Source organism: Mus musculus, chromosome 18 (genome assembly GCF_000001635.26).
Source record: "Mus musculus strain C57BL/6J chromosome 18, GRCm38.p6 C57BL/6J".
NCBI lineage: Eukaryota > Metazoa > Chordata > Mammalia > Rodentia > Muridae > Mus > Mus musculus.
In genome coordinates this window covers 4,320,831-4,392,919 of record NC_000084.6, presented here as the reverse complement: position 1 = coordinate 4,392,919, position 72,089 = coordinate 4,320,831, and the positions used below count along the sequence as shown (strand labels likewise).

The window sequence follows — 72,089 nt, the reverse complement described above, 5'->3', positions numbered from 1 at the left end:
CTGTGCCCCCACCCCCAGGAATATGTCTCTGACTTATAACATTACTAACAAAGGGCCCCATGGAAACCCCTAAACAACCCAGGTTACTGCCAAGGCTATTGGTTGCTCTCTACAAACTGATAATAAGGCCTATTCCTGAAGACATCATCTACATAGCTTCATCAAATTCCTCCCCTCAGGGCTCAGGGAACTCCTCCAAAGAGGAGGCAGAAACATCTTGAGAGACAGAGAGAATAAAGACAGCAAGGAGACAAAGCCTTATAGGCACAACAGGACTGAATCACATAAGGACTCACAGAGACCATAGCAGCATGCACAGGGCCTGCACAGGTCTAACTAAGCGAGATGGGGACCTAGGGCTGAGGGAAATGAGACACAAGTTCCCACTCCTAGTCTACCAGAAGCTATCTCCAATTGATGACCAATCAGTCTCACTGAGTACACAAGCCTAGTAGCCTAGTAGTAGATGGTTAACATAAAACAAACTCAGTGTTATCTATGGAGGTTTTTTGTCTCACAATGTCGGGACATATTTTCTTCTTACAGATCTTTTGCTTATATATTATGCTTTCCAATTTTGTTTTTATGTGTTTTCTGCATGTGCAAATGTGTGTCTCGGCATTTGTGTGTGTTACTTGTGCTTTTTCTTCAGCTGCTTTTTCTATTTGTATGTATGTTTTTACTTTATCTTATTTTTTAAGCTGCCTGTTTGTATTCTGAGACAAAAAAAAAGCTGTGGACAAGGGCTAGTGTGGAATCGAAGAGCATCTGGGAGGAGTTGGGGAGGGAAAACCATAATCAAAATATATAGTATGAAAAAAATCTGTTTCTAATTTAAAAAATTACTAGCAAAGAAAAATAAGAGTCACATTAAAAATATTTCTATAAACACATTCAATTAAAAACCCAGAGACTTTCTCTACTGACGTATTTATCTTAGAGTTTCTATTGCTGAGATGAAACACCATGACCAAAACCCAGCTTATACTTCCATACTGCTGTTTATTACCAAAGGAAGTCAGGACAGAAGATATTGGAGACAAGAACTGATGCAGAAGTCATGAAGGGGTGCTGCTTACTGGCTTGTTCAGTCTGCTTTTATGTATAGAACACAGGACCACCAGCCCAGAAATAGAACTACCAACAATGAGCTGGGCTCTCCCTCATTAATCACTAATTAAGAAAATGCCTTACATATAGATCTTATGGAGGTATTTTCTCAATTAAGGCCCCCCTTCTTTCTGATAACTCATTTGTGTGTTAAGTTGACACAAAACTAGCCAGCACAGTGTTCCTTTTCACTAAAAAGATTTCATAGAAAATACTGAAACTCAAAGGTAAGACCATCTTTGCTTTTTCCACATCTTAGCATTCAAGCCTGATAAACTGGTTTTCTACTCTTTTCCTCTCTTCTCTTCCTGTTCTTTTCCTTCTTTAAGTATCACCCAAACATGGACACTGTCTGATAGGTTAGGCACAGTCACCTTTGACTACTAAAATGAAAGTAGGGTGAAGATCTGGTGGGAAAAAGGGAGAGTAGTAGTGGAGGAGTAGGGAAGAAGACATGTGAGCAGAATATATTACATATGCATGAAACTGTCAACTACATTAATTAGAGGCACACATAACTGGACTAGACCTAGTAAGTCATCAAATCTTCTGAGTGCCTGGCATAACTTTGTAGACAGGCATAGGCAGGCTTGAGCAGAATGAACCCGTAGCAGCCATATTATGCCACAGTAAGCATTACAGTGCTACTGCAATCCAAGTACTGCAATACTGCTCAAAGGGGAGACAGACATCGTCTAAAGACATATGTCAGTACAGAAATAGGTACACACAAATATGGGCAATTTATTGTCATTGATTTTTGGTGAGGGTACAAAAATAACTCGATGGAGAAAGTGTACCTTGTTTTAAAAGCAAACAGTGCAAAGAATAATTGGACATTCACATGCCAAAAAGAACTAACTTGAAATGGATAACAGGACAAAGTGTAAAACATAAAAGTTACCAAAGAAACTTTAAGAACACCTTAATCACCTAGGGTTAGGCAAAGTTTACAGAATTTCAAAAGTACAATCTAGAAAAGAAAAAACTGATTTATTCAGACTCATTGAAATTAAAGGGCAAACCCCAGAAGAATCAAATGCTATGGATCAGTGGGATTTTCAGAAAGTGGAGTCAGCAGGTCCAATGTTTGTAGAGATGGGCCTGAGTCCCTGATGCAGACAATACTCTGGGAGGCATTCAGAATGTGGCTTTTAGGCAGTTCTACATTTTGGTACACAGCTGATTCATGACTATGCTATGGAACAACTGTTGTCACGAATAAGACAGGAACATGGAATAGCCCCAAAATACCAGAGAGCGCATTTCGTCTGAGACTGAAGGGAAGGCATCAATATGAGAACTAGAGATGGCACATTTACTTTCTCTATTAAAGAAGACGAGACTGTACGTTTTTCCTTTGGAGAAATAAAGGTAGCAGGGGTCAGTGGAATGCATCATGAGTTTGCTAGAGGAATGGAGGTGAATATCCCCTTCCCACAGAAAACCCCACAGATCTACAGAAGGTATCTTAACATGTTCTAAGGTGATCTGGACAGAGTGAAGGCTTGCAACTTTATATAATAAAGTAAGAGAATGATGAATAACTCTTATTATTGTCTCTATTTTCCCACTTTTAGTTCACTCAAACTAATATGTAACAGCCTCAAATGAGAAAAGGTGAAAATACTATTCTAACTGGCTATATGTACAAACACATACCTCTCATATTGCTTACTCCCCAATATCTTTCACATTTATCCTTTCGCTAATGATGTCCTTCAACTACCACCTCATTTCTCCAAATTACCCACACAACAGAACCCCTAGGGTTGTGTTTGTATTTTCTCAACTTCCTGACTACATATTTCTCTTCATCTTACCTATGCTGCTCTCCTCAATGGAATGAGCAACTCACAAACATACTATTACTAATGTGGCTGCTCCCAAAGAACGCTGAAAATGTCAGATCTGTAATGATGTCTTTTACATAAGAAATAAACAGGTAAAAATCAAGCTATGCCATTAAGAGCTGGCAGGGTAGTACCCCCAGATAACACAGCTGCGATTCCTGCAGTACATTACACACTTACGACATTGTACTCCTGAAGTAGACATGCATCCAGCCCATGGAGGCACACACAGTACCACTTCCTGCAGGGCAGGAAGCAAGGCCAGGCAAGCCTGGCAAATGAGAGCCACTCAGTACAGTCTGTCTTTTTGCTGTCCTGACTCATCTTGTGGCAGTTCTCCATAGACAGTGGCATGACAGAGAGCACAGCAGGCACGGGTGGGGAGAGGTGAATGAGCAGGTACAGAGAGGGCACGACCACCCGAGACGAGCAAGAGAAGAGGCCCCAGGAGAAAGAGAATAGGCAATGCTGAGAATGTAGGCTTTCACCTTATCCTAGGCACTGAACAGTGGTTTGCAAAGTTCTAGAGGTTCTGAAGGGTACTGCAGGAATTAAACAAACAAGCAAGAAAACAAAATTATTTTAAAGAGAACATACTGGTAAGACTATCCAGTGTTCTAAATAAGAGGCCCAGAAGAAATCAAATATGAAAGACATTCAGCTAGTTAATGACAGTTTCCAAAATGTCTTACGTTCTGTGAGTTTAACATTGTTTTTTTTCTCTTAGCCACAGACTTTTTAATCAACATTAACACTAGCCTTATGTAAATCAGCATGTACTAATGCCATAACTTTAAATACATGAACAGGAAAAAGACATTTTGATAAGTTCACCTCAAAGTGATTTCTACCTCATACTTAAAAGACATCCATTTAAGAAATGTTCTTTCATGGCAATTTTAAACCGGAAAATTAAAAAGTAACCAAAAAGTAAATTCTACTTTGAATTGACTGACAACCATACCTACAATGTGTTATAGAGAACTACTAATCAGTTTGAAAATCAATGGTTGGATATCTTTAAGTGGAAAACTAAGGAATTCCTAAAATAACCCCTTGTGGTATTTTTAAATGATTTAGAATGAAGACAGCATACTTTGGGGGAGGGAGGCTATGAGGGAGATGAACTTCGAGCTTTGTATTTGCTACTCAAGTGATGGACTACTGAGCTAGAGTCCCATCTCTCAACACACATATATTAGTTTGTTTATAAACCATACTCTTGTATTAAAATTACTGGCAGATACCAGGAAGATGTTGAAGAACTCCAAGGAAGAGAATGAGACCATCAGATACCTGCTTATGAAAAACCTCCATTAGTACTCAGGAGCTGAAGGGCAGGGAAGAAAACTGTGGGATGATGCCAGGGGAGTCCTCTATGCTGGGAGAAGGGGGTCACAGCAGGCCAGAGGAGGCCTGACTCGGGCTGAGGACTTTGAGACTGAAACAGAGTAATGATATACTCCATCATTTTGGTGTTGTTATTGTTGGTTTTCCAGTTTCCAGATCCCAAGGGCTCCATGACAAGATGACTTCTCAGTTTTAAAACGTCAGTGTACCCAGCAGGAGCAGAATAAGAAGGAATGTTTACAAGTTGTTCATTGATGAGAATCTACCTTCATTTTGCTTATGTCTTACCTTTCTAGTTTGTTAGCTATTGGAAACTGTCTATCTGACACATGTAGTCACTAAATACTTTGTGAATGAAGGATGCCAGGGAGGAGGGGCCACAGGCAAGGCTGCTACCTTCTGTTTCAGGATTAGGACCTGACACCAAGTTCCACTCCACCCTGCTAACTCTCTGGCAACCAACCAACTCAGGTTTTTCTTAGATCAGTTGTGAACTATACTAATATCTGTTGCATTTCCAGGAACTTCTGATTTGAATTAAGGGAAGGTAGCAGAGAGAGATAATTTAGTTTGAGAGAAGAGAAAGCACATTCCAGGCAAACATTTAATTATGACTAAAGGAGCAGATTTAAAAAAAATATCTTATGAGAACAATCATAGTGTAGGTGGCCATGGGAACATATAGGAAAGACTGGCAGAGGATATTGTAGCTTAGAAAGCAGATGGTTTTAAAAACTAACACATAGTTCACAACTCATTATATAGGAATAAAATTCCTTTCAGGGTTATTTTAAACAGAGAAGATCATCCACAAACATTTAAGAATTACCTTAGAGCAACATGCACAATGGGACATATGTCCCCCTAAATTATCTTCCTTTTACAGATTAGAATATTTTTCCATCTCTTCTAGCAAGCTATCAAAATTTCAATTTATTCATAACATAAAGAGCACACTGAATTTAAAACACTATATATCCAGGACTAATTTTAAACTCAAATTTAAGTCCGCTGAGAATCTTTACAAAATCAGGAAGCCATTTCAGACAGCACAGTGCAGTCTGGAAAGCAGACGCTGGAAAGTCTGGGAACTGTGATCAGATCCAGAGCTGGACCTAAGTTGGTTTTCAACTTCATCTCAGACTAGGTCAACTAAGTGAGATGATCCAGCTCTTGGAAGGCTATGATAAACAAGTTGCCAATAGACACAAATAAGGCCTAGCTTGACAGCACCAGTTTTAATGCTGATGGTGAAAACATACACACAGCACTTACAATTTGGAATCAGAATTAAAATTTCTATCCATGTATCTTTAGATTTAAAAATAAAGACATAAATGAGATGACTTACAAATATATATGCTTTGACTCTACAGGGTAAATGTCTATCCAGTGTCAAAAAGAGAGAAAGTCACTTCTAGTCTTACCTGCTATGGACTTTAGGGAATCTAGAGTTGGAAGAATGGGAGGTGATCTTCTCTGGAGGAAAAAGATGACCATCACTGTTAAGGAGAAGTTTGTAATCCAAGCACCAGGAATACTGCTTGTTAATGAATGTGCCCGAGCCCAGCATCGCACACTGAACACCAAAGCTCTTACTCTCGAATCCAGGGAGCCATATATATAAAGGAGTTCGGAACTTTTCAAAGCAATACTTTAAAAGAGAAAAGTTAAAAATAAGAACTGCAAACCCCAAGTTAAGACACAAGGGTCAAATAAAAGACACATTGGGGAACAGATCTAAACATCTCACTGTTTCTGCCTACATTTAATTAAACCAAAGCATTATGCTGGCAGGCATGGTGGCAAACACCTGCAAATCAGGCTACATGGGAGGTAGGGGTATGGGGACAAGGAGCTGAACAACAGCTCTAGCTATAAAGGAAGCTGGAGTCCACCCTGAGTTACATCAAACCCTGTCTCAAAGCCAAACCAGCTATGCATTCCCAATATTCAATTCAATGTAAATGCTTGAATATCAAACACATTCACTGCCAATGCAACATTCTTAAAAACAGTGAAAACTACAATCCTCCTGACTCACACTCTCCAGTACGGGGATTATAGATATGTGCCATTACACCCCATTTAGTGAGTTCATATTAAACCAAAGAAACCATTCAGTATTGAAGTATGTGTAAAAGAGCTCTGAGCTACTGTTTGTAAACAAGAGTTGAGCTAAGAACACAGTCACATCTAAGTGAGTTCGTTTACCAGGTCATACCTATTGTTAGCAGTCAGATCACACTGGAATCCAGAGCCCTGATGGGAGAATCTCACCAGTGGACATCGAGCATTGAGTATCTTCTGAACACCCACACAGCCAGGGCCAAAATTGTCAAGGCACTCTCCTATTACAGATAGGATCTTCTGGGTTGCAATTCTTTCTGAAGGAACGTTTTTCACTTGAAATTCCATAAAAAAATTCCCTGTATTCTGAATATGAAAACACTGATAATTATGAGGAGATTTTTGGGAAGAGAATTTTTTTTTAAACTTTAAAGAAAGAATGATTTAGAATTTAAGAGTATAAATAACTTCTGGCCAAACCAAAGCAGTACTGAGACACATGCAATCAGACTAAATTAGACTTAAAGATATTTGGTAGCCTTTGAGTTTTGTGAAATACAAGCACTAACCTACAAAACCACTGACTTAAGATTAACATACATACTGCAGTAGAGTACGTACATAAAGAACTAATACCCACAGACTCACTTATTACACACATAGCCAGCAAACACCCCAACAGACCTGTTAACACACAATGGTGGGGGGGATACAGGCAGAAGAATGGCAGATCAAGAAGAGAAAACAAGACACAGAGGCTTTCTTACATAGAGGTCAACAGAAAAGTGAACAAAGAAAAAGATCATCCATTTAAGACAAATAGTAATAAATATATTTGAAATTAACTCATCCCAAGATGGTTTTTAAAAAAGCCACTAACCTGAAGAGCAGACAGTAGAGGAGTGAGTGAGTGAGACTTGTTCTCTCATAAGCAAAGGATACAAAATACATGGAAAAGGTACAGATGATGCCACACAAAAAACCAAAACCAAAACCAAACCAAAACCAAAACAATCCAGTTCTGAGGTTCTGAGCAATGGGCTTCAAGGCGGAGGACTGGAGCTGGGAGGGATGGCCAGGTCAAGGACAGTGAGTGAAGTGCTCTGTGCATGTGTGTATGGTGCTGCACCCATGTGGGTATGCTTTGTATGTAAGCCGGCTTCCTAGATCATTCTTAGGATCAGAACAAGCCATAAAGGGCCATACTTCAGCTCTCGATGGTCTTGTCAGCATTTTCATTGGTAGGAAGGACACAGGCAGAGACAAATGAGTCAGCCTGGCTGCTGGAAAGAAAGGGATGACCAGAGAGCTGACATTAGGCTGCTCTGGATTCAGCCTCAGCAAGAGATAGTCATATGTAAGGGGCACTGAGATCTGGGAAACCGACTGCCACCAAAGCATACTTGAGCTTAGAATGAATGATATAAAAAGCAAGAGAACATGTAGGCTAATCATAAACCCTGCACCAAAATAACACAATGTTACTATGGAAGACGCAGATGAATACACTGATGCTTGCCCAGTAAATAAACAAAACTTTGACAAAATAGGGCTAGGAAGCAGCTCCATTGGTACGTGTCTGCAGACAACCAGTGCTACTGGACAGCTTGTTTAGCCAATCAGAATGCTGAATTCAATAAAGATGATGTCTCAAAGATAGGGAAGAAGACACCCCATGTTGAACCCTGGCCTCTACAGATAATTACATATAAGTGCCTAGATGACCACCCATGTTGAACCATGACCTCTATCAAGCACTCACATTTGCATGCACCCCATGTGCACACATGCATTATATATAGGCAGAAAAACTGAAGAAAAGGCTAACTCCATGAGTGGTTCTCATATTTGCTGTTCCTATAGCACTACATGTGGAAGAAATTCTAATGAGAAAAAAAAAGCACACAGACCAGACATTCAGACAACAGGAAACACTACTTGGGACATAGTTACTAATTTTTACTTCTATTGCCTAAATCCTGGAATACATAAGACTTTCTGTCAAAACAGCAAAACTGGAGAAAACCAATTTCCAACACATGTTAACCTTACTGAAACTGACTTGTTTAGCTCTGATGTCATTGTACTCCTTGCTAATTTCAGTGATGTGAACACACGCATGTTTGCTGGCTTCAAGACTAGAGCTGTAATAGAGGTAAAGCACAGACACACGCCTGCCCTGCTCAGCTTAGGACACCACAGACAGACACACGCCTGCCCTGCTCAGCTTAGGACACCACAGACAGACACACGCCTGCCCTGCTCAGCTTAGGACACCACAGACAGACACACGCCTGCCCTGCTCAGCTTAGGACACCACAGACAGACACACGCCTGCCCTGCTCAGCTTAGGACAACACAGACAGACAACACGCCTGCCCTGCTCAGCTTAGGACAACACAGACAGACACACGCCTGCCCTGCTCAGCTTAGGATACCACAGACAGACACACGCCTGCCCTGCTCAGCTTAGGACACAGGGGGAACTGGCAGATCAGTCACTCATAGATAGGACAGGAAGACTCAAAAGATACAAGTATCCAAAAGGTGCAAAAAAGATAGTGGGGTGATTAATTTTAAGCAGGGTGGGGGAAAAAGAAAGGACAGCTACAAGAAGGCTGAGGCAGAAGTAGGCCTTAACTCTAAGAGACAAATCTTTTCAAGGCTGTGCTAACAAGAACCATTCTAGAACAGAAAAAGTAATTCTAAGACTGTGCGAAACCCAGACTGCACTCTAAGATAACTTCCAGACAGCTGAGAGCTGGACAACCAAGTGTCACCTAGAAAAAGTAGAAAACAGGATGATTCAAGCCAAGAGGTAATTAAAACAAAAGAAGACAGCAGGGAAAATTTAAACCTACTGATATCTGAAACACACCTATGCGTGTGGACATGAATGTCAGTGCCCAAAACCCTGAGGAAGCCAATTTTTCTGCACATGTAGAAGCAGCACAGTAAGTGACCCCACACCAGACCAACACAGAGAAAGACTAGAAATAATCACTAGCAGATAAATTGCATTCTTTAATCATGTTCACTAAAATTAAAAAACAGCTATAACTGTATTAGGTCCAAAGACTTCTCTTCTAACTTTTTATAGTGGTTCAAAGAGATATTTATTACCTTGTGAACATCAAGTTTTCCAGTTTCATCTAGATCTAAAAACATGTCCAAATCACATCCTAATTTGCCAAATGTGTTCACTGAGGAGCCAAAGGGCCGGATGACACAGCTGGGAAAATATGCAGCAGCAATGTCCTCAATCAGAGAGCAGGTGAGATGGCGGAGCCTGATATTCTCTTCTGTGAGCTGGAAGGCCTTCAGGAGAGTGTTCAGCTGCTCCTCTATCTAGCTGGCCAAAGACAGGGACAGAATACACAGACGGTTAGGTTCTGTAAAATAATGTAATTTTCATTCTAATTTACCTGGTTAGGTTCTGTAAAATAATGTAATTTTCATTCTAACAAGATTTACCTTAAAGAAAAATTCTTCTCAGTCTTAAAAGTAGATTTAAAAACGTATTTGCATGTGTACACACACACACATACACACACGCCCACATGAGCTCCTGTGATATACTAGTATACACAAGAGTATTTATGGAGATCAAAGATTAACACTGGGTTTCTTCCACAACTGCTGTCTACCTTACTTTTTGAGATGGGGTATCTTTTTGAAACCAGAGATCACTGTTTAAGTTAGATTTGCTGGACAGGGAGCTGTGGAGATCTACCTGTTTCTGTACTGCCATCCCAGTGTAGGGATTATAGGCTCATGCCATGACGGCTCTGTTTTCATGTAGATGCTGGGGATCCAAACATGGGTCTTCACATTTACACAGCAAGCAGTTTTTCCACTGAGCCATCTCTGTAGACCAGGCTGGTGGTGTCAAGCTCAGAGATCCCCTGCCTTTGCCTCCCAAGTACTGAGAATAAAGGCAAGTACCACCATCAACTGGCAAAAGCTGATTCTTAACACTACTTCTAAAAGTGCTAGCGAAATAAAACTTAGACCGGGTGTGGCAGTGCACGCCTTTAATCTCAGCACTTGGAAGGCAGAGGCAGGTGAAATTCTAAGTTCGAGGCCAGCCTGGTCTACAGAGTGAGTTCCAGAACAGCCAGGGCTATACAGAGAAACCCCGTCTCAAAAAAATAAAAAACAAACAAACAAACAAACAAAAAGCAAAAACCAAACCAAACCAACCAAACAAACTTAGAATTAAAACAAGTTTTCATTATAGGCAGTAAGTAGGAAGTATTGTCTTAGCAAAGAGAAAGGAAGGAAGCATCTGACAAGAGGTCAGAACAAGCATAAAGAGCAGAGCGGGAAGGCACCCCAGTGTCAAAGGGTAAGAAACACAGAATTCAAGCAGTAAAGGCCCCACTGACTCCTTAGAAGACTATTAAAGACTTCAAAACTGCATTAGAGTTGAACATTTAAACTACAAGTCACAGCTTTCAATGCCTTTACTTGAAAACAACCCTGCAAGTAAAGAACTGAGCACTAACTAAAAAATAAGTCAATGGCAGTGAAGGAAATATGTAGACTAGAAGCAAAAGATTAGAACTCAGAAAATCAAACCCAAAACAGTATTTAGATAAATAAGCTGATTCTTTGTAAAGATCACTAACCTACCTAAAAGTTTGATCAATCAGGATTAAAAAAAAATACTAGGATAAAGATTCAAACCTAGAAATACATTATAATACATTATAGACACTTAATTATTGCATTAAGAAGAGAAAAAAGGTCTACATTGTTCAAAAGGACCCCAAACTTCGGCAACACGTGGTTTACCTATAAGGTAAGGAGCATCACGGCATGGGGAGTCTCTAACTGGAGAAGGGAGACTAATTTTTTTCATTCAGCCAATTCTGTAGTGTAGGTTTCTTTTAATTACATGTCTGGGTGTATAGACATGAGAGTAAATTGCCCCAGAAGAGGGATTGGATGCCCGGGAGTTAAGAGTCACAGTGCTTGTCCGGCATCTGACAAAAGTGCTGAGAACTCAATTTGTCCTGCAAAAGCAGCCAAGAGCTCAGGACCATTTAGCAATCTCTCCAGTCCCCAAGCAGAAAGAATTTCTTAAACCAGTTCCATTCACTAAGAAAACTTTGAGTTGTTAAAAAATGAGTCAAGCAAATACACATTTAAAAAGTACACCTTGATGGAATAGATAGATTCTATGAGTACAAGACTGTCTTGCCACGAGGACCCTTATGACTACAATTCACTACTCTAAAAGAAATTAGGAGGAAAACCATACAGTAATTTTGAGATCATATACCAATTATCAAGACAATCTCACATACTAATCGCTGCATCTATCACTTCTTAGCAGAAACTGCTATGCATCCACTTCTAACTCTTCTCATCTTATAAAACCCTGTAGCTACTAAACAGTAACAAAGCAGGGTACCACAACTTTTATAATGCACAGCACACATTTAAAAATCTGAGATACAGCCGGGCGTGGTAGTGCACGCCTTTAATCCCAGCACTTGGGAGGCAGAGGCAAGTGGATTTCTGAGTTCGAGGCCAGCCTGGTCTACAAAGTGAGTTCCAGGACAGCTAGGGCTACACAGAGAAACCCTGTCTCGAAAAACCAAAAAGAAAAAAAAAAAATCTGAGATACACATGTAAACTTACGCTTTCTGCATAACTCAGTAATTCAAAGAGCTTTTTGCTTGAAGGAGGTGACTGGTTGGTTGTCTGTACAAATGGCTGTCCAGATACTTGGCTAGACGGATTCTTCAGCCTTAAGTTCAAGAACCGTGACTTAAATGGAATTGCAGCCTCTGTGCTCTGGGTTGGAGTATGTGTTCCATTCTGCAATGACTTTATACTGTCTTTTTGGCAAAATTCTACAACAGCAAAGAGACCCTGTATGAAAAACATAAGAAAAACAAAAACAAAACAAAACCATGCTTCACAATGACATTTTAACACATTAACATAGCATCCTCAAATAATTATCATGTTATTAATATTGCATTTTCAATTTTATAAATGATAATGCCACTATTTATTTTATTTATTTATTTTTGGTTTTTCGAGACAGGGTTTCTCCGTGTAGCCCTGGCTGTCCTGGAACTCACTTTGTAGACCAGGCTGGCCTCAAACTTAGAAATCCGCCTGCCTCTGCCTCCCAAATGCTGTGATCAAAGGCGTGCACTACCACGCCCGGCTAAATGATGCCATTCTAACAGCACTCATTACAAGTAAATTAGGAAAAGAACTTTACAGTACCCTGAAAAGATCAGTGTAACATACAGCACTGAATATAGCTCAAATTTCTTTCTGCCAATATCTACAGCACTAGACTAAGTCAGTGGTTCTCAACCTTCCTAATGCTTCGGGGATCCCAGCCATAAAAATATTTCTCTTGCTACTTCATAACTGTAATTTTGCTACTGTTATGAATCATAATGTAAATATTTTTGGAGACAGAGGTTTGCCAATGGAGTTGAAACCCATGGGTTGAGAACCACTGCTCTAAGATCTTCAGATTACAGAGTCACTCCATTATAAGGTCCTGACAACTCTTTTTCTTTCTGCACTCCTGGAGATTGAGCAGAGGGTCTTCCGTGCGCTAGATAATGACTGAGCTAGACCTCAACTATAATCCTGAAGCACTGCTATACGAGTTTCTTTTCTCACACCCAAGGGGAGGAAACCCTCCTTAAAGAAATGAAGGAACGGGTGCAATGCCAAGAGATGTGGCTCATACACTCAAACGCAGCAAACTACTTCCACAGCATCACCCCCAGGTAAGGTAAAAGTTTAGATACATACAAAGCTCTCGTAGAAGAAATGATTATTGACTGGTCCATGCTGGGATAAATACTTGAGAAATTTTTTCTCATTGATATTATTTGGACAATGTATCAAAACAGTCCGCTGGGCCTGTTCTCTTCTCTCTTTCTGCACCTCAGAGAATTTCTTTTGGAGGGTCTTGTCTTCAATGCCTACAAATGAGACAAAAACATCTCTAATATACACATAAAATTTAAAACATGTTGATAAAGTTTATGAAGATTAAACATGTAATTAAAACCATTTTATCCTAACCAAACATTTAAAAATGTTATTTATTTTTTGTGTGCTCATATGCAGCTGTGCATTGGCATATATGTAGAGGTTAGAGAGCAGCTTTGGGAGTAAGTTCTCTTCTTCCACTATGTGGCTTCTAGGGACCAAACTCAGGTGATCAAACTTGGCCAAAAGCACCTCTCTAGCCTACCTGCACAGTCTGCCCTCTCTTCTTTTAATATGTGTGTGTGTGTGCATAGAAATTTTTCTTTTCTTTCCTTTTTTTTTTTCTTGACAAGTCTCACTTGACAAGCCCTGGTTGGCTTGAAACTCATTATGTAGACAAGGCTAGCCTTAAACTCAAGAGATCTTCCTGTCTCTGCCTCTGAAGCACTGGGACTAAAGGTGTGTGCCACCACACTTGGCCCATCTTACAATTCTCTGTGACTATAATTAAAATTATGATTTGGAATACCCAAGACCAATGCTGGCAACAGTCTGCAAAAATTAGGACGTAAAACCACTCACTCAACACTTCTGCAAATACACAAACAAAACCTGTAAAATCTGTAATACTAAAAGGCCTAAAGGAAATTAATACAAGTCTAAGTATAATCAAACAATGGTCTGAAGACATTTAACTGTATGTAGCTGTAGTAAGTTACTGTAAAGATTTTTTCCATCTAAAGTCTTGATCTGACTCAAACAATTGATACCTACTTGCCATCAATTAGGCATTCTATCACAGGGAAATAAAATTAAAATCTAAAGCTAGAGATAGAACAAGGCCCTGAGTTCAATCCTCAGTACAACACAAAACTGGGCATGAAAAGTACATATCTGTAATCCCAGCAATCAGAAGATAGAGGGAGGAGGGTCCCATGCTCAAGGTCACCTTCTGCTACACAGTGAAATTCAAGACCATCCACCAGAGCTACAAAAGAAATCCTTTGAACCTTTCTAGAGACAAGGAGTTTTACAAAGAGAGGGATGAGGACAGGTACAGTCGAGTTAGATACATTCACTGACCATAAAAGGAAAATAAACTCGCTTTCCCCTCAAAATACTTAACTGTCAATGAAGAGTTAAAAGTGCATTTTCTAAGTCTGAGAGGATAGACTATAAATTAAGAAGCACTAAGTTTGACAGCAGCATACTCAACAAAATTCCAGAGACTCAAAAGAATGGGAGTTGTAACTGACATATGAAAATTAAAAGCTTTGAGCCCAACCAAGAAAGTACTCTAAATACCCTATCTTGATTTTAGCAAACTCCAAGACATTTTCATGGGAAAGAGGGGGATTGAGTTTATGACAGTGCAAGCTGTTGAATCCTAAACTGCCCTCATCAGCACCAGTTCAAAGCCAAGTCTCTTAGGGCACAGCAGAGAACTCTGGGCCTTGGCCTCTCAGCCCTATAACAAGTGAGCAAACCAGCAAAAATACCAATCTTCTCCCTCCCACCCTAGATGCTGAAGACCCACTTACACGTGCCCTCCTCCCAACTCCCTCCTGCTCTAGATGTTGAAGACACTTTTACATGTACCCTCCTATCCACTCCACAACAACCTTCATCATTCATTTCAGGAATTGCAGCAGCCCAACTCCATAATTGGACTCAGGCACTTCTGTTTTGTCCCCCTCAATCATTGGACCACATTCCTGCCAACATGACCCTTCTACCTGTACACTGAAGTCTAAATGCCCCAGCCTAGGTTGCTGGCACCACGTGCCTCCTTTAATCATCCATTTCTGTCCTCACACCTGCCACATACGGCACTGTACACACAACATATCACACACCTGCCACATACCACACTGTACACACAACACATTACACATCTGCCACATACGGCACTGTACACACAACATATTACACACCTGCCACATACCACACTGTACACACAACACATTACATGCTAAAAGCTTTCTTGCCTCTATTCCCTGTTGGAATGCCGACCTGCTTTCGTTCTGTCTGGCCAACTTTCATTCAGCCTTCAAATTTTGCTTAGGTGTGTAAAGATTTCAGGCACACCACAGTAGACTGTCGTCCAGCTCTGTATTACCTCACTTTGGTATCTATGAAGGAGTACACTCCATAGAATTGTTATGTTTACTTACTTAACAGTGTGGAAGACTATCTTCTTCATGTTAAGGACAGACTACTTTACTTCCTGTCAATCTGCCTTTGGACTGTTTTTCCTTCTGGTCCTCATTTCCTTCTCTTTTTATGTAAAGGCACACCTCACCACATATCCTAATGATACAAATGTGGTCCACAATCAATATAGCTAGGAAAGACAAAGGCCTCCCGTCAGGAGAGCTTTACTGCTGCTTTTGCTACTCTGTAGATGGTAAAGCTTGAGCTTGAAAGGCAGGCTTACCTTGCTCTTTTTATCTATAAAATGGAGTCACAGGGCTGAGGGGATGGCCCGCTGGCTAAAATAACTGCCATAGAAGTTTGAAGACCAGAGTTCAGATCCCTGGACCTCAGGTAAATGTGAGGTAGGCAGGGAGGCTCACCTGCACTAGCTAGAAGGTTTCCAGAGCAAGAACTGACACTAGCACTTCTTCCGGCTCTGGGTTTGATTGAGATCCTGCCTCGATGAACAGTTTGAAAGAGCCACACACTCATGCCCACACGCACTTACACACGTGCCCACACATATGCAACCATACACACAGACACAACACTCACATGTGCACACAGAAAATAGGAACGAAATTAAAACAACGTTGCAATAATGCCTTCTGTTCTACTCCACAGGTTTTCTTTTATGTCCCAAGGGGCATATAAAAATGCTCTCAAACTTAAGCCATCACACAAATGCTAAATTACAACAGAATCTCTGGCAGAAACCGCATTTGGATTTACTGGGTTATTTAATGAATTTTCAACAGAAGCTGCTTCTGCTAAATCCAATTCAGTCATTTCAACATACAGTCTTGCACGACTGTTCTAGAATTCTAAAAACTATCCACAGGTTACTGGGGTACAAGAACGGCTCAATATGCAAGACTGTTACCAATAGGATTGCGCTGAAAAATCCAAAATAATAAACAGACATTTCATAGGCAAAGGGTTCTGAGAACCAGGAAAATCAGCTGTTCATTAGGCTGGAGTGTAGTCAGCCTCTGGCAACATCCTATGAATATTACACTGGCTAGTTTTAGCGTCATCAGAAACAAGAGAACTTCAACTGAGAAAATGGCTCTATCAAGATTGTGTTGCAGGCAAATCTGTAAAGCATTTTCTTTAATGAGTGATTGATATTGAAGGTGGTACCATCTTGGCTTTGTGCCCCTGGATTATAAAACAAGCAGATTAAGCAAGCCACGAGGAGCAAGCTTCTGCCCCAGACTTCTGACCAGTTGGAATTCCTCCTTGGCTTTCCTCAGTGAACAGTGGGTCAAAATATGTAATTCAAATAAATTCTTTCCTTCCCTGGTTGCTTTTGGTTATGGTCTTTCAGCACAGCGCTAATAACCCAAAACAAGAAAGATTATCAAAGGCAGATGCGCTAAGGTCAGGGATGGAGCAAGGCCGGCTGGGAGGCAAGACTGTTACAAGCACCGCGAACGGTTTCCGTGTTGAACTATAAAGCACTCGCCAACTGCGTTCCTTCCCTAAACGATTTCACTGCTGTACTGGGCAGTCGTGCTCCAGTGACAGGCGGGAGGGAGACTGGGCCGCTCGGCCTCCGCCCGCCCCGGCCAGCGCCATCACCTGTTTCCGCAACCACCGAAGACTGTTCTTCGCTCCCGATGCTCGCCGCAATAGTCCCTGGACAACTGAGGAGCCTGGAAATAGAGCGCGGGATTCGGTTCCGTCTCTGGGAACACACGGGCAAACGGGTCAATAACCCCACGCCGCGAGCAGCCATTATCAGGGCAGCAGGAAGTAAACGCCAAAGGTCAGCGGGCTTATGAGCATGCGCGCCGAGAGACCGCAACAACGGGAAGCCCATTAGGTCAAACTAGGTAGTCACTATCAAGTAGAAAGCAAAATACGAAGGCCAGAATAGAAATTGCTGAGGTTTGCATATACTTACGTGGTCTGAATTTAACTTTCTGTGTGCCTCACTGAACCCTGGTGAAGTGTTGCTACTCCATTATACAGCGTTTAACTTGTTACGCTTTATTCACATTTTGTTGAAGAGGAAGTCAGTCTCAAGTCAGACTACCAAAGTTATTGTTTTGTTCCTAAATAGGCACGTTTTAAATCCCTAGTTAGATATCTTTTTAAAAGTGCTAAGTGCTACTAACTTTATTGGGTTTGTACGACTATTGACTTGTTCCTTTCACTAATTCAAAATTTAATTAGATTTCCCCTAACTTTCTACATTTGTAAGTTTTACTAATTGAACTATATTCTTGCATTCCACCTCACAACAGAGGAGAGTTTTCAGTTTTCTTTATTTTTAAAGTATGTGTCCGTTATGTAGTTTTGTACTTGTGAGTGCAATGCCCAAAAGTGCTACCAGAGGGCATGAGCTCTGGAAGGATTGGGGATACCAGGGACTGTGAGCCTCCGCACACGCGTGCTGGGAACCAAACTGCGATCCTCTGCAAAAGCAACGTGTCCTCTAACTCCTGAGCTGTCCTTCCAGACTCTCAATAGAGTCGGTGTGCCAAATGTGGTTTCTCAGTTTTGAGACCTCAGTAGGCCGTTTCTACCCTTTTACTGTTATAATTAGAGTAGCTAAGAACATTCATGTGCAATTTTTGTGTGTGAATGTGTGCATCTAGAGGTCATATATCAACATCAGGTGTCTTCCACCTCTATTGCTCTCCAATTTTATCTTTAGGTCCAGTGTGCCTCACAGTTTTGTCTAGTGAGGCTCTGAGATCTGCCTGCCTCTGCCTTTCTTCACCTGGTGCAATTGAACTAAACTTAAGTTCTCTGCAAGAACTGTATGTGTTCTTAACTCTCTAGCCATTACCACAGACCCTGTTTTAACACTAAAAAATATATAATATTTAGTTTGAAATGTATGCATATATGTGTGACAGAGAGTATATTTGCATATGTATATGAATGCCCACAGAGGCCAGAGAGCGCTTTGGATTTCCCAGAGCTGAAATCACAAGCCACCCAATATGGATATTAACAATTAAACTAGAGTCCTCTGCAAGAACAGCAAATCTCTCCAGGTCCTGCTTTAATCTCTTATGGAACTCCTATGCTTTACCCCAGAGGAGCTGTATCTTTTTCATTGCCACAAGAAATACATGAGATTTTGATGTTTTGCACACTCGACAATATTTGCTAATTTTGATCTATGGTATAATGTCTCTTTTGTTGCTGTGAGCAAACATCATGACCAAGGTAACTTATAGAAGAGTTATTTGGACATACAGCTTCAGATAGATAGACCCTCAAATGGCAGAGCAGAGTGGATAGGTACAGCGCCTGGAGCAGGATGCTCAGAGTTCACATCTCGGACTGCATGCACAAGGCAGAGAAAAAGCACCTTAAACGGCTCAAATCTTTAGACTTTGAGCCCACCTCTAGGAACACGTTTCCTCCTGCAAGGCCTCGACCCCTCCAAAGCAGCTCCACCAACTGGGTCAAATGTTCAAACATCTAAGCCTATGGGCGACATTCTCTATCAAACAACCACAGTTTGTTTTGTTGTTGTTTGTTCTGTTTGTTTGTGGTTTTGTTTTGTTTTGATATCAACCATCCTAGTGCACGTGAGGCAGTGCCGCAGGTTTTTGATTTGCATTTCCCTGATGAAGGCCAAGCACCTTTTAATATAATTATCAGCCTTGGTGTTTTCCCTCTGGGGAAAAGCCAATTTCCATACTTTACTCTAAAAATAAAATCAAAACACAAAAACAAACAACTTGTTTTATCTTTCATTATAGAACTGGATTTGTGTGTATGTGTATGTGTGTGTGTGTGTGTGTGTGTGTGTGTGTGTGTGTAATAGAGTTGGCCCTTTGCTTTTAAGAGTTAGAGTATTGAGAGAGAGAGAGAGAGAGAGAGAGAGAGAGAGAGAGAGAGAGAGAGAGAGAATTTCCCCATGAAGGTCAGGAATCCGAGAATTTGTACATTCGGCAAGTTCTCTACCTTCAGCTATACTTTCCCCCTGAAGAATTCTTTATATATTCCTGGTAAAAGATTCTTGTTGTGGACATGAGACTCATATTTGATTTGTAAATAAATATTTAATTCCATTTTGTGGTTGTTTTCACTAAAAAAAAAAAGAAATTCATTATGTGTGTGGGGCACATGTGGAAGTTAAGGGACAGATTGCAGAAGTCTGTTCTTTTCTTCCACCATGTGAGTACCAGGGATTGAACTCAGATCACCAGGCTAGGCAGCAAATGCCTTTACCCACAAAGCCCTCCTACCCAGCTCCTGTTTTTGCTGTCTTTATTATTTAATTTTTGTCATTGTTTTGTTTTGGTTTTGAGACTGTGTCTTACTGTGCAGCTCTGGCTATCCTGAAACTCACTATATAGATCAGCCTGGCCTACAACTCACAGAGATTCACCTGCCTCTGCTTCCCAAGTTCTGGGATTAAAGGTAAGTACCACTACATCTAGCTTTCATTTTTTGCTTTCTTTAATGACTGAATTGCTGAAATCACAACATCACATCCCCATACAAAAACTTGTAAGATGGATTGAGGCATTTCCATTCTTCCTGGGAGAAAGTTGACAGTCATAACCCTGAATATCAAGAAGCTGGGTGCATGGGTGCCCCTCAAACAGCTGAATCATCACAAAGTCTTGCCATCACGAATGATGACTTTATGGAAGCTACATCATGGGGTTCTCATGCTTGCTATAGATATACAGACAGACAGATAGATGCATGGGTGGGTGGGTGGGTGGGTGGATGGATGGATGGGCAGACACACAAACTCTCTCTCTCTAGCCTGGGCTTTACCAGGGCAAATGTGAAGAAACATGCATTGCTGCTAGGTAGGGCACCAATAGACTGAAGGTCCATTTAATCCAAGTCTGTCTTAGTGACCCAATATGTTTATTATGACTTACAGAGATGTGTGAAGAGTCACTTACAAGGAGCATAGATGAACCCAAAGCAGTGATATTACCCAGAAGCCTCATGGTAGAATAGATGATGAGTTCTCCATAGTCCTTCTTCATTCAATTGTTACATATTACATACTCTAGAAGCTCCTGAGACACAAGGCCACATGCAGCACAGGCAATATTATATATTACTGGGAGGGAGTGATAGAAAGGGGTGGCTGGAATCTCAGGTGAATGTCTAATACTTAAAGCCCCTCCTCTATGAAAGATGGCAACAGCTCTAATCTTGGAGTCTCATATGAGTAGTCACAGAAGACAGTGTGCTAAAACACGCATGCACACACCCACACACACCCACATACAGACACACACACACACACACACACACACACACACACAGAGAGAGAGAGAGAGAGAGAGAGAGAGAGAGAGAGAGAAAGCCTTGTCCATATGTTCACAGAATTCTTCTGTCTCTGCCCCCATCTTCCCATAGGAGCACAGAGATTATAGATGTGTGAACACTATCAGCTTTGAAAAGTTTCTAGGGCTGAAGTCATATTCCCAGGCTTGGGATATAGCTTAATGATAGAGCAGCACATGATTATCATGTGTGGTACACTGGGTTCAATTTCACACTAAGAAAGTAAGCAGGCAAATAAATAAATACATAGAGATAGTGCTCATAGATAAATACATAGATAAAGTGCTCAAATTACATGTTGAAATCCTGAAAGCTTTTTAATTATGTATTTAAGTTGCTTCATTATTTTAATATTGTGGTTATGAATTTTCTCCTGAAATTTTAAACTTCCACTTGAAGTTATTAGCTTTAGATATCTATGTACAGATTGAGCAATGAAACCCAAAAAAATCTGAATTCTGGAATATTCTACATATGAAACTTTCAGGCCTTTGGTGTTGTTGCAGGATATTTGATCACACTGTGAATCCCGAAACTGTGTTATTGGCTGAAGAAACTTGTTTCTAGTTGTAGTGGGGATCACCCTTAGGACATCCTTTAATCCCTCTGGCTGGAATACAGACACACATGCCCTTAGTACATATCATAAAATCCAAAGCAATTGCATGTATATGTGCATATCAGATGTTATGCACGACATATATTATGCCAGATGACAAATACAGTTCATAAATTTTATTTCATAGCACCCCATATACATTTTAAACAATTTCAGTATCTCCTCTTGGGTTCTATATGTTCTTGTCTATGTTCTTGGGTTTAACAAGGATGATAAAATATGACGTATCATAAAATCCAAAGCAATGAAGGTAAAGTTAATTTGTAGAAGGAAGCACTATGTTTGATGTCTAATTGAGTGGCAGACAAAGTGACAAATCAGAGAAAGATTTGGCAGAGTAGGATATAGCTAACTCTCATAAGTTAGAGAGAGGAATAGGAAGCTAGCTACTCAAGAGAAAGCAGTGCAGAGAGAGGAAGGAGGCAGTTTTACTGGGAGAGTTTTACAGATATAGATCAAAGAGAGAACAAGCTAAACACAGGTGAAGACAGAATGAGCCAGAGAATGAGGAGTCAGAAGGTTGCCAAAGTTGGCTTGAGGCCAAGCAGAGCAATACAGAGAGAAGCCCGATTGACTTGGTCAGCTAGGAGAAGACTTTGGGCCAGCAAGCCAGAGCTCAGAATGAGCTAGAAATGGTGAGCACATTCAGCAGTGAATCTCAGAAGCTGAAAACATTCTAGGTCTAGATTAGATTATACAGAGGCTAGAAGCTTCCAGGCCTACGTTAGCAGGTGAAGGCAGTAAACCTCCAAGACGATAATTACTACAGGAGAATAGAAGTTGCTGAGATATTGTTACACCACAAGTAGGGGAGCAGATGTGGAATTTTGGTGAGTTATTGGAACTGGCATAGCAAAACACAAGATGTCATTCCAGAAAGTTCTCATGGCTTGAGCTGATGCTGGAGTCAGAAGGCCCAGGCTGTCATGGTGAACTTGATGTAAGCACACTGAGCACCATGAACACATGAAGCAAGTGGCTTGCTAGTGGATGTGAGACAACCAGAGTTCCACATCTGAGCTCACAGGATGAGTCACAGTTAAGATGCAGAGGCACTGAACATATTGTATGAAATAACTCTCAGGCTGTTTGCATGAGATATACATAAAACAGAATGAATTTTATCCTTAGATTTGGGTCTCCTTAAATATTTCATATATGCAAGTTCTCCAAATATGAAAATAAATACAAATACAAACCAGCAATGTCCCCAGGCTTTTCAAGTGACAGACACCCAAACTGTACCATCAAATGTTTTAAACGTCATATTTTATCATCCTTGTTAAACCCAAGAACATAGAGAAGAACATATAGAACCCAAGAAGAGATACTGAAATTGTTTAAAATGTATATGGTGTGCTATGAAATAAAATTTATGAACTGTATTTGTCATCTGGCATAATATATGTCGTGCATAACATCTGATATGCACATATACATGCAATAACAATTAATGAAAATAGACCACGGATTTGAAAGGAGGGGGTATGAGCAGGTTTAGAGAGAGGGAAGGGAAGGGAAAATGATGCAATTATAATCTCAAAAACTAATGTTTTAAAAATCCAATCTCGAGAGAGAACTGAGTGACTAATGGGGTGGAGTACAGAGCCTGGAGACTCCAGAAAAGCAGATGGTTTTCGTCCAGAGAAGATAATGGTGGGTGGTGCAGAATGGTATGAGACTTCTGAGTAACACACGAGTTTAAATAAATGAATTCTCTACTTCTAGAACTTTCCATTTAATATTTCAGACTGAGATTGATTATGGGTCACTGGAAAAAAAGAAAGTGAAATCATGGGTAAAGAGGGACTACTGTGTGTCTGTGTGTCTGTCTCTCATCTGTGTGTATGTATGTCTATATCTGTCTGCCTGTCTATCTATGCATCACCTATCTGTCTGTGTGTCTGTCTGCCGTGTTTATTATTTATATATACACATCCAAATGAGACTGCCATCCTTATCATTTAAAGCAGTGGCTTAGACCTCCTTATGTGAGTTTTCAGGACTCATTTTCCATTTCTCGAGGTCTGGGTATGCCAAATTATTTTCGGATCTCAAGCACAACTTAACCAAGAGAAAGGGTGAACAATCTGATCACTGCTTGTTACACATACCAATTTCTGATAGGGCCACACGGGGTCACTGTTGACACGGTGGTTTTATTTGGCCCACGTGTTCCTATCCAAAGTTGGGAGGCCCTTGCTATCCAGATAAAGGTAATTTACTTTTCCTTTGATCTTATTATTAACAGTGCTGTACTGTTACTAACTGTCCCTGAAGATGTTACTATGTACCCCATTTTATGGAAACCAAACTTGAAAAAGATTAAGTAAAATTATCAAGGTTAAAATGAGTGTCTAAACCAGGGTTGCCTGAGTTTTTGACAACTATGTCTTAAGAGTATTCCTGATCCTGTAATTCCACCTTTAGAAACCCATCCAATTAGAGATGTGTGCACTCGAGGTCTCTCAGTGCTAGACATAACAATAAAAAACACATTACACTTAGTACGTAACTAATTATACTAGTAGATCTCAGGTGTAAGCATTTTATTTTGTTGTTTAGTTAACAGGGCCCCAAACTGTATCACATTTCATTTATCAAGGGTGTCAACATTATTGACACCCATTATTATTATTTGACGCCCATTTTTGTATTTTCTGAACCACTAGGGTCCAGAACCTTTTGGTGCAGCGTAATTCAGGTGGCTCAGTGGTAAAGAAATCCTTATGTTCTTGCAGAAGATGGGCATTTGGTCCCAAGTATCCACAAAAGGTGCTTACAACCATGCAAAAACTCAGCTCTTGGGGTCCTGGTGCCTTCTTGTGGTCTTCAAGTGGACCTGCAAGCAGGTGGTACACATGCAACAATAGGCTATATAAGTTACTTTTCCTTACTGCAATGAAACACTGAGCACAAACAACTTAAGGAAGACAGTTTTAGAGGCTAGATGTTCGAAATGGTGAGTAGACATGGGGGTAGGAATAGGAAGTTTCGAGATTGCGTATCAATCACATACAGGAAATAGAGAGCAAATTGGAGGTGAGTAAGGCTATAACCCCCAAGCCTGTCCCCAGTGATGTACTTCCTTCAGCAAGACTCCCATACGAGAAATTCCACAGCCACCCCAGACAGTACCACCAATTGGGGATCACACATTTAAATACATGAGCCTTTGGGGGACATTTCTCTTTCAAACCATCACAAAAGCACAATCAGATACATGCAAAAGTTTTAAAAGAAACTCTGTTTTGTTGGGGAGATGTTGGTGTGTGTGTGTGTGTGTGTGTGTGTGTGTGTAAATTTTGATAGTAAGACATTGAGGGACAATAAAATGTGAAAAACCTGTGGATAATTATTCTCTTTCTCCAAGGGACAGGGAAAAGGTCTGTTCTGTTCGAAGATGAGAACACTCACCTGGGAGGCTGGCTCGTGTCTCTTCCTGTGCTCCCTTCACTCCTCTGGACACTTGTGACAAACAGAGTTCTACTTTGGGAGGTGCTGGTGATGGTGATGAGACCTACGTACATGCTAAGCATGCTGGCCTTTAATGGGAAGCCAACTTAAAATCATGAGAGCTTGAACTTACACTGCCAAGTCTGTGAAAGAAACACACAGCCACTGGTAAGGAAGTACTCAGCACATTCTTGCCACATTGGTATTTTGCTGTGTCTTTTCTCTTTTACATCTTAATTCTTTAAGTTTATGTGTAAAGCCATTAGTTGTATCATGGCTTTTTTCATTATACTTTGGTCTCATTCATTTCCCTCCCCAGTGTGTGTTCCCTTCCCAGTGTATGCTCCCTTCCCAGTGTATGCTCCCTTCCTAGTGTGTGCTCCCTTCCCAGTGTATGCTCCCTCCCCAGTGTGTGCTCCCTCCCCAGTGTGTGCTCCCTTCTCAGTGTGTGCTCCTTCCCCAGTGTGTGCTCCCTCCCCAGTGTATGCTCCCTCCCCAGTGTATGCTCCCTCCCCAGTGTGTGCTCCCTTCTCAGTGTGTGCTCCCTCCCCAGTGTGTGCTCCCTTCTCAGTGTGTGCTCCCCCTCTGTACCCTTTCTTTCCCCAGCTGATACTGGGGATTAAGTGTTCTGCTTTCTCATCACATGCATTTCATTACCCTCTCTATTTCCCTCCTCCCTGAAGATCTCCTTCTCCCCAACCACATCCCCTTTCTAGTTTTGTGACCCATGTACACATATGTAAACGCACAGGGTAGTGCTGGGGCTCAAACTCAAGGTCCTCATGTTTGTAACACAAGCACTTTACTGGCTGAGCCACTAGCCCCTAGCTCACAGTTTTAAGCCAGCTATTTTAAGTATACTCATTTAAGTTCAGCTATTTCTCTTTGCTGTATGGTATCTGCTTAAGAAGCCTCATGAAAGGCCTTAAGATATTAAAGTCCATTTTTTCCCCTTAGCTATTTCATAGTGTGAAACAGGAATCACCCATTGGAGGTCCCTGAGACACAAAAGACATGATCTTAAACCTGACCTTTTAGGATGTTGCCAGGGCCTCTGCAAACGATGTCAAACTCTGACCGTTTCTTAGTTGGGTATTTCCTTTAAAATGTCCTGATGCTTATCAAGCTCACATATTTTTCCAAGAACTCAAGGGAGATTTGCAGTGGGATAATCCACTTCACATGGTAAAAATGAAACCCCACAGACCTCGTGATGCAATAAAGAGAATGTAATAAAAGAGGCTCTGAAGGAAACTGGAGGTTTCATATCTTAAAGAGAAAAACCATACTCATACAGCTTTGGCCTGCTAAATTACTGACCCAGTTTCTCCACGCACAGATCTGGGGTTTCTGTTAGTAACTCTTGCCCTGATGTGTTGAAAGGAAAACCAACCATCATCAACCTACTGTGTTCCTGCATGGGAGAGATCGAATGGCTTCTCAATGTGACATTTTAAAACTATACAATCTACTTTTAAATCTTTAACATTGAAATAGCAAGCATGCCTATGAAGTGTCCAGAGCCAGAAGGAGGAAATCACTTTTCCAAAGCACACAGCTCACGCTAGGCAAGCCGATACCTGCATCTCTGTGTGTGGGATTCAACATGGGAAGCTATGTTTTCTAAACTTCACCAGCACAGGATGGGGTGGGGGTGAGGTACCTTGAAAGCTAGGTGTTTGGCTGGACTCTTTTCCAGCATGTTAGTGGGAATTCCACAGAGGAACATCTTACCACATCAGTCTGTTACAGTGGTATTTGGTGGGATTCCTGGGTCCCAAAGGCTGACTTCTACTGTTTTCTGACTCTGTCTCTCTGTCTGTCTCTCAATCTTTCTGTCTCTCTCTTTCTCTCTTCATCCCTTCTTCCATCCCTCTCTCTTTCTCCCTATCTCTTCCTTTCTCCTTTCTCCTCGTCCCCCCCCCCCTTTCTCTCTTTCTCTGCACATGTGTGCATATGGCATACATACTGGACACCAACTGAGACCTGGTATCTTTCTTTATGGCTCTCCACTGTATTCTATGAGACAGGGACTGTAGTGAGTCCTCAGTTTGTTTCATCTATACTTACTGGCTGGTCAGCAAGCCTGCAGGATGGTCCCATGTTCTCTGTAGCCCTAGGTTTTACAGGCACCTACCACCTCATGCAGAGTTTGCATGGCTTCTGGAACTCCAAACTCAGGTTCTCTCGAACACCACACACATGACCATAACTCTAGCCCCCCAATTCTGTTGTTTGCTAGTACTGGGAGCCTATCTGTTCATGGTGCCCCCACCCCAGACCCTACCCCCTGCCCCAGCCTCAGTTTAATCACATAAAATGAAGTTACTGAATTAAGTCACCTCTAGGCCTTTGCCTCTTGTGGGGTTCTTGCCATGCCATATCGACTAGTAATGGAACTGACACAGGCCTCTCAATGCAGTGCCCTTTGACCAGGTCCTTGTCATCTCCAAATACTGTCTCTGTGTGAGGGAGGGCATCTCAGAAGATCCTGTATTCTCAGGAAGTACAAGCACATTAGTCCCCACCCTCCACTCTCTTCAAGTCTACATCCTCCAGGGAATGTATCTCACAGGACACGTGTCTCATGCTGTAGTCTTACACATTCTCTTTGCCTGTCCAATCTCTCTATCCCTGGTCCAGCTGTAGGCTATTGAGTTTTGTGCACTGTTATCCCCAGCAATGGACATGTCGACAAGCTTACAGTTCACACTCGACTCTCACTGCATGCATGGATAAGTGAGCAAGTTGCTTTTAAAATAGCCCAGTGAGAGCTGGGCTCAGGCATAGTTTCTATATTTGAGAGGCAGAGAGAGTCAGGATAAGGAGTTTGAAACCAGTCTGGTCTCTGTATTGAACTCTAGGTAAGGCAGAGCTACCAGTCCAGAACCCACCTTTCTGTCTTGGTCTTGGTGGATCTTTTTCACATGTGTGTGGATATTTTGCCTTCATGTATAGCTGCACACCACATTTGCCTGGTGCTAGAAGAAGGTGTTTGTTTCCCTGGGACTAGAGTCACAACCAGTTATGAGCTGCCCTGTAGTTTCTAGGACCTGAACTCCAGTCCTCTGCAGAAGGATCCAGTGCTCTTAACCCCTAAGCCATCTCTCCAGCCCTAGATCCTGTCTCAAAATAAAACAAAAATAAAAAATAAAATAAAATAGCATACTTGCAATTCTTACTTGCAAAGTTAATTTTATTTATTTTAATACTTCTGTTTATTTGTGTGTGTATATGTGTGTGTGTACATTTGTGTGTGTATACATTTGTATGTGTGTGTTTATGTATGTGCACATTTGTGTGTGTTTATGTATGTGTGTGCACATGCACTATAGCACTCTTCTGGTGGCCAAAGAAAAAGGTACAGTTGTCTGCTCTCTCCTTCTGTTATGCAGGTCCCAGAGATTGAATTCAGGTCTTCAAGCACAGTGGCAAATGCCTCTACCTGCTGAGCTATCTTGCCAGCCCAACACGGTTAATTTTAGAAGCTATAACTAGGATTATAGATAATGAAATGCTAATGTTTATGCATAGTAAAGAAAGTCAGAATGAAGTTGATGAAAATAGTAAAGGCAGGTTTTGCTGGCCACAGCATAAGGGCTGGGAGTAAGTCAGCGTCATCGTTTTCATTTTCCAGAATGGCTACATAACCACAAGCTCTTAGCCAATCAGAGCTACACTTCCAAGAGAATGAGCATGAACTTATAGTGAGCTCCCTAACTTAAGGAAGTGCTACCCCGTTTTCCGCATTTATAAGGTGAGTGTGTTAAGTCACCTCAAAGACCTTTGCTTATGTTGAAGACCTGTCCACATCAATTCATAACAAAACTAAAATTTGGACGGAAATGATGAATCGCATCTGGGAGTGAGGTGGGAACCTCAGAAAGTTCCTCTCCTTTAATTAACTGGAGCCGGAAAGATGCATCTTATTCAGCCCTGCCCACACATCTAAGCCCTGTAACTAGGCTCTGGAATCTTAGCTAGGAGGTTGGTGCAGGGAGGATCAGATCAAAGGGCTGACTTCCAGTGAGGATTCAAGCAGCAAGAGAGGGAGAATGACCTGCTGTGACTGACAGCAAGCATGTGCACAGATGTGGGGAGAGAGAGCAAGGGTGTCTTCCTACTCTGCAGCAGTCAAGGGTGACTCCTTCACACTGAATCAAAGCCCAGGGGCCTCATATCTGCTGGAGTCTGGGACCGTTTGTTTTTAGTGGCTACATCATTTTGAGGTCACTAAACAGGGGTCAGAACTTTGGCTTTGTGTGTTAGCTGAGTACTCTCAGACACTTAATCCTGCTAAATTTATACTACTCAAAGATAAAACAGGGTTAGTACATTATTATATAATTAATATACTAATTACATGCTTTATATTACATAACTAACCAGTAAGTAAAAGTGTTTTACTTTTCAAAAGCTCAATATGAATGTGAACAGAATTGATTTCACTTTCCTCCTGCTGTTAGAATTGATATTAGAAAAAGAAAAAAGAAAACAAAATCACTTTTTTTTCCCTTTAATGTAAACAAAGACAGCAAGATCTGGTGAGATTAAGTGATTTGCCCAGATTATGGGGACCAGGAAAATAGGGGCAGTGATGTAGCTCACACAAGTTCTTTCTCTTGGCGAGAAGTTTCTAGTTGTAACCCCTCAGCCTTTGTAGAACTCCTGTTTCGTGGTCGCAAGCCTACACCTTGCTAAAGGAAATGTCCCAGGTGATAATTCTTGTCAAACTCCCAGAGCAGACACTGCTCAAGTCCTGTCCACCTGCAAGCTCCATTCTCAGTCCTTGATTCTGGGATCCTTGTTGCTCAGGAGAAACAGACAGCTTCGGGGCTGCTGGCTGTGACACACCCTCTCACCCCACATCTCTTCTCAACCATATTAGATGTGTGTTACATGTTCCTTACCCAGAAATCCCTTTGCTTTCCCAGAAGCCAGGGACTCAGAGACAGCATGGCCTGGGTCCCCGGTGAAGCTCACACCTTTCTCACACCTTTCCTCTGGAGTCCTATAGGAAAGGAATTCCAGACTTTATCTCCTGGGCCTCAGATCTCATCAGAGTCCCTGCTGTGCTGCTGTCTGTCTGTCTGTCTGTCTGTCTATGCCCTTACTAAATCTTCTAATAATCATCTTGCCCCAAAGGACAGCATGTCTCAGTGTATCTTTCTTGAGTCCCAAACCCATAGCATTTTGGTTAGGAGGCAAGCCAAGGCAATTTGACTTGACTCATCACTTTCTTGTGGAAACAGAATATCTGAAGAGCAGCTGAAGAGATATCAGGTCTACTTCAGCTCACTTGGTAGAGTCTATCACAGCAGGAAAACCATGGAGACTGGAGTAGCTTGGTTGGTGGTGGCAGGCACCTTTTGGTACAACTTGTTCACATCTTGGTGGCTCAAACAGAAGCATTTCTGTTCTAAGTGGGAAAAATGTTCTGCCAGATATTAACAATAAAATTAAAATTTTTTTAAAAAAAGGGTTGGTTAAGCACTCAATTTTAAGGACTCAATTTTGTATCTTTCCAAACCTAGGTAAATATCAGGTGGTATTGGTGGTTCACCTCTAATTTCGGTCTCTAAGATCCCCAAAACAAACTGACTAACAAGACTAGCAGGCTGTGCATTTGGTTGAGAGACCCTGCCTCAATGAATAAGGTGCAAGCAGCAGCAAAAGAAGATTCTCACCATCAGCCCTGTGCCTCCACAACTATGCAAGCCCACACACATGCACTCACTGCTTGTAGATGTATGTAAAAGTGTGCATTCAAGCATCTAACACACATGAACACGTGCACATACAAACATCCTCATGTGCGTGCACACACATTCATGCAAGGGATGTGGGAAATGGAGGGAACAGATATAAGATCTCCCTCCTCCTACTTCAGACTCCAGAATGTGGATGGTGCTTACCAGAGTTTCCAGATTCCTGTGACTCTGAACAAAATTGAGACGTGGAAAGTCGCAGAATAAAAACAGTTTATCAAGAAAGGATGTGTGCCGAAGCTGGGCAAGACTGAGAAGCCACAGCAAATGTGCAAAGCATTGAGACTGGTATGTGTGAGAGTGATAGAAACACACACACACACACACACACACACCTTTATTCCTTTGAGACAAGGTCTTTCACTGAATCTGTATCTAGATTGGCAGCCAGCAAGTCCCCAAACCCTTCCTATCTGCAGCCCTCAGTTCTGAAGTTGTAAGCAGGTGTGGCCATATTTGGGTTTTCCATGGGTGTTGGTTGTTTGAACTCAGGTCTGCAGGCTTTGTAGTTTGCAGGTTTTGTAGTTTGAATGAGAATGACCTCCATCACTCACTTGCTTAACTATATTTGGCCCTCCGTTGACAGAATGCTTTGAGAAGGATCAAGAGGTGTTGGCTTGTTGGAAGAGGTGAGCCACTAGGGGAGGGGTTTGAAGTTTGAAAACATTAGTGCCACTCGCAGCATGTGTCTCTCTTTGCCTCTTGGTTGTAAGTTCTCAGCGACTACTCCAGTAACATGCCTATTTGTGTGCTTGCCTGCTGCCATGTTCCCCACCAAATAAACTCTGACACTCTGAAACTGTGGGCCCCTGGTGTTTGTTCTTGTTTGTTTTAAACAAAATCTCAATAGTTAGATTTTTTACCAATGAAGACTCCAGAGCCAGATGCTGGGGTGAAAGTCTGTTAGGGGAGAGAGAGGCAGAAAAAGCACTTCCTCTTCCTCAGCAGACATCCCAGAAAGAATGCCCTTCAAACTGAATGTCCCTCCCTTCTACTTCCTGTGCACCTCTCTATTAGTTTTCCTGACTCTCACTCTCTATGGTTTTTCTTAATAATTCTATGTTCACTCCCTGACAATTGATTGTTTGATCCACATTTGACCTATGGTTGACTTTATTTGAATCTGTTTATAATATTCGAGCAGAAAGCCCTTGGATTAAAGGTGTGTGCTAAGACTGAGCCACACCACAAATAATAACAGGTTTTTATTATTAATAATGGGTTTTTTATTATTAATAACAGTAAACACACAATCTCGAGGTTCACAGTGTCATTAAATTAAACAGTTTCTTTTCTAAGTTGCCTTGATTGTGGTATTTTGTTAGAGGAATAGGAAAATGACAAACACATATATCAAATTCTCTTACTCACTAACCCAGTGGCTCTCAACCTTCTTAAAGCTGCTGTGACCCTTTAGGACAGATCTTCATGTTGTGGTAACCACCAACCATAAAATTATTTTTATTGCTACTTCATAGCTCCAATTTTGCTACCGGTATAAAGAATAACGTAAATATCTGTGCTTTCTGATGGTCTTAGGTGATCCCTCTGAAAGGGTCATTCAACCCCCAGAGGGGTCTCCACCCACAGGTTGCGAACCACTGCACTAAAGCACCTCCCCAGCAGCAAGGATTTCAGGTGTCTGTTTCCCAGGATTACAGGCTTAGCTCTTTTGCACACACTGTGCCGTTTCTCCCATGCTCTGGTACATGAGGGCACAGAGGGGAAGATTTCCAGCCTTCCACTTCACTAGCTGGATGGCTGGTTTTTGTTGTGGTTGGTTTTTTTTTATTTAAATATTATTATTGTCATTATTATTGTGTATATGTGTACACATGCATCATGGCCAAGGTTTAGAGGTCAGAGCACACTTGAGGGAGTCTGTTTTTGCTGGAAGGCAAGTGCCTTTACCCACTGAGACATCTTGCTGGACCCCAACTCATTTCTCTGACATGCCAGGCCTGCTTTGGCCTAGTCACATGCTTCACGCCATGTGAAAGTGATAGCGGGGGGAGGTTTTTAGAAGTGAAGCCTTGAAGGATCCTCACAAGGCCTTACAAATGTGATGGGCAGGCATCATGCAGTGTTTGGCCTGCTTGTCGCTCTTCCTTCACCAAGTGTGGACACAGCCTTAACTCCCTCCAGCAGTAGGAAGGCTCCAAGTTCTGTTACACTTAGTTTGTTTGTGTATGTGCATATACCACAATGCACCAGTAGAAGTGGAGGTTAGAGGACAGTTTTAGGAATTGGTTTTCTCTTTGTGAACCCCAGAGATTAGAGTTAGGCTGACAGGCTGGGTGACAGGGACCCATCTTGCTATCTTGGAAGCAGATACCAAGCCCTCAGCTGGTACAGTACACACACCAGACCCTCAGCAGGCACAGGACACACACCAGACCCTCAGCAGGCACAGGACACACACCAGACCCTCAGCAGGTACTGGACACATACCAAACCCTCAGCAGGTACAGGACCCACATCTTCAGCCACTCAACACCTCCACTGTGAGAATATGAAGCTTTTTATAAATTACTCACTGTCTAGAATTGTGATGCATAGGTACACATGGTATAGGAAAGGAAAGATAGAACTCTGGGACAAGGAACTGAGGTGCATATTTTACATATCAAAGCAGACCTGGTCTCCAGGTTCTCCCAGCATCCCTCAGTCCTTACCTGGCATACCCTGCCCCAGGGCCAGTGATCTAGCCCCAGAGTGGCTTCCCAATAAACTTGCTTTTAATATAATCTAATCTGGCTTGAATTGGTTCATTTCACTGGTGGAAAAATAACCTATCAATTTTAATTTTAAATTTCACTCTCTTGATTTAAAACAAAGCACCCAGGGCTGGAGAGATGGCTCAGTGATTCTGAGCACTAGGTATTTCTCCAGAGGACCTGAATTTAATTCTTAGAAACTACAGGGCTTTTTGTAACCATGTGTTACTCTAGTTCCAGGATCCCAATGTCTTCGGCTGGCCTCCCTATGTGCACCTCACATACATGGTGCACAGACATACATGAAAGCAAAATACCCCATACATAACTTTTTAAAAAGATTACTTTTTAAATCAACACCAAAAACTGAAACTCAAAAGGCTAAACAAACCAAACTCTGGATCTGTTGAAATAATCACAAAGGTTTACTCTTGTGTTGCACATAAAGAATGCCAGTTTGGTAGGGGCTTCCTATGCAATTGGTTTTGCAGGGCAGATTCAGGTTGTGTTGTTGTTTTCCCCCCTTCAATGAACATTTATGCTTGCATATACAGTAGGATCAAGTTGTATAGTCTTTTCTTAAAAAGTTATTCCCCATACCCAATCACACATGGACAATAGGTCCCATGCATGGCCAACACTATTGTCCATGTGCCTTAGCTGCAGGTGCTATAAGCAGAAGGTCAGAGAAGGCTGTGTGGAAATGTAGGCAAAGAAGAGGGGCTAGGCATACATGACTGAAGATGCAGAATCTCCACAAATCCAGGAGGGGCTGTGTGAGGAGACAGAGGTTAGGAGGACTATCACCAATGTTTTCTACCCTCTCAAAACGTGACTAATGAAAGCTAAATTCCAGTCTGAGGATGAACCCTCCACAGTCCTGGGAACAGCCTGCCCTCTGTGGTCATTTTAGAAGGCCATGAATAAGAAGTTTGCATTTGAGAGTTTGAATGAAGAAGATACAGCAATAGTTCCCATTTTCCAGATGCGGTACAAGGAGCTCAAATTTGGGGATGTCTCAAAAGTCGACTTAAAATTTAAAAAGCTTAAGTTTTAGCTTTAGCTGCCAACAGGTGGTCTCTCCACACCCACAAGCCCAGTTCATGGCCAGACAACAGCCATAGCTGAGTACATTCAGAAACACCCTTCCATTCCCATGCGGCAGTCCCTCAGGACTTCCCTTCTAACCTCAAGACTCAACAGTCTCTGCTGAGGCCCTAAGTCCTCTTTCCAGTACTTCTTCCTGCTCTGCACACTGATGGCAAAAGCTGACAGGTTCATGAAGGAAAAGGTAAAAGTAGGATGGCAGAGGGACTGTCCCTTTGGGCCTTGTCTGCTCACTGCTATAGTCAGTCCCAGGCAGAGCTGCAGAGGATGAGGACAAAGCCTCACAGGCTTATAACTTTGTCATATATATGTTCCCAAATAGATTTGTTCTTTCATCCCCACAGGTGGGCAGGTGAGAGCCCAAGCTCTAGGGTCTTTCATTTTCCAGTGACGTATGAAGTCTTAGTGAGCTACAGGGGTGGAGCAGAATCTAACGATGCTCTCTGTGGTCCCATGAGTCTGATGGACATCCTTGATCTATCCTAAGATGCAGAGTGTGGCTGAATGGATGAGTCACCAACCAGCAGCTGCAGAACACACTTCTTATGGTGATGAGAAGGGGCACAGTGTGTGCTAGGGGATGAAATTAACATATTTAGTGCCAGAGGAATATGGTCAAAACTAAGGGGTGGGATACAGAGCAGAAAGCCTTGACTCCCATCCATGGGACTGTGTGCCTTATAAGGGTATGCCAGGCTCTGACAAACTTATGTGTTCTGCATGTAAAGAGCTTTATTATGTTGAAACACCAAAGAACTCCAAATAGATTGGACCAGAAAAAAAATTCCTCCTGTCACAAATGCACGAAATAAAGAAAAAAGTATTAAAAGCAGTAAGGGAAAAAGGTCAAGCAACATACAAAGGCAGACCTATCAGAATTATTACAGACTTCTCACCAGAGACTATGAAAGCCAGAAGATCCTGGACAGATGTTATACAGACCCCAAGAGAACACAAATGCCAGCCCAGGCTACTATACCCAGCAAAACTCTCACTTACCATAGGTGGAGAAACCAAGATATTCCATGACAAAGCCAAATTTACACACTATCTTTCCACAAATTCAGCCCTATAAAGGATAATAGAAGGAAAACTCCAACAAGAGGAGGGAATCTACACCTTAGAAAAAACAAAAAAGTAATCTTCTTTCAACAAACTCAAAAGAAGATAGTCACACAAACATAATTCCACCTCTAACAAAAATAACAGGAAACAACAGTCACTATTCCTTAATATCTCTTAACATCAATGGGCTTAATTTCCCAATGAAAAGACATAGACTAACAAACTGGGTATGTAAACAGGACCCAACATTTTGCTGCATACAGGAAATGCACCTCAGTGACAAAGACAGACACTATACTACCTCAGAGTAAAAAGCTGCACAATGTTCCAAGTAAATGGTCCCAAGAAACAAGCTGGAGTAGCCATTCTAATACCGAATAAGATTGGCTTTCAACCAAAAGTTATCAAAAAAGATAAACATATTCATCAAAGGAAAATATACCAAGATGAGCTCTCAATTCTGAACATCTATGCTCCAAATGCAAGGGCAGCCACATTCATAAAAGAAAGTTTACTAAAGTTCAAAGCACACATTGTACCTCACACACTAAGTTAGACTCCAGAGAACCAAATAATCCTATCAACAGAGAATTCTCAACTGAGGAAACTTGAATGGCTGAGAAGCACCTAAAGAAATGTTCAACATGCTTAGTCATTAGGGAAATGCAAATCAAAACAACTCTGAGATTCCACCTCATACCAGTCAGAATGGCTAAAATCAAAATCTCAGGTGACAAAAGATGCTGATAAGGATGTGGAGAAAGAGGAACACTCCTCCATTGCTGGTGGGATTGCAAGCTTGTACAACCACTCCTGAAATCAGTCTGGTGGTTCCTCAGAAAATTGGACATAGTACTACATGAGGATCCAGCTATATCACTCCTGGGCATATACCCAGAAGATGCTCCAACATACAATAAGGACACATGCTCCACTATGTTCATAGCAGCCTTATTTATAATAGCCAGAAGCTGGAAACAACCCAGATGTCCCTCAACAGAAGAATGGATACAGAAAATGTGGTACATTTACACAATGTGATACTACCCAGCTATTAAAAACAATGACTTTACCAGTAACTATTTTTAACTGGTAAGCTGTGCCTCTAGCCCTTGACATTGAACTTTTGATCTTCCTGCCTCAACCTCCCCATGCTAGGATTACAGATCCTTGCCACCTGTAGTGGTTCTAATAGGGTTGGCCCCCATAGACTCATGTATTTGAATGCTTGGCCCTTAGGAAATGACACTATTAAGTGAGTGTATCCTTGTTAAAATGGATGTGGTCTTGTTGGAGGAAGTATGTCACTGTGGGGCTGGGATTTGAGGTCCTACGCTCAAGCTCTGCCCAGTGCAGAAGACAGTTTCCTTTTGTCTGCCTTTGGATCAAGACAGAACTCTCAGCTCCTTTTCCAGCACCATGTCTGCCTGCATGTTGCCATGCTTCCTGCTATGATGAAAATGGACTGAACCTCTGAAACTATAACCCAGGCCCATTTAAATGTTTATTTTTTATAAGAGTTGCTAGGTAATGGTGTCTTATTCCTGGCTATAGTTTGGTACATACGGAGAAGACTGGAAAGCAGTACCTTATGAATATACTAAACTACAGACATATTTTTAATTCATAGATTAGAGGATTGTCAGGTTAGTTGCTAATCATTTTCTTTCCTGAATGAGTAAATAAGGAAACAATTTCTAACACATTCTAACTACAGAGTCTAAGCTCATTGTTGCCCCAGCTGAGGGAAAAGTTCCTCCAGGGAACTGCAGCAGCAGTCTGCAGCCCAGCCAGGTTGGAAGTTTGTGCCCTGTGGAGACCTTCCTAAAGCTGTAATCCCAGCATGTGGCGGGTGGAAACAGAAGTACCTCATAGGAATCCAATGCCAACCTGGCTGCAATATCAAGTCACAGGCTAGCTTGGGCTACAGCATGAGCCTCAGTCTCAACACATACATGCATACGGACATGCATGCATAAAATAAAACAGACTCTCGGAGCCTTAGCCAGTGGATCTCCACACGCAGGCTTCTCATCTGCAAAGTTTAATAGTTATTTAGCCCTGTGTGGTTGTCCACACCTACAGTCCTAGATATTTGAAGACCCAGCTACACCTCCACCACCACCACCACAGGTAAACACACACTTTGCTAGCATGGGTCTGAAAAGAAATCCAGGAAGAGCTAGCCAGCTTCCTTCTTTGCAGTTGTATTCTCTTTACAGTCTGTTTGAGGCTGGTAAATTCATTGTTTTGTTAGACTTAAAAATGTCTGAAAGTTGCCAGGTGTAGTGATGTATATTTTTAACACTAGCACTTGGGAAGCAAGTTTCTTGGTTCATGGCTATCCTAGGCTACAGAGTGAGTTCTGAGACCAGACAAGGTGGCACAAAACAAAACAAAAAAACCACCCTATCTAAAAACAAAAGCAAAATATAAAATGTCTAAAAGTAAAATTTTAAATTCACCCCACAACATAAAATCAGCAGCTGCTTAAAGCAAAAGCATCTAGTTTATTAAAGTACAGTTGTACTGGGGAGCCTCCTGCAGGGAACTCACAGGCTCACTTCCCAAAATATGTGTGGTGTAATGAGCTCATCCAAGGGGGCAGGGCAGGGCGAGGCGTGGTTTCATGATTCTATTTTTAAAGTGTTTATAAGCACATCCTTTATTGCCTAAGTCAGCTGACAAGGGAGAAATGAATCTCACATAGCAGGTAGAGGCAAACTCCGTACTAATCTGGGTTTCCTTAGAAAGTCTAAAGGGTAGCAGTGCTTGAGTTTCAATGATCAGCTCTCCAACCAGTTCTAGAATCCAAGAAGTGAGCGCCACCCACCCCCCCACCCCCACCCCCACCCCCAGCCTCCCCAACAGCCTAGTGCAGACTGCTTTTGCCAATTCCCAGGCTGCTTGGTTGGTGTGGGCTATGCTAGCTTGCTCTCTGTGAGAACAGAAAGGTCAAGTCCTCCACAAGGTGAGCAACAGAGATTCCTGTAACCATCAAAGGACTTCAAGCCACACAAAGCTCTCACATTTATAAAGTAATTGCAGACAGCCAGGCGACTTTCCTCACCAAGTAAATCTAGTCTTGCTTGTTATGTACCTTAAGGTTCTATAACCTGGGCGCCGTTCCTCACCCCAGCTTTCTGTCCTACCTCTGCCAGAAGTTTTCTTAGGATATCCTTGAAGGGCGATTCATTTTCCACCGAGGGATCGTGGAAAGATCATTTTAAGGGATGCGTTGGACCTGGTGAGGATGATGAGCAAAGTGAGCAGCAACTTAGTTACAGGGGCACTGGCTTCACAACTCAGCCTAGGACCCCAGGTCTGTCGTTGGGATGGACATTAGACCTCTTTTGTTCTCTGGGGTCTGGTAAAGTACCTGGCCTTTGATGCGGAGCATTTGGAGGGGGGAGCAGGATAATGGTGACTGGAGTTCTTGGAGGAGCTTTCCTCCTAGAACTGTCTTTGGGTCTCACCTTCAGTAAACTTTCTAACAAAAAAGCAAACCCCTAGAATATTACCTGGAGCTAAGGGATCCTAGAAGTCGCTCTAATAGTGGAGCTGTGCCATCGAACAACTAATTCAGTAGACTAAAGATCAAAACTAGTTGTGCGAGCAGAGAATACCGCAGGCAATTTTTGCCAAAACTTAAAAGTACAGTATCTGAACTGAATCAGGGCGAGACCATCCTGGCTGCTTGCAAGCCTCCCGCAGCAACTGGGAGAGCTGGTCCTCTTGGCAGGTCCTGGGGAGGATCTAAAACCGCAAACTCCGGCCAGGAAGACGCTCTCTGGCCACAGATTGGGGACACAAGCCCGGGGTGGGGTGGATTCTCACCACCGCTCCGCCCGGTTCCGCCTCCATCTCCATCCCGCGCCCCGGGGCCCGAGGGTGGGAGGACGGAATTTCCCAGCGCGGGGGTTCTTGTGTTCCGGGCCAGCCGACAGGCTCTTTCTGTTTACGGAGAGAAAAGGGAAATGGAAAAGGCGGGGAGGAGGTTGGCGTCGGCTGCGCCACCCCAATGCTGGTTCAGGCGCCTAGAGTCAGGGTTCCGCAGAGCCCTGGTCCTCCCGCTGCCTATCGCCCGGCCTCCAGTCCGCCGTCTGTCCTCAGAACGCCCACACGCCTGGGTCCGGCAGGCTGGCCACCCGCTGCCCACCGACACAGAACACTCAGGTTAACAGGGTTTAGGGTGCCCTGAGTGTGTTTCAGGGGCAGGGATGCCCGGGGGTTCCCACTCTGAAACGGAGCGTGCCTCCCACCGGTGAACACTCGAGTGGCCTGCTGCACGCAGGTACAGCTGGAAAACACCTTGCGCAAGACCGCGGGGCGGTGTGGACTCGAGGCTCCTCCCACCTTCCTCCTTCTTCCCGGATCTCGGGTGACCAGTCAGTGCAGGCCTGGGCTGTGGCGCGGGACGCGAGCACTGGCGCTCACCGCGCCTCCTGCGGGGGACACTGCCTGGACTGCTGAACTCTGTTTGCTGAGCCTGGGTGAGTGCAACTTGGAGCCTAAAGGACCCCTATGGTCGCTCAGTTTCTGGGCTTTTACCTTAAGCAAAGCTTGTTTATCTTAAGGGGCCAAGTGGGTCGAGAGGGAGTTGTGGGAAACATATTTGGATCCCAAAGGAAAACAGAATCTTTTTTTTTTTTTTTTTGGATAAAATGGATGGGGTTGGGAAAGATAAAGCCAACAAACTTGCTTAGCATTATAAGACATCTGCTGAGGCACCCAACTTCAATGGATTGAGGCTTGTGTGTTCTGGCCCTTAAAGACTTTATCCTGTAGGAGAATAAGAGCAGTAGACTTGATTCATCTTGAAGTTTTGAACAAGAGTGAATTTGATTCTACAGGGCTAGAAAGCATGTTTCTGGAACTTTTTCAAAAGAAAAATATATTAAGAGATATGTCCTAAGGAGCAATGGGTTGTTTCAATGGGGGAAAATCCCTTTTTAAAATGGGAACTAACACAGGCATTATCCCCCACTGCAAGGCAGAATATCAAGACTGTATATAGTCTGCGTTTACTTGCTGGGCAACTCGAGGTTCGCTGTCTGGATGTTAACAGCCAAGTCCTGTTTTCTATTTTCATAGCTATTTTCTGAAATAATTCTAAGTTATTTTATAGTTAATATTTTGAAATTTAATTACAAAAAAACCCACCAGTCTTGGACTGCATTTGGAACAACTGTCTCTAAAACTGCCCTAACTCTCCATCCTGCTAGGACATATGGGTTTTGGAGAGGATTTTGACCCGAGTCCAGGATCAGGCATTTTAAGCTGAGCACATTTGTCACTAAACTGGAGTGGCTTCATCATGCACAGAAAGGGATGCTGGTCTGTGTAGCTCAGAAACCATAAGCTAATGTGTGGTCTGCTTAGTTGAGCCAGGAGGGTGTAGGATGCTCCTCAGGCTCCAGAGGCTGTTGGGGCACTGGTTTGCTGGGCAGCAGATCTTTGTGGCAAGAGCCTCTCAGGAATTGAGCAAGCTCTGTAGAAAGTTTCAGAATTAAACATCCTTCCATCTCCCTGTCCTCCCCCTCTCTGTCTTGTTCCCATATAGCCGTGTGTGTGTGTGTGTGTGTGTGTGTGTGTGTGTGTGTGTGTGTGTGTGTGTGTGAGAGAGAGAGAGAGAGAGAGAAAGAGAGAGAGAGAGAGAGAGAGAGAGAGAGAGAGAGAGAGAGAGAGAGATTTTTTAGGCTTTAAGTATAGCCTTATTATAAGGGCACACATTCTGTTCAAGCCTTTCTGCAGGTTTGCAAACCCAAATTGGTCTTTCCTTTCTTGAACAGTGCTGGATGCCTCCCCCCACACCCCTTCTTTCTAGAGTCGCAAACTTTACTGTTTTGTCAGGTCATTTATTTGCTAATTCAGCTTGGAGCCTTTACCAAGGAAGCTTAAAGCCAAAGGATTTTTAACTTCTGTTTTCCTAGTAAATTCTACAGCTGCAGAAACTGCAACTAATGGCTATGCTAAACTGAGGTTAAAGGTTCTCTCTCCTATCAGCTTACACGGCTTCCTGTGTAGCTTGACAAGTCAGGGACTTGAATCACAGTCTTCTTCAGCGATGTGTAAGATGTCTGGGAAGGCACTGTGTGGACCATGATCTAGATTTAAGTGTGGCGATAACAAACACCAGCAGACTTTTCTGTCTGGGCTCGCCTTCCCCCTTTGCTTCAACATAGACACAATCTTTAAAAACTTACCAGACTGAGAAATAGGCGTCAAATCGGACTCACAGATGAGAAAGGAGGCCAGCATGGTGTCTGTTAACCTAGGTCCACATCCTAGTGCTTGTTGACACAGCTTAACTTACTACACACCAGACACTGGTAGATTGTGCGCAGGAGCTTCTGTGATTGGATGATAGGCGCTATTATTATCTCCACCTTGCAGATGAGGGAAACCAAGGTACAGATTGAGATACTTGTTTAACCATCTCATAGGCAGAGGTTGGTGGTGAGATTTGGGCATGAAGACAGGAGTATTTTAATGTGGGATGGATGCTAGATGCCTTCTTCATTTGCACATCAGGAGCACATGACTTGATCATGTGTGCAGGTGTCCCTGGTGGAAATTTCCAGAAACTTTGAACTGAAGCTCCACGTTGACACAGGTGCATGGCTTTGGCGGAGTAATACTTTGTTACTTGGTGTGTGTGTGTGTATTGGTGTAATGCACGTGTACATGTGTGTGTGTGTGCGCGAGTGTGTGTACATATATATTACAGGTGCCACATGCATAGTACATGTGTGTGCTGGTACATGTGGAGGCTAGAAGTCAACATTGGCTGTCTTTCCCAGCTTACTTTTTAGGGAGGTCTTTCATTAAACTTCGAGCTCATGGGTTCAGTTAAAGTTGCCAGCCAGTGAGCTCTAGGGAGTCACCTGCCTGCACACTCCCGGCACTGGCACTGTAGCACTTGCCGAGGTCCTGTGCTTTTATGGACCTGACATATCTTCCAGAGAGGCTTAAGTCAGACAGGCTTTGAAATCTGCTTACATCTAGTAGGTGCTCTTATTTTTTCTCACTTGTAGGGGAGCAGAGTTATCTCAGGACCCAGAGGGACAGTACCACTTTTTATTGTCACTTTTTATCGGCTTGCTTGACTTCTCTTGTCATCTACATTTCCTAAGTGTAGCACCTGATCTTGTGGGACTGAAGTGTCACTTTGGCTGGTGAAGTCAGTTGAACTTCACCTGTGGCTCGCTTATAGCAGATTTGGTTTTCCTGGGCTCTTTTCTCCTTCTAAAGCCTCTCCAGATATAGGTATTAAGTTAGCTTTCTGGGACCCTCAAGATGTGTGCTTTGTGCTATTTTAAAAAAGAAATTCAGGTGTCAGGAGGGTGCTATGACTCACAGATCAATGAGTCACCTTTCTGATACTTGTTTATCTTTGGCACGTATAGATCCCAGCTCCTGTCCCCTTCTATAGAGCTGTTTAATTTCTTCCCACCAGATTTCCCCACACACTGATCTTCTTACTGTTTCACACCCTCCCTCCGTTTCACACCCTCCCTCCAAGTAAGCTGTTTTACATGCTTGCTTCTCTCTTGGGACTTAGCTTGCTTACCTAGTTAGTTCCTGAATTTCAGTCAAGTGGTTCATTTTCTTTCAAACCACTTTTTCTTTAAAGCCACAGCCATCTTGAGCTGTACAATGAAGCTGTACAAGGTCAGTAATTATAAAAAGCAGAAACCTCTGTCTTCAGAGAGACCTGGACTGCTCTCTGCTGTGTTTGGGTTTAGTGAAAGTTTGTTTTCAGTAGCTAAAGCAGATGCCAGAGTCAGTGCCTCCCAAGCATCTCAGGTTTTCCCTGCAAAGCAAGCTGGACTAAAGATTTTCTAAGGTCCCTTTGAACTTGGCACTGTCCACTTGAATTCACTTGTGTGAGTAAAGAAGAATCCTTGTTATGAACAGAGGCACAGAGGAGCAGATCTCCAGGCCCTTTGGTCTCCAATGCAAACACATTATAGTGAAGGATATGTTTGTGTTTTCTTCTGTAGACTCCCAGCAGGCACTACAGTGATGGAGTACATGAGCACTGGAAGTGACGAGAAAGAAGAAATTGATTTATTAATTAAGCATTTAAACGTGTCAGAAGTCATAGACATAATGGAGAACCTTTATGCAAGTGAAGAGCCAGGAGTGTATGAGCCCAGTCTGATGACCATGTATCCAGACAGCAATCAAAATGAGGAACGTTCGGAGTCACTGCTTCGGAGTGGCCAGGAGGTTCCCTGGCTGTCATCTGTCAGATATGGGACCGTGGAGGATCTGCTTGCATTTGCAAACCATGTCTCCAATATGACAAAGCATTTTTATGGACGTCGACCACAAGAATGTGGAATTTTATTAAATATGGTATGTTTCTTCTCATCAGTTGAGTGCTGTGTGCTCTGCTTTGCTGGTAGTGCTTCATTGAATGCACAGTGGCATTGAACTTGGCTTAAGAATGGCTGCCAGACACAAGTTACTGTATCTGGTTACTGGTAAGAATCACTTCTTTCTTAAAAACGGGAAGAAGATCTTCATGCAAATTCCATTGTAGGGGCCTGTAATTTAGTAGTGACCCTATGAAGAAGCAATGGGAATATACTTTGTTTACTATAGGGCATGTAAGGTAAGCACTGAGCCCTGACCTATACCCTCAACCCTTACAGATTTATTTTGACAATTCACTGAAAGGCTCATTCATTATATACATGAAAGAGAGGGTCTTAATTGGAGTTCATCAGTCAAGAGACATATGAGTGCTGTCTTAATATTTTAGAAAACAGAATTATTTTCTCTTATCACGTTGGTTAAAAATGGTTCTTATAGAACTGCAGCTTACAGGTGGCAAATAGCTACCCACAGATTCACTCTCTTTAAGTGGTGATGACCCACGGTGATGGAGTTGCTTAGTCATCCCAAGTATGCAGATAATTCAAAAATATTGTGACAAGTCTTTGTTACCACAGTAGTTGCTCAGGTGGAGTGTTTAGGTGTGGCTGGCATTCTGTCAGATCCTTATTGTGTCAGAGGTGAATATGTGGGCGATGGTTAAAAGGTGATCTAATTTTGTAAAAAGGACAGTTGGCAAAAGAGTAGGCGGTAAGTTACAAACATGCCTATTTGTAGAGATGGCTCTCTTTTGTTTGGTGTGTACAAATGGCAGTATGTCCCGTGCTGGGGGAGCTCTTTCCAAAGAGCCTGAGTTGGGACAAAGGACATCACAACAATAGCAATAATAATAATAATCTTAATTGTCTCATTTATTTAATGAAAAATAGCACAGTAATTTAGGTCAGCTATGAAGTGAGTTGTTTGTCAACTGTGTTTGGCTCAGTAAGAAGCAAGCTCACATTCTACATAGGGGTGTGACTTCCTTTGGTGTGGGTCTACCACACTGCATTTAACAGTGGGCTAAATGCTTTGTCTGTAGGATGTGACTTCATTCTATAAATGGGAATTTATCATTTGAAGTAGTAGCCATACCAGATTTTCTCAGGCAGGGTAAAATTAGAGAAGTATGCTTCAAAATAACACACTTGGGTGTGACAAATTCAGTGCAGATGCATTTCTTTCGTTTTTACACATATTTGATAAATGAATACAAATGAGATAAACTAATTGTCCTTGCTTGTGAATATATAGAGACTTAGGTGTGCTTGCCCTCAATGAGGAGAGATGGACCACAGTCCAGGTACATAAGGAATACTGGGATATTTTAGAGACTCTTAGAAAGTGGTTTCTTGCTTCTCTTTAAGGGTAGAACCAGAAGAGCTAACACAGAAAGGGCCAGAAACCACAGTCATTAGACGGATGTACAACCTGACCAGCAAAGGTACAACTGAATGGTTATCATTTCTTGCTAAAGAGGCCATGCTCAACACATGAGCAAGTCCAAACTAAAAATAAAATTATGAATCAAAGATACCATGAAGGCAGGGCTCTTAATAATCTTAAAAATACTTGTATTTTCTTTTAATGTGGAAGAATATAAAATATAAGGCAAGAAGACCAGAAAGAATGGGATGATAGGAAGTAGTATAGCTCATGGGCAAGTATATCCATCTTCGTTAGGCCTGGGAGCTGGGCCTCTCAGGACTGTGTTTGACTTTCCTGATACTGGCATTAAAAATGAAACTGTTCCCAGTGGCAATCTGTCACAGCTGTGTGCCTCATAAGTCATTGCCTATGGAGTCGTCTCTGGTCAGAGCTGGTCTGGCGTAATGGTCATAGGCATGGCTTTTAACCCCATTGACTCTGGCACGGTGCCTTCTGTGGATCCATCTATCATCTAGTCGAGCTTTCTTTTGTCATGCTTCATCTGCAGACTTAGCAGAGCTGTGTGCTTTGGGCTAGCTTTGCTGTTCCTTATCTCTCTTCTTTAGAGAATTAGCTGCCACCTAGAATGGGTCCAGAGTAAAATGTGTCCATAAAAGCTTCCTACATAGGGAGAGAAACTTTTCCTTACCTACGTGTTCATTTGGTAGGCATACCTGGACAGCCATGGTGTATGTGGCTATTCCAGATACTAGATAGCATTTTGATAGTCTGTACCACAGGGAGCTCACTGCCTGGTGCTGCAGGATGCAAGTGCGCAGGTAAAATAACAGCACACAGTCAGCCACAGAGGACCTACACTCTGACAAGTGTGGGAATGCTTAGACAAGATTTCTAAGGGAAGGAAAAAGGAGGGTGTCAGCACAGGCTTGCAAGAAAAACTGGCACCCATGCCAAGGTGTAAACATCACCTTGGAGCCAGCTAAATGAAGTGAAGAGTGTTTTCTGTGAAGGGACAGTATGTGCAAAGGCTCGCAGGCACAGAGACCTGCTGTGTTCTGACTGCCAGCACACAGAGTGCTGCAAACTTCATTAGACAGGATGTAGAGCTACAGATAGAACAATAACCCAAAGCATGGCATGTAGGCTAGTTCTCCCTGAGTGTGTATTTATATGTGTGCTACTTCCCTTAAAATAACATATGTTATTAAAGATTGCACTCATATTCAACAGAACCCAAGAAAAGAGCATCAGGAGACTAGCCTAGAGACTGCTCTGTGTCAGAGTGCAAAGTTATTTATAACCAGTTCATACTTGACCTGGAGTAAAATACAAATGAGTTCCCAGGCATTCAACCCTGGGAATTATATGTGAATTCCCCCCCCCCTCACTACTCTCCCCCCAAACACACCTCTCCCTGGATTCGTTCACTCAAAGTTACTGGTGTGGCATTTGGAATGATGATCCTCTTGGGGTTGAAGAGTCCAACCCTCCACTTGGTGTTTGAGCCAGGCAGGTTCAGTGCCACATTTGTCAAGTTCTTATATATAACGAAATTCATCTCTGATCCCCCTTACCTTAGATTCTACTCTGTGGCCCACTCCCACTCCTGTAAATATATATGATGAACTGTGGTGGTAGCTGAGAGTTCTGAATTAAGAACCTGGTATGTAGTTTGCCTTTGAAATGGAAATTCTTACTACCCGTCTTACTAGCCAGACCTGAACATCAGGATCCACTTATGTCCCCAGGAGGGTAGGAGAGATGTAGCTTAGCCTTTGTGTTAGCTACTCTCTTTCCATGGATTTAGCTGAAGACCACTCCTACTTTGGGTCACACAGCTAACTCAATAAAATACCTAAGAAATGTTCTCAGGTATTGCCTGCTGTGTGGTTTAGTACAGAAAACAGCAATCTGGATGTGAGACTAGATGGCATGTGTCAAGTGTCTGTCCTGGAAAGTGACTTTGGTAAGTTGAAGATCTGACAGAAATAGAATCACAGGGTTCTTCTGCAAGGTTGTTTGGATCCCTAGAAAGAGGAAACTAAAGCTAAACATCCTTGTCAAACTCAAGCAAGAGAGACCTGGAGTTAGGGAGAAAATCAGGAACGCTGTGGATTGCTCACTGCCTGGAACTTGGGCCTCACTGGATGAGTCCAGGCAGCTTTGAAGAACTGAGTCTGCACCCTAGCATGGCTTTAATTACAGCCTTCTGGAACCCCAAAGGCCCTTACACAAAGAGTGGGCACTCTGGCTGTGGGGTTAGGCAGAATCAAGTGCAAAACCTAATTCTGGCACTGACTGGAAAGTTGCTTCACCCCTTGGAACCAGCCTCAGCTATGCAATGGAAAGAAAAATAGAACGAACATAGCTCAGGCTGGCTGTAGACTTTAATGAGATAATGCAAAACAGCTAGGTAAGTACAGGTCCTTGCTTAGCTTTCAGACTGCAGTGGCCGATCCTTCCCTATGTCCCCCTGGAAAGAATAAGGGGGTGGTAGTGGAACTGGTTCATAGCACACTTAGTTTGGTACAAAGCCAAACTTTCATGAACAAGGGTTAAACACGGAGATAGGTAACTAGAACATTCTCTGAATGACAAGAAGCAAGGGGACCCAAAGAAAGTCTTGCCAGATGTTAGCTCTGGCTAAATGTGGAAGAGACCACCACTGCAGTGTCCTCAGCAGCAACAAGAGACAACACTTGTTTGGAGAGGCAGTTATATTTTAAATGAGACAATACCATGGTCTCTACTTAGTTCCTGGAAGGACCTGTACAGGGTTACAACTCAGCAAAAGCACCCTGTAAACATTGTTAAAATTTAGTGACTTTTGCATATCCAAGTATTGGGTTATTCTTCGCTTCCTTCCCTGGCTAACATCGAGCACACATTTGTGGACTGTGGAGCTAAATTAGTAATGATAGAGGTTAAGTGAGCAGTCCTTTGGTCTGCCTCTAATGGTGAGTAGACATCTGGTTGCATTTACAGTTGCATCAAGTGCTTGTTCTTCATTCAGGGAATAGGCTTAGGGGCTCCACATTCTCCTCAGCTCTTAAGGCAGCTCAATACTGTTTCATTCCTAAGTCCGGGAGTGATATCTCAGGCCATAATATCATGAGTCACACTGAGGAGAGAGCTGGCATTTTAGGAGACTATCCTGCAGAACAGTTTAGATCAGTGGTTCTCAACCTGTGGGTCACAAGCGCACAGGGGTTACATATCAGATGTCCTGCAGATTAAATATTTACAATTCACAACAGTAGCAACAACAGTCATGAAGTAGCAATGAAGTAATTTAATGTTTGTAGGTGGGGTTGGGGAGGGGATCACCACAACATGAAGAGCTGCATTAAGGAGTCAAAGCCTTAGGAAGGCCGAGAACCACTGCTGTAGACATTTTTAAAACGTGTTCTAGGCCACGCTTCCCATGGACTACCATTTTACTTGAGTTAGGGTATGTACTCACTTTTCATTTATTTTTCTAATGTTCTTCCTGTGTATCTCTGACTGTCCTAGCCCTCACCACTCTCTTGCCTCTGCCTTCTCAGTGCTGGTATTTCTGGAATGTCCCACCATGGTGGACTTGGGTGGAATCCGCATCCCACATTGCTCTCAGGACATACCTCTTGATGTTTGGACAGGACTCGTTTTGTTCTTGTTCTTTGCACCAAAGCATGTTTTGTTTGTGGTTTATGTATGCAGTGCTAGATGTCAGTCCCAGGACCTTATGAGAACTAGGCGGGTGTTTTACCACTGAGCAACACCCCCAGCCCAGATCCACTTGTTCTGAAAGGCCTGATTCTAACCCTTCAAGGCCTGGGCCCACCTATCTCTTCTCATGGCTGCCTACTCAACACCAAGCCCATCCCATAGTAGGCACACATTAAATTAAGCAAGGAAGTCAAAGAGAAACAACTCTGCCCTTCCTTATTTATGTAGCATTGTCAACTCATGACTGATATCACTGGCTCCATAGTCCTCCCTGAGCCTCAGTTAATTTCCACGCTCTCTCTGTGTGCATCCTGGGTGAGTAACAGCTAGGCAGACAAACAGGTTAGCACATTTAAATAGAATCAAGTCAACCTCCAGGCTGGGTGCAGCCTTCATTTTCAGTCTTTGGGTCTCTGTCATCAGACTCCTTAGATAAATAATTTTTCAACTTTTATTTAGCAGCTAACTACTCACAAGCATTTAGAAATATGAGCAGGTTGGACCAGGAACTTGTGTCTGTTACAAGCTTTCTCTGGCTTGCTCAAGTTCTAAAAATAGCCTGTACTGTCAGAATCACACATGGAACCACTGCACTGAAGGGCTGTGTATAAGATTGTTTCTAAAATAGCCTCTATTGAGTGAGCCTCACCTCAGCATCTGTATTTCCTAACAGGTAATCAGTCCCCAGAATGGCCGCTACCAAATCGATTCGGATGTTCTCCTTGTTCCTTGGAAGCTGACATACAGGAACATCGGCTCTGGTTTCGTTCCTCGGGGGGCCTTTGGAAAAGTATACTTAGCCCAAGACATGAAGACAAAGAAAAGAATGGCGTGCAAACTGGTGTGTGCAGCCACACTGTGTGTCTGACTCCCTGGCTTAGGGTTATTTACCCTCACATTGGGTCTTACCTAAGGTTCCTACCCCAAAGTGTCTGTCATTTCTGGAGTGGCTTGTGGCTTGGGACCATTCAGCTCCTACATCTCTACTTAGTTGTCTTGTAGCTTGTAATCTAATTAAATGAATGTTTTGGTGTGTTTGACAAAGGCTTGGATCACACCATCTCCCTTAAATGGGAGTAGTGGAGCTTGCCTGAGTTGGAAGATATTGGCTACTGTTCCCTGGGGAGGGGTCCATGGCAGGCAACAGAGGCTAGAAAGACAGGGTGTTCCTTAGGACTGCGGAATTATAGGGCTGAACTCAGTTGTACAAGTTTCTGATATGACCCTATCTCTTATTAAGCAATGTCTGTTTAAAATTAATGCATTGGTACTTCAGAGGACTGCTGGGCAGACTGGCAGCTGAGAATATACAAATCTGGAATGTCACTGCTTAATGACACCCAGCAGAGGTCTGCCCGTTTGTGGGACAATTCTGGGCTGTTCACTTAAGCACAGTTTTCTGAAGTAGCATTCTGAGAACTTCATAGGTGCCAGACAGGTGGATATTTATGCTCTGGAACACTAGAACACAAAGAGAATGAATGGCTTACAGCTAAAGTAGTGTGAATGCATCTCAGAACCCTTAAGTTCAGAGAGCTGGACACCAAATAAGATCTAGTGTATGAGGTTTTATTTGTATTAGGAACAAAAACAACCACAAATTCATCTGCTAAATGCTGTGATCATGGAGTACCCTTGGGACATAGTGACTGGAAAGAGTCAGGGGATTCCTGGTGGAGTCTGGTATTTTTGTTTTAGTTGGAAATCACTTCTGTAGTGACAGTCAACAGTTAACTGGGTTTGACATTATTTTACAGTGTGATAAAGTTAAATGTTATTTTCTACTCTTTGTGGTGCTTGGAATCGAGCCCAGGACCTCACTTATCCACAGCAAGTACTCCATCACTAGGCTGCATCCCTGGCCCGTGTCCACTCTTGATTTAACAAAAAAGCAAAATAATGAATATTTGTCAGATGCCATGTTTCAGTCTCCCAAACTACCCACAAGACAGCAATGTATAGTCTTTAATTTGTTCTTTCATTATGATTCACTAGATACGCCTTTAATCCCAGTACTTGTGGGGCAGAGGCAGGTGGATCATAATAAATTAAAGGACAACCTGGTGTTCATAGTGAGTTCCAGGCCAGCCAAGGCTACATAGTGCAATCCCCATCTCAAAACAATAAAAATTCTGACTAAGTGATCTTTTATTAATAGGAAAACAAGACTTATAGTAAGCTATTTGAAGTATCTATCCAGAGTTTCCAAACTGTAATTATCTGGAGACCTTTTATAAAAAATGGCAACCCAGTATCATAATTTTTAAATTTTGATAGTTCATGGGGAAATGGCTTTGTGGGATTGTTGTTCCTTTAGTATTTGTTATAGTCACATATTTTAGGGCAGTGCTTTCTTAGAATCAAAATACAATTAAAAATCCCAGACAGGCTCAAAAGGATGGAGGCTTATGAATAAGGTAGCCTTCCATAATGTGACAACTTTCAAGAACTTCTTATTTTCCCAGATGTGTGCACAGCATCATTTAAAAACAATATTGGAAATTTTACAATTTTTCTTTTGCCCCTAGCACAATATTAGGAGACATTTTAGAATATCTCTGCTCTGCCAATACTACTTATCACAGTTCTTAGTGATGAAGACCTGAGCTTTCACGGGATGTAAAGATTGGTGAGCACTTTTCTTAAAGGCTTGAGTCTGAAGTGGTCAAGGGACCAGTGACTTCATCTTATCACACAGTGAGGTGAAATTTTGGAACACAGTGTTCTAGGAGCCATGGACATGAAGAGTATCAATCATAGGAAATTCTTAGCTCAGTCAGTATTTTGAAACCTTGTTCGGATTCCTAAACTCTAAATGAAGTGAGGTTTTCCCTACCCTGTTTTTCATTGTCTAAAAAATGTTCATATCTAAAGATGTCATGATGTAGAAGTGAGTCTGTGGTAAACATTTCTTGACACCACGGTGCTCTGTTATACACATCAAGGTGTCCTTGTGTTGTTTTGGCTTCCTGTTTTCTGGTTGCTCTGTATTGTCTGGCATTTGTTTTATTGTCCTGAGGTTTTTAGACTCTTGCCCCTGTTTTGTGTTGCTAGATCCCTATAGATCAGTTTAAGCCATCGGATGTGGAAATCCAGGCCTGTTTCCGGCATGAGAACATTGCTGAGTTATATGGTGCCGTCCTATGGGGCGATACTGTCCATCTCTTTATGGAAGCCGGCGAGGGAGGGTCTGTTCTGGAGAAACTGGAGAGTTGTGGGCCCATGAGAGAATTTGAAATTATTTGGGTGACGAAGCACATTCTCAAGGGACTTGATTTTCTGCACTCCAAGAAAGTGATCCACCATGATATTAAACGTGAGTAGTGGGGTCTGCCTTATTGCTGTGAGATGGGGCTAGTGAGATGCTTTAGCCCAAAGGCACTCAGCGGCAGGCAGCTCCCTGCAGACACAGCATCCTTTTCTGTGCTCCATAAGGGGCTCATAGCAGGAATATTAGCAGTCAGAAGGGAGGCTGAGGACTGGAGATCAATACAAGGATGATGACCACGTGTTTGTTGGATGTGCTGCCTCTGTCCTTGTATTGTGATTTAAAAACAATCAGTACTGAGTGGGTAGCTCAGGGATAGAACTCCTGTTTAGCCTATACGAGGCCCTGGGTTTGATCCCCAGCACGCGCGCGCGCACACACACTCACACACACACACACACACACACACACACACACACACACACACACACAGGATTAAATAATGCAAGCACATAGGCATATATTTTTGAGTAACAAATAACCTCTTAATTTTGAGCCATGATTTGGCAACAATTCATTAAACAATCTCTTTTTAAAAAACCCAAATTAATACCTAATGTTGAATTGCACTCTGTAGACCAGGCTGGCCTAGAAATCAGAAATCTGCCTGCCTCTGCCTCCCAAGTGCTGGGATTAGAGGCGTGTGCCACCACCGCCTGGCGGACAACACAGATTTAATCAGAAGAAATCCCTATACATATATATTTTTAACAACAGTGGCTCAATAGTAGATGTGTATATCTTAGATTTTGAAGCCAAAACCGTGAGCTTTCCTGCTGGCTGTAGCTCCTAGCTGCCCACACTAGGTGGGTTCCTGACAGGCCTCAGGTGTTTTCACCTGACTGCTCCCCTACTTCTCTCTTCTGGGGTGAACCACCTGAGTCATTATCAGAAGCGTTTCCTTCTGCTCTGCTTGGAACTTGCTGTTCTAGATGATTTTCCTGTTGGGTTAGGATGCATTAACTCACATTAAAAACCCCTCTCGTTGCAGCTAGCAACATTGTATTCATGTCTACAAAAGCTGTTTTGGTAGATTTTGGCCTGAGTGTTAAGATGACTGAAGATGTCTATCTTCCCAAGGACCTCCGGGGAACAGAGGTAATTGATTGATTGTATTGGTGATGGTCTGGAAATGCTGTGACAATCAGCAATGAAGGGGACAAAATGGCAACATTGGATGATCGTTGTCACCAGAACAAATTCATTTTACATTTTACCTTTTTTACTATTTCTATGATAAGACTTTAAATATGCATGGTTATATTTATAGATATTTTTTATTACTGTTTATATATACAACACAAAGCACTTACAGACAATTCAGTGCCAAAACAGAGGACCAGTTGAGCATTCCTAATCCAAACGTCTAAAAAGCTAGACAAGACCTAGAGAGAGGTTGCCAAGTAAAGTGCTTGCTACACAAGCCCAGGGACCTGAGTTCAAATCCTGAGAACCCAAATAAAGCCATGTATGGTAGACCTAGTGTGACTATGGGTAGATCTAAGTAGACAGGAGTCTTCCCCAACGCTCACAGGAGAGTAGCCTGGAATACAGGACTATGAATAAGAGATCCCGCCTCAAGGTGGGAAGTGTCATATGTGCAGTGTCGTATATATTACACAGACAGACAGACAAGGTGAAAAGAAAAGCCCATAAAAATATCAAATATTCCAAACATGAGCTTCTAAATCTGATTTTTGATTCTAAGTTTCTCAAGTAAGGGATACTCAGAATTCATCTTTAAAACTGTTAGAGAACAATAGTCAACTTATAGTTCACTTAGTACCTTAAATGAATTATTTCTTCCTTAAAATTATTGTGTGTAAATACTGGTATAACAGGCAGATGACTGCTATTATCCTATTTTATAAGAAGACAACGGACAGATTGTAACATGGTGCCTGATATTACCCAGTCACCAGCAGAGCCAGAGTTTGAATTCTTGAAGAATAAGCATTTAGTTTTGTATTTTCTGTGAATTCAGGCTCTAAATTCTGAGTAACATTTAAAACAGAACTACCACATTACTACATATCAAATTATGACTACTGCAACTCCTGGTTCAGTAGTTTTCTCAGCTCTGGCTGTTAGCATTTACTGAGGAGTGGCCACCGATGCCTGCCTGCCTGCCTTTCACCCCAGGACAGCATAAGCTTGGAGTCCTGAGCACAGATGCACCCTGTTGGAATTTGGAGTAATAGAATGTAACTAGTCTGCCAATCGAAGCTCACTGAGAAAGCCCTCCCTGGGGAGAAGTAAGCTTCGGTGATTCCTCGGTTTTGATTTCTGTGAGACAGGCCTCAGTATCTAACCCTGGCTGACCTGGAACCCATAATCCCCCTGCTTCAGCCTCCCTGGTGCTGAGGTCATACTAGTTCATAAGCCTCTTTTAAGTTAAAGAATGTTTGTTTCCTGCTTAAGAGAGCTTTGTCACAGTAGAAAGTCTGAGCAGACTTAATGCTCAGGACGTTGTCTTTGGAAGGCGTCTCCACTTTTAGGCATTAGTCAGGAGTGCAGTTCCAGGACATTCCACCCTTTTCCCTGGAACCAGTTTGAGAAACAAAACTATTTATGGTATTAGAGAGAAAAAAATACCTTTTATTTCCTGGCAGTGCAGTCAAGTTGAAGATTTTGCAATGTTGGGGAAAATCTTAGGTCTGGGATTCTCAACCAGGATGGTTGGGTGTAGAGTCACAGATCTTGATCTTCAATAGCTTTTCTTCTTATTTGAGTTTAGAATAGCTCAGGCTGGCCTTAGTTGCACTATATAGCCTAGGCTGGACTTGTATTCAATATCCTCTTGACCCTGCCTCTGTGTACTTATTAGAATTATGGGGCATATAGCATACTCATCTAGCTCCTGAGTAGTATTTAGATGAAGTATTTTCAGCCAATGTTAATTTGCAGGTATTCAGTACAAAACTGATCCGGTTGTCTTTTTTTGTTGTTTTGTTTGTTTTGTTTTTTTGAGACAGGGTTTCTCTGTATAGCCCTGGCTGTCCTGGAACTCACTCTAGACCAGGATGGCCTCAAATTCAGAAATCTGCCTGCCTTTGCCTCCCAAATGCTGGGATTAGAGGCGTGCACCACCACCGCCCGGCCTGGGTGTCTTCTTATACCCTGCCCCCATCAATTGTCTCCCTTGTACTGTCTGCACAGTGCTCACAAATGGAGGCCTGATTGTGATCAGTGTGCAAAGGACAATGAAGTGCTAATGCACTTCAGCAAGTCTGCTTTTACTCCTTATATGAAAGAGCAAATTAGATATTACTAACCAGGCAAGCAGGCAGGTTCACTTCCTTTAGGATATGTGATCGCTTTGCTGCTGGGAAGGCAATGTCTGTTTCAGATTTCTGCAGTATATTTCACAACTACAGACTGCACCTCTAGATAGTGCTTGCTCTCTCTCTCCCTCTCTCCCTCCCTCTCCCTCCCTCTCTCTCTCCCTCGCTCCCTCTACCCCTTTCTCCATTCATAATCAGAGTGTTAGACAGTAACTTGAGTGTTACACTGTAACATGCCATATACCCAAAGTTAATCTGGTGTATATTTACTGGTTTTTATATATCAGAAGGGGAAAATAGGAAATATAAATAACACACTAGAATTACTTTGTTGTGTTTTTTGTTTGTTTTTGATTTTTATAGTTCTTACTTTCTTCTGAGTCTAGCATCAGCTTCTGTAAGTTAACATATAATGATCATGGGCACATGTGTTCATGCAGGCATTCCGTGGCAGCCTCTTTTCCTTGCTACAAAAGCCTTAGCTCTGACTTCAAGTTCCCCTGCACATTACTCATTCCTGGGGGTTGAGGGGTTAGACAACTCCGGGGCCAGTGCTGTCTGTTTTGTCCTAAGCCTTCCAGGCAGCCAGCCCAAAGATAGACCTTTCTGTCCTGCCTGCTCTGGTTCTTTCCGGAGCTTGAGGAGGAAGAAACACTGAGCTGGAAGCTCCTGGCTGTGTGCCAGAAGTCTGCACCATGGCAGACGGATACTGGCAGCTCCAATCATAGGCTGGGCATGAGGGCATAGAGAGCTGGGATCCCACCCATGTGTCCATTTGCTTCGTTCCCACTCTGTGTGACAGAGGGAGAGGAGGCAGGCATCCCCCACTGACAGTAAGCACACATCATTTCTTTCTTCACTGTATTCGATTACGGTAAGTTTCAACAGGAAGTCCCCTCTTCTTGGCAAACTACACGCGTAACTTCTTGTTGATCGTGGGGTACAAAGTTGACTAATTTGTAATTCTGTGAATGAGATTGTGCTTATTTAAAAAGTGAAGAGACATCTGCAGTGCATTGTCTGCAGGGAAAGTGGATGAGCATGGAGCTCGGCTACAGCCGGCTTGCTGGGGAAGAAGAAGAAGTGTGTTTTAGGAAGGAGTTGAGCCTGCTAGGAAGGGGAAACTGGGCAATTTCCCCGTTTTTGTAAGTTGATTTTCTACTTATTTACTCAGAAATGAATTCTGAGAACACCAACCCTTTCCCCATGTTCACACAACAGCATAAAACCTTTTTAAACTTCATACCTGAAGGGATTTGAATCCCGAGTGGTTCATACTTGTGAGTCTTCCTCTCCTGACCTCTTTCCTCCCCACCCTGTCTCCTCTTTTTTCTCATCTCTTCCTTCATTATTCTGTTTTCTTTCCTCCCCCATCCCTTCATTTACTCTTTTTTTCTTGTTTGGTCTTGGAGCATTTGTGTTAGTGGTGAGGTGTCCCAAGGATGGGACCCAAGTAGAGGCACAGGGTTCATTAACCTGAAGGACACTTAGCAGGCTATTCTCAGAGTGGCTGTGTCTTACTGTGACCAGTCATATGAGGGCAGATGTGGAATTTTCCACATGTGGCATCATCCAACTCAAAAGCTTTCGATTTTGGAAGGCTTTGTACTTTTAAATTAGAGTTATGCAGCCTATAGTGTTAATTAGAACACTAGTGTTCTGTGTCTGTGACAGCCCTACAGGATTTGTCTGTGACAGCCTTACACTCTGAGTCTGTGACAGCCCTACACTCTATGTCTGTGACAGACCTAACTACAGATTATTGGTGGCCAGGTCTTTCTTTTACCTTTTCATCTTAAATTTAGAAAAGCAAAATTTACAGAAACTATCCTTATTTACTCAGCATCAGCTTGGGAAATCAAATGCAAATGATGCTGTATTTTGTTATTTTTTGTATCTATTCTTTGGGGGCAGAAAGGCCTCTGTCTGTAGCCTAAGCTATCCTTGAGCTAGTGGCAGTCCTTTTGCTTCAGGCTCAGAATGTGCACACTCTTGCTGTCTCAGACATTTGCTATTTAGTTGCTGGGATACTTGGCAGATATAAATGACTTCCTGGGCCATTTTCCCAGCTTTACCCTTTATTTGTCTAGGTTCTTCCCTTCTAAGCCACTGTTGTAAAAATCCTGCAGGATTCCGCCACCGTTTGGCAATTAAATGATAAATGGGAGAAATATAGGTGTAGTCTTGGCTAAGTCTAAAAGAATTGCTGTAATAGTCAATCATGTGTACCTGATGAGCATCTACAGAACTCAGACCAGCGGGAGTCAGCAGGTTCAGAAACCTAATCCTTTGCTGTTAGATCTGTTGTGTGTTCAGTCCAGGGACAGAGCTGCTCTTGTCATACTGCAGTGACGACTCCATCCAAGTTGTCCTGACTCTAGAGAACGTGCTGGGATTTTCCTTGGCTTGAGGGATACTGCAGTAGCATTCCCTCTGAAAGCCAGGGCATGCAGCAAATACCACAGAGGCAAAGGAGCCAGCTTCTAGAACTGGACATGGAGAAGAGAGGCAGATAAATGAAACTTTCCTCATCTTTTTCAGATATACATGAGCCCAGAGGTGATCCTATGTCGGGGCCATTCCACAAAAGCCGACATCTACAGCCTTGGAGCCACACTCATCCACATGCAGACAGGCACCCCACCCTGGGTGAAGCGCTACCCTCGATCAGCCTATCCCTCCTACCTATACATTGTAAGTGAGTGTCAGCTGGGCTTTCCCAAGTGCATCCCACCACCTCATACCAAGACGATAGGGTAATGGGAGAACTGCGACCTAGGAGACGTGGCTCCCAATTCTGTTATTGACATGAAAGGCTGTTCGAATGCAAACTGACTGAAATGAGGGGACAGAATTTACATGCTATCCCACTGTGTGATAAGACACACTTAGAAACATCAGATTCGGACAACTCTGTCAGTTCTTTTTAAAATAAGAAAATATAGTAGTTTTGTTCTCTGTTCCCCTCAACCTCCCTTTGCTTTGCTGAATAACCTAGCATAGAACAGAGCTTGGGAGGAAGAAGATGCAGGTATTTCTCTGCTGCAGTACCCACTGTTGGACCCCCATAAGAAGCTGTCACAGCTACTTTAAACCCAGCTTTAAACCAAAGGTGGTTTAACCAACCCTAGGAAGTTGGAGAGTATTTGCTAGATCATGCAGTAGGCAATAGGTCTCTCCCCTAGCCTTTCCTGCAGAAGATATACCTCTACTCCATCCATGCTTACAGAGCTGGTTTGTTGGCAGATCCACAAGCAGGCACCTCCCCTGGAAGACATCGCTGGTGACTGCAGTCCAGGCATGAGGGAGCTGATAGAAGCTGCCCTGGAGAGGAACCCCAACCACCGCCCCAAAGCAGCAGACCTACTGAAACATGAAGCCCTGAATCCCCCAAGAGAGGACCAGCCACGATGTCAGAGTCTGGACTCTGCCCTCTTTGAACGGAAGAGGCTGCTGAGCAGGAAGGAACTACAACTTCCTGAGAACATTGCTGGTAGGACACCATGCTGGGTGTGTGGGTGTATGCCTGTGGGTGTGGAGCCACTGGCCTCCCTCCTGCTGTCTACAGCAAAGCTCTGATGTGGGTCAAGAAAGCTTGTGTGTGTGTGTGTGTGTGTGTGTATTATTGGGGAGCAGGGGTGGAGCAGGGGGCGGAGGTGAAGGTCAGCCATGATACATGACAGCACATGTCTGTAATACCACCTTTTGGATAAGGCAGATAGAAGTTCAAGGTCAGCATCAATTACTTGAGACTTTGTCTTAAAAAGAGAAGAAGCTGGGCATGGTGGCACAGGTAGGAGGGCCATAAGAGCAAGGCCTGCCTGGATTACTGAGTTTGAGTTCAAGGCTACCCTGGGCAGCTTAATGAAATGTTTTGAAATAAACTGTAAAACAGATGCTGGAGCTGTAACTTGGAGGCAGAACACTTGCCTGTCATGTACAAGATTTGAGTTCCATCACTTGCAACACACACACACACACACACACACACACACACACACGCACGCACGCACGCACGCGCGCGCGTGCTCGCTCACTCGCTCATACACACCAACCAGGCACATCTCTAGAATTTAAGACAGAAAGATTGCCCAGATGATAGCACAACATAGTGACCCCTTACCTAAATGAAACAGAAAGGGGTGACTTCCTAAGCATCATGCAATATCATCTGAGAGACAGAAGAAAACATTCAGGCAACACTGTGGATCAGCTCACCCATCACCAGAATTCTAGCCATTTTCAGTGTGAACTGAGGTAACACAGTCATTGGATGGTGCCTCCGATCTGCGTTACTTGAAACAGAGTATCCCTTGACTTTAGAAACAGAGAGTGGGGCCTGCCATGGCTGGGCAGGCTTCTAATTCAGCCTTGGCTCCGAGTGCTGAGAAAGTGCTCAGTCTGATGACACCTTGCTTTTCTGTCTTCTGCTTGAAGTCGCCGTGTTGGCTATGAATCGTTCCCACCTAGGAGGGCTGGTGTATTCCACCCCTACCCTCTGAGCCTGGAGAAGGCTTCTATTCACTCACGTAGATCAAAAGTCAGAGGTCAAGCCTAAAGTGCCTGCATTTTTTATCCCTGTCTAATTTCACTATATCTCGTGGGGAGGGGGAAATGAGGTTCTGATGAATATGCTAGAGTTTCTACTTCATTCCTTGTCTTCATTGACCCCCATTTGACCCCTGTGATCTGTGTATGCTATTCCATAAGTAGCCCAGGACGTTCTTAAAGCCATCTGTGCCAGAGCCACAGCTGGGGACTGTCTCTTGAGCCCCTCAGGGGTCTTCCTTAACAGAAGGGACATGGAGTTGTTACTTGCTGGGCCATCCAATCACTTATGTTATTTCCTCCTTGTTTCCATGTTGCCTCTGCAGATTCATCATGCACAGGCAGCACCGAAGAGTCTGAAGTGCTCAGGAGACAGCGTTCCCTCTACATTGACCTCGGAGCTCTGGCTGGCTACTTCAATATTGTTCGTGGGCCACCAACCCTGGAATACGGCTGATGGATGGCTTTGTTGGCAACAAAACAGGATATTTCTCTCCTGAATGTTGGTTTTGCAGACCCTACACAGCGGCCCTGGATAGTGAATTTTACCCAGGTTTTTAGGGGTCAAGGAGGCCTCTAGTGACACAGGAACAGCTGTGGCCCTTTTTTGAAGCTACTCTGACATGTCCCAGAGCCCAAGGTTCTCATTTCTCAGGTGGTGGGACTAGACAGAGGGAGTGGCAAGCTCAGGGAAGGATCATTTCTGGTGATAATTCCATTCACTTTGCACTTTGATGGGCATTAAAAAAAATAGCCCTCACAAGATAGTAACCTCAAATTCCTGTTCTTGGTTCTTATTTAAGCATGGGTCTTCATTCAACTCAGAAGGCCTGATCTGTGTATATTCTGGTGTGTATTGTATGGTAGCTCTTTGAGCCTTGGTTGGTCGACTCTAGTGTAAGTTTAATTAATTGTATATTGTGTGAATAGAACAACTTAAATATTACAGCAATACACTGGGCTAGTGTCTCACAAATAACTGATTTACTCAGAGCCACCTGACAGCAGGCCACTAGTGACAGTTTCTGTTATGTTCCTATGGAAACACTGTACTGTACATACTATGCTTAAAACATTTAAAACACAATGTTTTAAATGTGGACAGAACTGTGTAAACCACATAATTTCTGTACATCCCAAAGGATGAGAAGTGTGACCTTCAAGAAAATGGAAATATTTGTAAATTCTTGGTAATGCCTCCGTTGTAATTAATGAAACTATTTTCTTTAAAGTGTTTCTATGTTAAAATAGCATACTGTGTATGTTTTATCCAAATTCATTCATGAATCTTTCATATATATATGCATATATATACATATATTGTAGAGTGTGAATATTCTTATTTAAAGTATATTTTTACATTATGCAAATGAACTTTAACATTTTAGTCCAATGTGACTAGTCAAATAAACCAAATAAACTGAGTATTTTGTCTTAATTTTTGGGATTGTATATTTCTCAGCTGGGTCACAGGTTTGGGATAAGAAACTTTGTCACTGGCTGGCTCCTCTGCTGTTGCCATGGAATGCCTTCATGCTGAACTGGTAAATGCTTTATCCTTGGTTGGCTGCACTGACACAGAAAAATACCTGTGACTTGGGGAAAGTATTCCAGTCTGTGTTGTATCTTGTGTTTATACAGTTATACCACCTTGAGTGCAGACTTGTAAGCTGTTTACTTGTGAATGCTAACACTAGTAACTAACTTGCTTATAAATCAAATCACATTCACCAAATTCCAGTGGAGACAGTTTAATGGGAAGGCACATGAGACCGCTAAGTGATAGAATGGAGCCTTTCCATATGTGCTGGATACAGTGTACCGTGTCTCTGTATGGTAATCAGCATCCCAGCACTGTAAAAAAATGCCTGAGATAAGCAGCTTTCAGGAAGGAAAGGTTTAGTGAACTTTGGTTCAAGGTTTCAGCAGCTTCTCTCCATGGCTGCTTGACTCTGTTGCCTTTGGGCCTATAATGAGGCAGCGTATCACAGTGGTGGTATGCAGTGGACAAGATGCTCATTCCATGGCTCCTGGGAGAGAGATGGAGAGAGAAAAGCAAAACCGGAACCCAGTATTCTCTTCAAGAACACCAGCCCAAACTTTACTCCCCTAGGCTGCTCCGTCTAAATAGTACCATGGGCTGGGAGTGTATACACACACACACACACACACACACACACACACACACACACACACACACACACACAGAGAGAGAGACACACGACATGCATTCTTCTTAGGAAACATTTTGAGTTTTGTTTTTTTTTTCTCAAGAGCTCAAAGCAAGTGAAGAGTAGAGACATGTTTGAGACTAGACCTTTCTGACTGCACAACTCAAGCCCTTCTTCAGTCTGCTGCTCAGGGAGAGACCATCATCTGTAAGGGAAAGACCACCTTGTAGGAGAGGCTCGGCACAAACTGGAATGCAATGCCTAAGTAAGGGCAGAGGTGAGATTATCACAAAACTGATGGAACTTCAGGTTCAGAACTCTTCACTTGTGTGAGCCCAGGTGAGGCCTGAAAGACTTAGTTCTGCCCTTTACTTAAAGGTTCATATTAAGGGCATTTGAATACGGAGGTTCCATGGTATCTCCTGACCTTGTCCTCTGCCTGAGAAACACAGTAACTTGATCTTCCATTGATGATGTATTCCTGTGTTCAAGGGAAAAGCCTGTGTTTCTACTGGAGGGCCTGAGGAGATATTCTGTAGGTCTGAGGACAGATTCATGCCAAGTTTCACTGGCAACCAGGTAGAATGCGCCCAGTTAGATGGCAGATTTGTTAATGGAGAATTGAAGTCTCATGGGGGAGAGGGGGAGAGGGCTGCTCCATGAGCAAAGAACTGTGGGGCACACAAGAAAAAAGGATCCTACTCATTTCATGAATTCATTATTTTTAATAGCTGAGTAGTACTCCATTGTGTAAATTTTCTGTATCCATTCCTCTGTTGAGGGACATCTGGGTTCTTTCCAGTTTCTGGATATTATAAATAAGGTTGCTATGAACATAGTGGAGCATGTGTCCTTATTACATATTGGAGCATCTTCTGGGTAAATGCCCAAGAGTATAGCTGTGTCCCCAGTACTCTGTCCAATTTTCTGAGGAACTGCCAGACTGATCTCCAGGGTGGTTGTACAAGCTTGCAATCCTGCCAGCAATGGAGGAGTGTTCCTCTTTCTCCACATCCTTGCCAGCATCTTCTGTCACCTGAGTTTTTGATCATAGCCATTCTGACTGGTGTGAGGAGGAATCTCAGGGTTGTTTTGATTTGCATTTCCTTGATGACTAAGGATGATGAACATTTCTTTAGGTGCTTCTCAGCCATTCAGTACTCTTCAGTTGAGAATTCTTTGTTTAGCTCTGTACCCCATTTTTAATAGGGTTACTTCTTGAGTTCTTTGTATATGTTGGATATTTTCCCTCTATTTGATGTAGGATTGGTAAACATCTTTTCCCAATCTGTTGGTTGTTGTTTTGTTCTCTTGACAGTGTCCTTTGCCTTACAGAAGCTTTGTAATTTTATGAGGTCCCATTTGTCAATTCTTGATCTTAGAGCATAAGCTTTTGGTGTTCTGTTAAGGAAACCCACCCCCCCCCTCGCCCACAAGCTTGAGGCTCTTCCCCACTTTCTTTTCTATTAGTTTCAGTGTATCTGGATTTATGTGGAGGTTCTTGATACACTTGGACTTGAACTTTGTACAAGGAGATAATTCACGAAATTCGTAGGCAAATGGGTGGAACTAGAAAATATCATCCTGAGTGAGGTAACCCAATCACAAAAGAACACACATGATATACACTCACTGATAAGTGGATATTAGCCCAGAAGCTCAGAATACCCAAGATACAACTCACAAAGCATATAAAACTCAAGAAGAAAGAAGACCAAAGTGTGGATACTTTGGTCCTTCTTAGAAGAGGGAACAAATTATCCATGGAAGGAGTTACAGAGACAAAGTGTGGAGCAGAGACTGAAGGAATGACCATTCAGAGACTGCCCCACCTGGGGATCCATCCCATATACAATCAACCTACCTAGATACTTTTGTGGATGGGAACAAGTACTTGCTGACAGAAGCCTGTTATATCTGTCTCCTGAGAGGCCTGCCAGTGCCTGACAAATACAGAGGTGGATGCTCACAGCCAAACACTGGACTGAGCACAGAGTCCCCAATGGAGGAGCTAGAGAAAGGACCCAAGGAGCTGAAGGGGTTTGCAGCCCCATTGGAGGAACAACAATATGAACCAACCAGACTCAGCCTCTCCCCAGAGCTCCCTGGGACTAAACCATCAACCAAAGAAAACACATGGTGGGACTCATGCATATGTAGTTGCATATGTAGCAGAGGATGGCCTAGTTGGTCATCAATCGGGTTTTCAGAGGGAAATCAGGAAAGGGGAGAACATTTAAAATGTAAATAAAGAAAATATCCAATATTAAAAAAAAAAAAAAAAGAACAAAGGATCCTGGTGCTCTGAGCTGTCTAATTCCAGCAGAAATGAATCACATTCCATTCTGGAATTATTAGACGATTCTCATTTTCAATTTATAACATCTATTTTAAAAAAGACACTTCTAGTCAAGTGTTTAATTGCCATTTTAATTTTTACCTAAGAGCCAATTTTTATTATTATTATTTTTAGTATAAGAAATGGAATCCAGGGCCTCACATGTGCTAAACAATTGTCTCAACTATAGAAAGCCACTTTTAAAAGCCAGTTTCAGCAGTGATGCCTAGAACATGCCCATTAGCAGTAATAGGATCAGGCACCTACACCAGCCTCTCACACCTTGTTCTGGGCCACACAGGAACAGCATCAAGCCACACCCATCTGACTTGTGTACTTGTACAGCAACACAGCAGGGTTTGTACCTGCAACTGGGGAGGGGAGACAGGTAGATCAGAATGAAAAAGGATCACAGTGCTCCTACTCTATAGGACACAACCTCTGACCAGGAGCAACAGCAGTCTCTTCAAGAGCTGGCTCCTGATATACACATTTCTACTTCCTAGGTCAGAAATAAGCTGAGCTGAGGCAGCTCATAACTATTTCCTGGAAGAAGAGAGCATGTCCTTCATTAATTTTTCATACTAGGATCAACTCTGATGACTTGACCAAATCGGAGACTTCTGCTCCACCACATATCAGAGAACCAGAAGTGTGCACAACAGGAGACCTGTTTACCCAGAAGTCAGTGAGGGACTCCAGAAGAAGGCTGTCTGAACATAGAAATTGATCTTCAGTTGACTGTGAGCAAAACAATCTCAACAATCTCTCACTACAACTCTGCATGGAGATGTCATGGGTTGATTCTAAGTGGATCATGTGGGGAAAAACCTTAAGATGGTAAGAGTAGGGAATTGATACTATCATCTTTAATGCATCAGCTAGTAACACCTTTTGATTCATTAATTTAACCATTCAATGAAACTTCATCTTCCCATATGAATGTGAAATTTCTTTTTTGGGTTGTGTGTGTGTGTGTGTGTGTGTGTGTGTGTGTGTGTGAGAGAGAGAGAGAGAGAGAGAGAGAGAGAGATGTATATAGACAATGGTCATATTCCCTGCTCCCTTTCACACTCCACCCTATTTTTTTGACAGAGAGTCTTCACTGAATCTACCACTCATTCATTTGGCCATACTGGCTGGCCAGTGATATCTAGGAATCTGCTTGTGTCTACAATCTCAGCACTGTGGATACACTGTTGCATCTGGCCTTAGGTCCTCAGGCTTACACAGAAAGCCCTTTATTGACAGAGCCATTTCATTAACCCCACAAATCTAAAATTTCATCAAGCATTTTATTTGAATATGTCTTTGTAGCGGTCCATGTATTCACAAATATTCTTGACATTTTTTGCCTAATTAACATACATTTGAGAGATCAAGGTAGTTGAAAAGAAAGAATATTTTCAGCACAAAGAAGATTAATGGACAGCACTGAAGCCTTGGATCTAGGAGTGGATTTCACTTCTGGCTATCCTCCTTCTTGAAGATACCTTCTCTGAACCCGTAAGATTGAGGGTGGAAGAAGAGTGCCTTCAAATAGCAACAAGATGGTCTTCTGAATATTTGAAGTTTGAATGAAAAGAAAAGAGCACACACATGCATACACACATACATATACACATATGTACATACACACACACACACACACACACGTCCTCTCCTCTCTCTGATTAGGTATTTACACTGTTGGAAAATCCAGGTCTTGCCTAAGTTTTTATCTCTAGAGGATAGACACAGTCTGAGGAGTGCTATAGAACTGCTTAAGACATCTTTCACCTTCTTTGTGTGTAATTTAACTGCAATAGCCAGAAAGAGAGAGAATAAAAGAAAAATTCATTCCAATTTTCTTACTGAAACCCAAGAAGTATCTTTGTTAGGTCTGTCCAGAAAGCAGGAGGGAGCAGAACATTTGGCACTTGCCTATCCAGCTTCTCCCCACTACAGTTACATCCCCTAACCATCCTAAAAGTAACTATAAGTAAATAGCCCTAAAAGTAACTGCAGGTTATTCCACTATACACAGTTTGGTGATTCTATACCAGCAAACATGCACACAGTAACATAATTTATACACGCCTGTGTGTCCTTTTGGCAGAACATTTTCCAAATATTACAGAGAGAAGTATTTCACTAAGCTTGGCCCTTAGCATGAGTCTTACTTTGTAGGAGAACTATCCTAGTCATTCCTTCAGTATAGTGGAAGGCTCTAATTTTCCTTGTTCATTTCTTATGTCTTCTGAAAACTGGTGTTAAAGTTGCATCTGGCCCCTGATTCTTTTTTTTTTTTAAACAAAATTGAATGGCGAACAACTTACCAATATGCCTCAGGTCCATACTTACTTGTTCAGAGAGCAGGGTGGGAACCAGAGCCACTTAATTCTAACCACAGGATTTTACTAGCAGGATGTAGTATTGTTTTCTGCTTACTGCTTCTTTCCTAGTGTCTTTTGCCTGGGAATCCCAGAGCAGAAGTAAGGCATTACATTATACTAATGCTAACGTCAGGGTATGGGGAGTTGATAATAGCTCTCTGGATAAACTGACCAAGTTTCTCTTGTAAGGACAGTGAAAGACTAAACCTGTCACCACTCAATATCACCAGGAGTAATTGAGAATTGGCTGGAGGAAGGAGCTAAGAAAGACAGGCCAAATCCAAATGATATTACAGAAATGATAGTGTTTAGGGATAGAAAACTAAGTCATGGCTTCCCCACTGAAATTAGTGAAAAGAGATGAGAAACGATGGATACCCTAGGGTCTAAGATGCTGTGTGTGACACTTTATAGTCACACTCCATGAACTAACTCAGTGGCACTCAAGGACCTTGTCTTAGGGTTACTTTTGTTATTATGAAACACCATAACTAAAGCAACTTGGGGAGGGAAGGGATTATTTGGCTTACTCTTCCATTATCACTATTCATCATTTAAAGAAGTTACAACAGGAACTCAAACAGGGCAGAAAACTGGAGACAGGAACTGAGGCCATAGAGGGGTATTGCTTACTAGCTTGCTCAGCCTTCTTTATTATAAAGCCCAAGACCACCAGTCCAGAGGTAGCACCACCCACATGGACTGAACCCTCCCACATCAATCACTAATTAAAAATACACCCTACAGGGGCTTGCCTGCAGCCTGATCTTAAGAAGGCATTTTCTCAATTGAGGTTTCCTTCTCTAAGATGACTCTAGCTTGTGTCAAGTTGATGTAAGACTAGACAGCACATACCTTTTTGTGGTAGCCATAATAATGGGGTATTCTAGTTCTATTTAGGAGAAAATGAATCTCAGAACTCCATGAATTTGGCAGTCTGAGGTCCTAATATTCCTAATAATGGAGGAAAGTTCTTCCAAACTTGCTTTGCATTAGAGTTAGCAGGTGTGTTAGGAGTATTGGTTTTCATCCTAAATTGCCTTGATTACCAAAGCCAGAGTGGGATTCTATTGCAGAGCCTAGGCCCAGGCAGGGGTTTACAAAAGCCCATGTTTGGGCATTACAGAGTTGGTTCAGAGTTGGAGAAACAGTCAAAACATGACTTCTTGTTCTGTGAAGTTTTCCTTTTGCAAATCTGGGAAACACCCTCGTAGAAAGCAGACAGGTTCTTTATCAAGTGCATTATTATTATCCTTAGCCTAGTGGAAGACTGAAGCTACAAGAGGCTGGAGAAGCAGGTAAGACACTTGCTAGTGCATGGTAAACCTGAGGTTGAGGCTCAAGTCTACCTGGCTTCAAAATTTGAGGCCCTTCCACTAAATAGTACAACTCTGTGAAATTTCTGAAGAAAAAGGGAGAAAGAAATTTTTTACCAAAACTTATTAAAATAGGAATTCAAGTTAGGCAAAGATGACTTGATCTATAATTCCAGAACTTGGGGTGTAAAAGCAGTAAGATCATGAATTTAAGCCCAGCATGGACTATTTAGTGAGACTGTCTCAAAAACAGCCAAATAATGAATAAATGAATGGATGGATGAATGGATGGACAAATGTATGAAAGAATAAATAAATAATGAAATAGGACTCTAAGTATGGTGACATAGTATTTAAATTTTAGAAGCAAAGTTATTAACATATTAAAACAAAATAGCTGTAGAAAGTGTTCTTCATTCCTAAGTATCATTTTGTTGGAAAGTGATTACAGGAATGGTGAGAACAGCAGGAGCAGGTAATGAGAAGACCAAACCTAAGGATAATAGGTATAGACAAGAAGGAAGATTGCCAATTTAAAGGGCCAGTAAATATCTTCAACAAAATTATAGAAGAAAACTTCCCTAACCTAAAGAAAGAGATTCACATGAACATACAAGAAGCCTACAGAACTCTAAATAGTTTGGACCAGAAAAGAAATTCCTCCTGTCACATAATTATCAAAACACCAAATGCACAAAACAAAGACGACTAACAGCAGTAAGGGAAGAAGTTCAAGTAACAAATAAAGGCAGACCTATCAAAACTACACCTGACTTCTCCCCAGAGACTATGAAAGCTAGAAGATCCTGGGCAGATGTCATATAGACCATAAGAGGACACAAATGCCACCTCAGGTTACTATACCCAGCAAAACTATCAATTACCATAGATGGAGAAACCAAGCTATTCCATGACAAAACCAAATTTACAAAATATCTTTCCACAAATCCAGCCCTTCAAAGGATAATAAAGGGAAAACTTCAACACAAGGAGGAAATCTATGCCCTAGAACAAGCAAGAAAGTAATCTTTCAGCAAGCTAAAAGAAGATAGCCACATGAACAGAATTCCAACTATAACAACAAAAATAACAGGAAGCAACAATGACTTTTCCTTAATATCTCTTAATATCAATGGACTCAATAATAATACATAGACTAAAAGACTGGTTACATAAACAGGACCCAAAATTTTGCTGCATACAACCCACCTCAGTGACAAAGACAGAAGCTACCCCAGAGCAAAAGGATGGAAAACAATTTTCCAAGCAAATGGTCCCAAGAAACAAGCTGGAGTAGCCATTCTAATAAATAATAAAATTGAATTTCAACCTAAAGTTATCAAAAAAAGATAAGGAGGGAAACTTCATACTCAAAGATAAAATCTACCAAGATGAACTCAAATATCTGAACATCTATACTCCAAATGCAAGGGAATCCACATTCATTAAAGAAAGTTTACTAAAGCTCAAAACACACATAGCACTGCACACAATAATAGTGGTAGACTTCAATAGCCCACTCTCATCAATGGACAGATCATAGAATGAGAAACTGAACAGAGACACAGTGAAACTAACAGAAGTTATGAAACAAATGGATTTAACAGATATCTATAGAACATTTTATCCTAAAACAAAAGGGTATAACTCCTTCTCAGCACCTCAGGGTACCTTTTGCAAAACTGACCATATAATAGGTCACAAAACAGGCCTCAACAGATATAAGATTGAAATAATCCCATGCATTCTATCATATCACCAAGGACTAAGGCTGATCTCTCTAACAACATAATTAATAGAAAGCTCACATACATGTGGAAGGTGAACAAACACTCTACTCAATGATAAATTGGTCAAGGAAAAAATAAAGAAAAAAATTAAAGATTCTCTAGAGTTTAATGAAAATGAAGCCACAATGTACCCAAACTTATGGGACACAACAAAATCAGATCTAAGAGGAAAACTCATAGTTCTGAGTGCCTCCAAAAAGAAATGGAGAGAGCATACACTAGCAGCTTAACAGCACACCTGAAAGCTCTAGAATGAAAAGAAGCAAATTCACCCAAGAGGAGTAGATGGCAGGAAATAATCAAACTCAGGGCTGAAATCAACCAAGTGGAAACAGAAAGAACCATATAAAGAATCAAACAAATCAGGAGCTGGTTCTTTGACAAAATTAACAAAATAGATAAACACTTAGCCAGACTAACCAGAGGGCACAGACACAGCATCCTAATTAACAAAATCAGAAACAAAAAGGGAGACAAAAACAACAGAAACTGAGGAAATCCAAAAAATCATCAGGTCATACTACAAAAGCCTATACTCAACAAAACTAGAAAACCTGAATGAAATGGACAACTTCCTAGACAGATACCAGGTACCAACGTTAAATCAGGATCAGATTAACGATCTAAACATTCCCATATCCCCTAAAGAAGTAGAAACAGTCATTAAAAGTCTACCAACCAAAAAAAAAAAAAAAAAGCCCAGGATCTGATGGGTTTAGTGCAGAGTTCTATCAGACCTTCAAAAAACACCTAATACAAATGCTCCTCAAACTATTGCACAAAATAGAAACAGAAGGTACTCTACCCAATTTGTTGGAAGCCAGCCTGCAGCTAACATGAACCGGGTTTCACCTGGGAGGCAACCTGGGGCTGAAAAGAGAGGGGAAACTAGGTGGTCAAGAGAAAGAATGGAGCTAAGTCAAGTTTCCTGATCAAAGCTCAAATGTTTAATAAAAGTCTGCGCTTATAAAGAGGGGAACCCATCCCTTGCCACACTAAGTTTCTTGATGTCATGATGCCAAGTTGTCAGCACAGACTTTTAGCAGTAAGTCGCCAAATTTACAGGTTGCAGTTAACTCCAGAAAATCTTGGAGAACCGGTTTGGCCTCAAGGCAGGTGGTAGGCAGTGTCACATCAAAGGAAACTAGCTGAGTTGGAGGAGCTGCACAGCAGGTAGCATAATCTGAATCAGCCTGCCTAGGCTGGAGGAGGTTACATTTCCCCCCTGTTATCAATATTAAAAAAAAAAAAAAACGGACTGAGGCATAAAATTTATTTATGCTCTATAGTCCTGCCTGGGAATTATGGTGGCTGGTGGTCGTGCCTGTCTTAGGAAATCTTAGATCTTCCCAAACCATCCAATTCTGTCATTGAGGCTATGTGCAGCTAGTTTGTGTTATATTTCACACAAAACATGGCTCTGTTGTGTTATCAACAGCCATGGCCTTTTGCCATGTACCTCTGTCTTAGATTGGTATGGCTCCGAGATCTGGGTGCCCATCATTGAGTGTCCGGCCCTCATTAGCACACCTTATTCCCAATTCAGACCAAAGCCACAATGTGTAATTAGAATGCTTTCTCATGAAGATTAATAACTGCCACCTGCGCTGTTGGAGGTGAGACTGCACACCTGCTGCAGTCAGGGTGAAGGGCGTTGACTGACCTGCTTGAAAAACAAAAGTCTAGGCAGTGAAAAGCAACAGTACAAAAGCTTCTTTGGAGAAGTCCAGGTACTCCATTCAATTGAAATTTAGCAACAATCAAGCTTTGACTTAGAGCTTCCGGTGTGGGGGAGGTGGCTTTGAGAATTGCAGAAAGGCAGCAGCTTCTCTGTGAGTGGAGGCTGTGCTTCAAATTAACTTTGCTAGGTAATTAAGATTTTAGCTATCTTCCCTAGGAATATCTAATACTGGAATTATTACTAGACCAGTCCAAGATTGAG

The 72,089-nt window shown here is 42.3% G+C and overlaps 2 protein-coding genes and 1 long non-coding RNA gene across 9 annotated transcripts in view; 1 reads left to right on the top strand and 2 right to left on the bottom strand.

The window, feature by feature from the left end:
- Mtpap (mitochondrial poly(A) polymerase) overlaps positions 1-17,331 on the bottom strand; it is a 24,300-nt gene extending 6,969 nt beyond the window's left edge. Inside the window, exons 1-6 of one of the 4 annotated variants that reach the window (XM_006526184.4) lie at positions 17,142-17,331; positions 13,179-13,351; positions 12,033-12,247; positions 9,507-9,735; positions 6,538-6,749; positions 5,741-5,967 (exon numbers count right to left, since the gene is read on the bottom strand). In XM_006526184.4, coding sequence (XP_006526247.1) covers positions 5,741-5,967; positions 6,538-6,749; positions 9,507-9,551 — 484 coding nt within the window. In that variant the 5' untranslated portion in view covers positions 9,552-9,735; positions 12,033-12,247; positions 13,179-13,351; positions 17,142-17,331. Of the gene's footprint in view, positions 1-5,740; positions 5,968-6,537; positions 6,750-9,506; positions 9,736-12,032; positions 12,267-13,178; positions 13,352-17,141 lie in introns of all 4 variants that reach the window. The other 3 variants (NM_001361008.1, NM_026157.3, NM_001361009.1) reach the window with 3 other exon arrangements.
- Positions 17,332-23,974: 6,643 nt separating this feature from the next.
- On the bottom strand, positions 23,975-39,373 carry 4833419F23Rik (RIKEN cDNA 4833419F23 gene). The gene is made up of 4 exons (NR_040328.1): positions 39,097-39,373; positions 38,728-38,819; positions 24,880-25,061; positions 23,975-24,304 (listed from the first exon to the last, which is right to left on the bottom strand). It is a non-coding gene; the product is annotated as an RIKEN cDNA 4833419F23 gene (long non-coding RNA).
- A 593-nt stretch (positions 39,374-39,966) lies between these two features.
- Positions 39,967-61,595, top strand: Map3k8 (mitogen-activated protein kinase kinase kinase 8). 4 transcript variants are annotated; one of them, XR_003952522.1, is made up of 8 exons: positions 39,967-40,068; positions 43,582-43,939; positions 49,731-49,898; positions 52,112-52,373; positions 53,317-53,423; positions 58,151-58,307; positions 58,856-59,102; positions 60,484-61,595. XR_003952522.1 is itself a non-coding variant. In NM_007746.2 (8 exons), the coding sequence occupies exons 2-8, from the start codon at positions 43,604-43,606 to the stop codon at positions 60,612-60,614; spliced, it is 1,404 nt and encodes a 467-aa protein (NP_031772.1). In that variant the 5' UTR covers positions 39,967-40,068; positions 43,582-43,603; the 3' UTR covers positions 60,615-61,593. The 4 variants fall into 4 exon arrangements, 2 of the variants coding, with proteins under 2 accessions (NP_031772.1, XP_006526007.1); NM_007746.2 differs by having other exon boundaries at positions 58,151-58,303; positions 60,484-61,593; XM_006525944.2 differs by having other exon boundaries at positions 39,978-40,068; positions 43,582-44,067; positions 58,151-58,303; positions 60,484-61,582.
- Positions 61,596-72,089: the final 10,494 nt, after the last annotated feature.

Bases quoted from the DNA above. Each gene is read 5' to 3' on its own strand.
- Map3k8 (NM_007746.2), top strand. From the start codon at position 43,604: ATGGAGTACATGAGCACTGGAAGTGACGAGAAAGAAGAAATTGATTTA. The intron at 53,424-58,150 runs GTAATTGATTGA...CATCTTTTTCAG, and splicing joins AGGACCTCCGGGGAACAGAG to ATATACATGAGCCCAGAGGT. The intron at 58,304-58,855 runs GTAAGTGAGTGT...GTTTGTTGGCAG, and splicing joins ATCCCTCCTACCTATACATT to ATCCACAAGCAGGCACCTCC.